The sequence below is a fragment of the Dendrobates tinctorius genome, unplaced genomic scaffold (assembly GCF_039654945.1).
Source record: "Dendrobates tinctorius isolate UK_male_01 unplaced genomic scaffold, ASM3965494v1 ptg000063l, whole genome shotgun sequence".
Lineage (NCBI taxonomy): Eukaryota > Metazoa > Chordata > Amphibia > Anura > Dendrobatidae > Dendrobates > Dendrobates tinctorius.
In genome coordinates this window covers 20,711,490-20,783,578 of record NW_027361731.1, presented here as the reverse complement: position 1 = coordinate 20,783,578, position 72,089 = coordinate 20,711,490, and the positions used below count along the sequence as shown (strand labels likewise).

At 47.1% G+C, this 72,089-nt stretch overlaps 1 protein-coding gene across 1 annotated transcript; it reads left to right on the top strand.

Moving 5' to 3' along the window:
• The first annotated feature begins 34,934 nt into the window (after positions 1-34,934).
• Positions 34,935-70,880, top strand: LOC141094307 (uncharacterized). Its single transcript, XM_073580143.1, has 7 exons — positions 34,935-35,026; positions 43,589-43,657; positions 43,787-43,966; positions 44,050-44,173; positions 44,260-44,357; positions 44,532-44,622; positions 66,550-70,880. The coding sequence occupies exons 1-7, from the start codon at positions 35,000-35,002 to the stop codon at positions 67,494-67,496; spliced, it is 1,536 nt and encodes a 511-aa protein (XP_073436244.1). The 5' UTR covers positions 34,935-34,999; the 3' UTR covers positions 67,497-70,880.
• The last annotated feature ends 1,209 nt before the right edge of the window (positions 70,881-72,089 follow it).

Below are 72,089 nucleotides of genomic sequence, written 5' to 3'. Positions count from 1 at the left end.
AGAGAATGGCTCCCAATGCCCACTCAGAAGCATCCACCTCCACGATGCCCACAGTGGTGGGCATTACGGAAAACTGGCTTAACGAGAGCCATGACAGGGAAGACCTTGAGGGGAGTTACAGCAATGTAGAGTCACTATGTGTAAATGTACATGGGGAAGGTAATAATGGAAAGCTGCTAATTGGAGTCTGCTACAAGTCTCCTAATGTAGAGGAGGAGCAGCAAACAGTAATAGGGTTCTTATAATGGGTGATTTTAATTATCCAAACATTCAATGGGACATAGACTCTTCTGGTTGTGTTAAAAGCTACAATTTTTTGTCCACATTTCAGGACAATTACCTCTCTCAGCTGGCTGATGAACTGACGAGGGGAGGTAATCTGCTGGATCTGGTTCTGTCACATAGACCAGATACAATTTCAGATCTACAGGTCGGGGAGCATTTGGGTAGCAGTGACCATAACATGGTAAGTTTCAATGTCATTTTCAATCAAACATTCAGAAAGGCAAATGCCAAAACCTGGAACTTTAAGAAAGATGATTTTAACAAATTAAGGGAGGAGCTTAATCGTACAGATTGGGACAACATCATGGTAACTAGGGGATATTGAATATAAATGGGGCATTTTTAAGGAAATGCTACTAGAATCCTGCAAAAAACTTATACCCTCTGGTAATAAAATGTCCAGGAATAAAAAGAAACCATTATGGATGAACAGGACAGTACAAAATTCAATAAGATAAAAACAAAGCACATTCAAAATCTTGATACAGGTGTTCTGCCCTCTGAATATTATGTGCTGGTTTAGTTAGCACCATCTAGTGGTGGCTGAATTCATAGCTGTGTCTTAAAGACACAGGCTGTAAAGCTATTTAACAGGGTGATGCATTGTGGAATTGAAGCAATGTATCTGGGATGAGGGAGATGCCATTTTCTTCTGTGTATTTCATAGGACGCACGTTGTTTACTTGTCCTCCTGTAACTCCCCAGCTTGAGTTTGTTATCCGGGTAAAGCATATCTGGTAAGATTAATGTCTTTTCTTGCAATGCAGTGTTGTACAGAGATGTTATTAGCTGTATAGCAGCCAGTGCTCAGTAGATGTAATTAGACACCATTGTGTTTCTATGTAAAGTTTGCATCACACTGTATACTTCCTGTAATTGTGTTAACTGTGTGATCATCTGTCCAATACTTACCCTTGTCGTTTGTATTCTTTATAGTTTTACCACTTGTTCTATACTCTTCAACAATAAACAAGTTAGACTACAGAGAACTGTCTGCTTATTTTGCAAGATAGAAGGTAGTTTTTGCTGTAAGCTAGAGTGCACACTGCGTCAACGTGTATGAAGGCAGAACAGTAAAACAGATGCAAGAAGCCTGCGATAGCAAATACAACTTAAGGAGGCTCTTGTACCCACACCACGCTGCCTGCAGCAGCCACAAGTACAGAGACTGCAGCCCGCCAACAAACGCTTCATCTTTCCCACCATGCAGATGCCCGCAGTGCATAAACTGTTTCCTGTCAGTATACTCGCCTGTTAGGCGTTGGGTTCCTGCAGCTGCACAGCGGGAATCCAGAGCCTTGCATCCTGCGGTCTCCCATTCTTCTCCGACCGCTCAGGAGCCTGCACAGCAATCTCAGCATTGCAGCGCTCTGCTCAGACCAGCTTTGTAGGACTGGTTGTTGCTGCCACCTCTGGGTCAGCAATAGCAGCACAGGCTGCCCTGCAGCCAGCCACTCCAGTGGCTAAGTCCTCTCGTCATGCTACTGGGCATGCTCACGAGACGATCTCCCATTGGAGATCGGGAGTCACGTGCTCAGGTCCTTCTCCTGATCCGATTGGTCCATCCCAGAGATCTGGAAGGTCCCGAATGGCTATAAAAGGTCTGCATGGCCGCTCGGCCATGCGCTAGTGTAGTCTCTAATAGCTACTATGTGAATGATGATGGATGCATGAACCTGCGAATGACTCTTTAAGATCCCCTCCCTCTGATATTACGTGTGTGGATAGGGACTTAGCCTTAAGCCCCCATTACACACTGCGATATCGCTAGCAATATCGCTGTAAAGTCACCGATTTTTGTGATGTAGCAGCGATATTGCTAGCGATATCGCTACATGTGATAATTACCTCCGACCGGCTCCCCCGCTGATTATCGCTGGTCGCGTGAGAAGGTCCTGGATCACTTCTCGTCGGGGGCTTCCTGCTGGGCTTCCTGTGGTGCCGACGAGCGACGCGTGGACGCGGGCAGGAGGACGTCAGGATCGCCGCGTCTGACAGGTAAGTAGCGACCCCCGACCCCAGCGATGTCGCTGGTGAGATCGGTCTGTGTGGCAGCTCAATAGCGACCACTTAGCGATGCACCAGTGATCCATATCGTTGTCGGAATCGCTGGTGCATCGCTAAGTGTAACGGTACCCTTAGAGTCAGCGCCAGTCAGTGGCATGCTACAAGCCACAGTGCTCATCTCCACAGAGCTAGCGTCCGCCAGTGCGCCCCTCCTGGGCATTGTCGTATAGCGGCTGAGTCAGTTGTTGCGCTGCAGTCAGCAGCACTTGTGGGCGTCCGCGGTAGCGACGCTGCATGCACGGTAGGTCTAGATGGACACCGACCCTGTATCTTGGGCCCGAGTCCTGTGACTATATACCGTGCGTGCACACCGCTGAGACCTGTGAGGTCAACAGGCTCGGCATTTATGTTTATGCCTTAAGGCGCCTCAACGTTCAACCTGCGTGCGATATACCGCCATATTGTGCATCTGCCGTTATATAGCAGCAGTTTAACACCTCTGCATGATGGACCCCGGGCGGCGAACGCACTTTCTATTATTTTATATTTAGTGCATTCCGCCGTCCCTAACACTCACCAATATGCAGCTAAGCGCACAATGTCTCGAAACGGCCCATCCTCACTCAAATCGAGGTCATGAGCAAGTTCTGGCAGGTCGTCAATAGCAGAGCTCGCTGCTGTCGCTCTTGCCGAGGCTGAAGCAGCCAAAGCAAGATCCTCCTTCGCCAAACGAGAGATGCATCTAAAGCTGAGACAAGCAGAACACAAGGCAGAGAGAGAGGCCCAAACCGTACGTTTGCGGGCAGAGAGAGAGGCTGAAACCGCACGTTTGCAGGCAGAGAGAGAAGCAGAAACCGCACGTTTGCATGCAGAGAGAGAAGCGGAAACTGCACGTTTGCAGGCAGAGAGAGAAAAACCTGTGGCAGACAAAGAGACAGCAGCTGCAATAGCTAAAGCAGAATATCTGGAAGCCTCAGGATGTCAGTAAACATTGTCCTCTGTTAGGCGTCGGGTTCCTGCAACTGCACAGCAGGGATCCAGAGCCTCAGATCCCGCAGGCTCCCATTCTCCATCGACCGCAGAGGAACTTGCTCAGCAGCCCCGTTGTTCCTGACGCTCCGCTCAGACCAGCTCTGTGGGTCTAGCTATTGCTGCCACCTCTGGGCCAGCAATAGCACAGCGCAGACTGATCAGCAGCAAGTCACTTCAAATGCTAAGTCCTTCCATCTGTGATGAGCGTCAGATTAAGCTGAGTCGTTTTTCTTGAATGAGTGGACCCTCTGGGCCGTGGCACCCACTCACCTAGGGCGAGCTGACCTAGTGAGGAACCACCCCCTATACAGGGAGTATCAGGGGCAAGACCAAGGGGGTGAGCCACCACGGCAACTGGACCAGACGGCCGGCTCAGGGAAACAAGACAAGATGAGACAAGACATTAGTTCAAGGAAACTTCATTAAGGAACACTTCTGGGTACAACAGGTGCAAAACGTGAACACACAAAGTACATAAAGCAAGATGCGTGCAAGGGCACGCCGAGGTTCAAGGCATGCGGAACACTTCAGGGTATAACAGGTGCAAAACGTGAACACAGAGTACATAGAGCAAGGTGCGTGCAAAGGCACGCCGAGATCCAAAGCATGGTACATGCAGATGGTAGACAGAGGCACGAGGACATCGGACTCCGAACAGCAGGCAACGATCAACCGGGACATCAGGTTCTGTAGCTCTGAAGGTGATCGGCAGGTTCCGGACATCCGGTAAGCAAACCAGGGTTCCATGCAAGGAGACAAGACAAAGTTAGAAACAGGATGCGTGTCAACGAACACGCCCGGGTCAGGTTCACAGGACGGAGGCCTGCGCATGCCAAGGGGCATGCCAGGGTCAGGTAAAGGGACGGTGGCCTGCACGTGCAGAGGACACGCCAGGGACCAAGATAGGGTATGGTGGCATGGGAATCCGGGGTGCTGGCATCAACCGACAGGGTCCCGGAATCAGACTGCGGAAATCAGCTCCGGACATCAGGCCGCAGTCATCTAGGTCCAGACCTCTGGCAGCGGTCGGCAAGTTACGGAATCCGTCAGGCAAGACAGGGTTCAGAGCAGAGCAAAGTAAGCAAAAGACTTTGTGCAAGAGTAGCACGAAAAGGCACAGTGCGAAAACCAGCGTCCGTGCAAGGGAGCACGGAAACCACGGCTGGGGCACCGGCAGGCGGTACCGATGGTGGCATAAGCAGGCGGGCATGACTTACAGGTGGCACAGCTGCGGCTCACACAGCCGGTAACCACTATAGCACTGGACGGCGGGCACGGCTGAGGCACACAGGCGAGCACGACTAGAGGCAGCACGGCTGAGGCACAACAGGCAGGCACAGGGCGACCAGGTACAAGACAGAGACGCGTGTCAAACAGCACGGCAAAGCCTAGTGCGAAAAGTGCAAGTGTGCACGAAACATCAGAGACAAGGCATAGGGTGAGAGGCAAAGTCCTGTGCATGCAGAGGGCATGCCAGGGGCAAAGTACAAGACGAGGCCTGCGTTTGTGGAGAGACACGCCAGGGACAGGGATAGTCTAGCAGCGGGGCGTAGGCTGTAGCCCAGAGGCGGGCCAAGGGAGAATGGGTCACTGAGGAGAAAAAAAACAAAACAAGCTAAGTCACAGAAAACCAGAGAGGTTGGTAACTATGCAGATTGCAGATCCCTGATCTTACCACACAACTAGCAGTAGCCATGGAGCGTGCCTACGATGTTCCTAGACACCTCGTCACGGCTGGAGGACTAAATAAGCCTAAAGCAAGAAAAGGGAAAACTAACTGCCCCAGAGCAGACCCCAGAGGAATTGATTGCCCCCACACATGTATTGACGGTGAAACAAGATGAAGGCACAAACATAGGCAGGAAAATAGGCTGAGCAAATGATGGGGCCCAAACTAACTAGAGAGGAAAGGACAGAGACACTGTCTGCAACCTGCAAAAAACCCTACAAAAATAATGTCCAACACTTCTGATAGCAAAATTAACCCTGAAGTCACTAGACTTCTCCCACTATATCAGCACTCTGAAAAATTCTGAGACAGAGCAAAAAGAGACCGAACTAGTAAGGGACAAAAAGCCAATTGGCAAAATACTGATAAATAAGAGTGGAAATTCAGCACAGCCCCCAGCCGGGGCTGGCTGACCACACAAAAAACTGAACAGACCAACACAGACCAACAAAATCAAGTGTGAACATTAGCAGAAAAACTTAGCTTTAGATGACTGGAACAGAGCAGAAAACCAAGAGCTGACAAGCCAGAAGGAATCACCAGCAACTGAATAGGGCGTCGGCTGTCTTAAATCCAATCTGAGAATCCCGAGGTCCTATCGTCATCCTCATTCTCAGGTGGCAGACCTCCACCGATCAAACCAGCCTCACCACCTCCTGTCACAACCAGAGGGAGTCTGGAACTCACAACTGGTGAACCAGAGAATGAACTCACAACAGTACCCCCCTTGAGGAGGGGTCACCGAACCCTCATCCACACCACCAGGCCGATCAGGATGGGCCCGGTGAAAAGCACGAACCAATCTATTCTATTGGCATGAATGTCGGAGGCAGAGACCCAAGAATTATCCTCCTGACCATAACCCTTCCATTTGACCAAATACTGGAGTCTCCGTCTAACCAAACGAGAATCCAATATTTTCTCTACCTCATATTCCTCATTGCCTTCGACCAACACAGGGTCAGGAGGTGTTGACATAGGAACCACTGGCTCAACAAACCTTTTCAACAGAGATTTCTGAAATACGTTATGGATCTTGAACGTAACTGGAAGAGCCAATCGAAACGAAACAGGATTAAGAATTTCCAAAATCTTATAAGGACCAATAAATCTTGGCTTAAATTTAGGAGATGCAACCTTCATAGGAATATTCTTAGACAACAACCAAACCATATCACCCACTTTAAACCGGGGACCAATGGTCCTATGCCGGTTGGAAAATCGCTGGGCCTTTTCCTGAGAGAGTGACAACTTATCCACCACTTGGTCCCATATCTGCTGCATTCTCTTAACCACAGTGTCCACACCTGGGCAGGACGAAGATTCCACTTGCCTTGAAGAGAATCGAGGATGAAACCCAAAATTACAGAAAAAGGGTGATATCAAAGTGGCAGAACTAGCTCTATTGTTCAGTGCGAATTCAGCCAAGGGCAAAAATGAGACCCAATCATCCTGATCAGCAGATATAAAATATCTCAAATAAGACTCCAAGGTCTGGTTTGTTTTCTCAGTCTGTCCATTGGTCTAGGGATGAAACGTGGAGGAGAAGGATAACTGAATTCCCAGATCGGAAGAAAAAGGCTTTCCAGAATCTGGAAGCAAACTGGACTCCTCTATCGGACACAATGTTCTCAGGAATCCCATGTAACTGAACCACCTGTTGTAAGAACAAGGGCACCAACTCAGCGGAAGATGGCAACTTTGGGAGTGGTACAAGATGGACCATCTTCGAAAGTCTATCACGAATCACCCATATAACAGTCATTCTCTGAGAGACAGGAAGATCAGAAATAAAATCCATTGAGATATGGGTCCATGGCCTCTTGGGCATCGGCAAGGGCATCAGCTACGCACTAGAGCGAGAACAGGGTTTAGACCGAGAACAAGTCCCACAGGACTGTACAAAATTCCTGACGTCACGAGATAAGGCAGGCCACTGAAAGGACCGACTCACCAAATCTCTGGTACCAAAAATACCTGGATGACCAGCCAATGCGGAGCAATGAATTTCAGACATCACTCTCTTTCTCCACAGGTCAGGAAAATACAATTTTCCCATAGGGCAACGCTCAGGTTTATCCTCCTGAAATTCCTCCAGGGCGCGTCTCAAATCGGGCGAAATGGCAGAAAGAACTACCCCCTCACCTAGGATGGTAGTAGGCTCGGTCACACTAAGAGAATCGGCAAAGAAACTCCTAGAAAGGGCGTCTGCCTTAACATTCTTAGTGCCCGGAAGAAAAGAGACCACAAAATTAAAACGTGTGAAAAACAAGGCCCATCTAGCCTGTCTAGGATTCAAGCGTTTGGCCGACTCCAGAGAAGTCAAATTCTTGTGATCGGTGAAGACCACAATTTGATGTCTAGCTCCCTCCAACCAATGTCGCCACTCCTCAAATGCCCACTTCATGGCCAACAATTCCCGATTCCCCACGTCATAGTTGCGTTCAGATGGGGAGCACTTTCGAGAAAAGAAGGCACAGGGATTCATTTTAGAAGTCACAGGGTCTTTTTGGGACAACACAGCTCCTGCACCAATCTCAGAAGCATCTACCTCCACCTGAAATGGAAGTGAGACATCAGGTTGCTGTAAAACTGGAGCTGAAGTAAATCTCTGCTTAAGCTCCTGAAATGCTGAGATAGCCTCAGGAGACCAATTCAGCACATCAGCGACCTTCTTGGTCAGATCAGTCAGTGGTTTAACAATACCAGAAAAATTACCTATAAATTTACGATAGAAATTAGCAAAACCCAAAAACTTCTGAAGAGCCTTCAAAGAAGTAGGCTGAACCCAATCATAAATGGCCTGTACCTTGGCCGGGTCCATTTCAGTAGTCGATGGAGATAAGAGAAATCCCAAAAATGAAATCCTCTGTACACCAAAGAGGCATTTCGATCGCTTAACAAACAGGGAATTCACCCTCAAAATCCGGAACACAGTCCGGACGTGTTCCACATGAGAATCCTAATCACTAGAAAAGATCAAAATATCATCCAGATAGATGATCAAAAACTTATCCACAAAGTCATGGAAAATATCATTCTTAAAGGACTGGAAGACAGAAGGGGCATTAGCGAGCCCAAAAGGCATCACCAGGTACTCAAAATGTCCCTTTGGAGTATTAAACGCCGTCTTCCATTCATCCCCGTGCTTGATGCGAATAAGATTATACGCCCCCCTGAGGTCAAACTTAGTAAACCAGCAGGCACTCTTAACTCTGGAGAATAAATCAGACATCAGAGGTAACGGGTACTGATATTTAACCGTCATCTTGTTAAGGGAACGATAATCAATACACGGTCTTAATGAACCATCTTTCTTGGCCACAAAAAAACCCCCAGCACCTAAAGGTGACGAGGATGGTCTAATATGACCCTTCTCCAATGACTCCTTAATATAGGATCGCATAGCATCATGTTCGGGTACAGATAAGTTGAAAAGCTGACCCTTGGGAAATTTACACCCAGGCATCAACTCAATTGCACAGTCATAACTCCTATGAGGAGGCAAAGACGCAGACTTGCTCTCACTAAATACATCAGAAAAATCGGCTAGATTATCAGGAATATCATGAGACTGAGGAGAGGTGGAGAAAATAGGAGCGTCCCTAAAAACACACTGACAACCCCAACTCACCACAGACCCAGATTTCCAATCCAAAACTGGATTATGAGTTTGCAACCAAAGAAAACCCAGAACAATAGTATCATGCAAATTATGCAGCACCAAAAATTTACAATTTTCTTGGTGGTCTGGGGCAATTCGCATTGTCACCTGGGTCCAAAACTGAGGTTTATTCTCCGCCAAAGGAGTAGCATCAATACCCCTCAAAGGAATAGGCGTCTGCAGAGGCGTCATGGAAAAACCACAACGTTTAGCAAAGTCCAAATCGATCAGATTCAACGCTGCTCCTGAATCCACAAAAGCCTTCGTGGAAAACGTGGATAAGGAGCAGATCAGAGTAATTGCTAAAAGAAACTTAGGTTGTATACTGCCCACAGCAAATGTGTGTGCAAAACGTTTCTCTCATTTAGGACAGACAGAAATAGTATGAGAGATGTCTCCACAGAAAAAACACAGCTTATTACGCCTTCTAAACTCCTGACGTTGTGCCCTAGACAAAACCCCATCACATTGCATAGGTTCAGACGTTTGTTCAAAAGGTGGCAGCGCCTCCCGTGTAGTTTTACATTCACGTAAACGCCGATCAACTTGAATGGCTAATGACATAGAATCATCCAGACCAGAGGGAACAGGAAATCCCACCATAACATCTTTTACGGTCTCTGATAAACCCTTCCGAAAGAGAGCTGCCAATGCACTATCATTCCATGTAGTAAGGACCGCCCACTTTCGGAATTTTTGACAGTATAACTCTGCAGAATCCTGACCCTGGTTTAATGCCAACAGGGTTCTCTCAGCTTGATTAACAGCATTAGGTTCATCATACAACAACCCAAAGGCTTGAAAAAATGCATCCACATTAGTCAGAATAGGATTTTCAGGTGTCAGAGAAAAAGCCCAATCCTGGGGATCGCCGCGCAGCAAGGAGATGACAATTTTAACCTGCTGCACAGAGCTCCCCGATGAACTAGGCTTCAAGGCAAGAAATTATTTACAATTATTCTTAAAATTCAGAAATTTAGACCGATCCCCAGAAAACAAATCAGGAGTAGGGATCTTAGGTTCAGCAGCATGTGAGTGAATGAGGTAGGTGGAAATTCCCTGCACTTCAGCAGCCAGCTGCTCCACACAATCAAACAATTGCTTAATCTCCATTAGTTAAAAGAAAAAAAAAAATCCTCCTACGGCCCCAGAGAAAAAAGAGGAAAGAAAATATATATATATATATATATATATATATATATATATATATATATATATATATACACAGTGGGGAAAAAAAGTATTTAGTCAGTCAGCAATAGTGCAAGTTCCACCACTTAAAAAGATGAGAGGCGTCTGTAATTTACATCATAGGTAGACCTCAACTATGTGAGACAAACTGAGAAAAAAAATCCAGAAAATCACATTGTCTGTTTTTTTTTCATTTTATTTGCATATTATGGTGGAAAATAAGTATTTGGTCAGAAACAAGCAATCAAGTTTTCTGGCTCTCACAGACCTGTAACTTCTTCTTTAAGAGTCTCCTCTTTCCTCCACTCATTACCTGTAGTAATGGCACCTGTTTAAACTTGTTATCAGTATAAAAAGACACCTGTGCACACCCTCAAACAGTCTGACTCCAAACTCCACTATGGTGAAGACCAAAGAGCTGTCAAAGGACACCAGAAACAAAATTGTAGCCCTGCACCAGGCTGGGAAGACTGAATCTGCAATAGCCAACCAGCTTGGAGTGAAGAAATCAACTGTGGGAGCAATAATTAGAAAATGGAAGACATACAAGACCACTGATAATCTCCCTCGATCTGGTGCTCCACGCAAAATCCCACCCCGTGGGGTCAGAATGATCACAAGAACAGTGAGCAAAAATCCCAGAACCACGCGGGGGGACCTAGTGAATGAACTGCAGAGAGCTGGGACCAATGTAACAAGGCCTACCATAAGTAACACACTACGCCACCATGGACTCAGATCCTGCAGTGCCAGACGTGTCCCACTGCTTAAGCCTGTACATGTCCGGGCCCGTCTGAAGTTTGCTAGAGAGCATTTGGATGATCCAGAGGAGTTTTGGGAGAATGTCCTATGGTCTGATGAAACCAAACTGGAACTGTTTGGTAGAAACACAACTTGTCGTGTTTGGAGGAAAAAGAATACTGAGTTGCATCCATCAAACACCATACCTACTGTAAAGTATGGTGGTGGAAACATCATGCTTTGGGGCTGTTTCTCTGCAAAGGGGCCAGGACGACTGATCCGGGTACATGAAAGAATGAATGGGGCCATGTATCGTGAGATTTTGAGTGCAAACCTCCTTCCATCAGCAAGGGCATTGAAGATGAAACGTGGCTGGGTCTTTCAACATGACAATGATCCAAAGCACACCGCCAGGGCAACGAAGGAGTGGCTTCGTAAGAAGCATTTCAAGGTCCTGGAGTGGCCTAGCCAGTCTCCAGATCTCAACCCTATAGGAAACCTTTGGAGGGAGTTGAAAGTCCGTGTTGCCAAGCGAAAAGCCAAAAACATCACTGCTCTAGAGGAGATCTGCATGGAGGAATGGGCCAACATACCAACAACAGTGTGTGGCAACCTTGTGAAGACTTACAGAAAACGTTTGACCTCTGTCATTGCCAACAAAGGATATATCACAAAGTATTGAGATGAAATTTTGTTTCTGACCAAATACTTATTTTCCACCATAATATGCAAATAAAATGAAAAAAAAACCAGACAATGTGATTTTCTGGATTTTTTTTTCTCAGTTTGTCTCCCATAGTTGAGGTCTACCTATGATGTAAATTACAGATGCCTCTCATCTTTTTAAGTGGTGGAACTTGCACTATTGCTGACTGACTAAATACTTTTTTTCCCCACTGTATATAAAAAATTCTGACACTTTTTTTAACAGCTCCCTCCTGCTTTTGAGTACCCTAGAATCTGTGGTATGGCTGGTGATTCTGTTATGAATGGGTCACCGAGGGGAAAAAACAAAACAAGGTAAGTCACAGAAAACCAGAGAGGTTGGTAACTATGCAGATTGCAGATCCCTGATCTTACCACACAACTAGCAGTAGCCGTGGAGCGTGCCTACGATGTTCCTAGACGCCTCGTCACGGCCGGAGGACTAAATAAGCCTAAAGCAAGAAAAGGGAAAACTAACTGCCCCAGAGCAGACCCCAAAAGGAATAGATTGCCCCCACACATGTATTGATGGTGAAACAAGATGAAGGCACAAACACAGGCAGGAAAATAGGCTGAGCAAATGATGGGGCCCAAACTAACTAGAGAGGAAAGGAAAGGAAAGACACTGTCTGCAACCTGCAAAAAACCCTATAAAAATAATGTCCAACACTTCTGATAGCAAAATTAACCCTGAAGTCACTAGACTTCTCCCACTATATCAGCACTCTGAAATATTCTGAGACAGAGCAAAAAGAGACCAAACTAGTAAGGGACAAAAAGCCAATTGGCAAAATACTGATAAATAAGAGTGGAAATTCAGCACAGCCCCCAGCCGGGGCTGGCTGACCACACAAAAAACTGAACAGACCAACAAAATCAAGTGTGAACATTAGCAGAAAAACTTAGCTTTAGATGACTGGAACAGAGCAGAAAACCAAGAGCTAACAAGCCAGAAGGAATCACTAGCAACTGAATATGGCGTCGGCTGTCTTAAATCCAATCTGAGAATCTGGAGGTCCAATCGTCATCCTCATTCTCAGGTGGCAGACCTCCATCGATCAAACCAGCCTCACCACCTCCTGTCACCACCAGAGGGAGTCTGGAAGGAGAACTCACAACTGGTGAACCAGAGAATGAACTCATAACAGAGAGCCTTGGGACTAGACAGAGTTAAGAGCGGAGGCCTGCACGTGTAGAGAGGCACACCAGGGACAGGGTACAGAGCGGAGTCCTGCACATGTAGAGAGACACATCAGGGACAGGGTAAAGAGCGGAGGCCTGCACGTGTAGAGAGACACGTCAGGGACAGGGTACAGAACGGTGACCTGCACATGTAGAGAGACACGTCAGGGACAGGGTACAGAACATAGCATAACAAGGAAGCATAGCGAGGACAAACCAAGCACGAAGGACAACATGAGACAAAGCATGAGACAAGAGACAGAATATGAGCACGGAGCGTGTGCAGAGACGCACGACAGAGCACAGTGCAAGGGCACAGAATAGAGGGAGCGACCCAGCAGACCAAGCAGCCATGCAGGGAAGCAACACAATACTCAGGCCCTGAGCATAGGAAGGGGCGGTCTGATATAGGGCATAGCACCTCCACTTCCGGGTCAGACCAGGGAAGAACTTCCAGTTCAGTTCCTCCAGGATCCCAGGGAGCAGTCACATGATCAGGATTCCAGACATGCAGGGATGATTGCAGAACCAGTGTTGAAACCTAGGCAGATCACATGATCAGAGTTCCAGACATGCAGAGATGAATGCAGAACCAGCCTCTGCTGGAACATAGGAAGGACACATGATCAGGGGTTCTAGACATGACGAGATGACCACAGAAGGCAGAGCAGAAAGGCAGGCATCCTGCAGCTCAACAGACATGAGGTGAGTATGCACACTGCTCTAGGGAACATGCAAGATAGCAGACACGAGATGCGCGTGCACACCGCTCCAGGAGTTCTTGAGGCAAAACAGACAAGGCAGATATGACAGACATGGCGGACATGACACCATCGCTCCACTGAGCATGCTCACGAGACGATCTCCCATTGGAGATCGGGAGTCACATGCACAGGTCCTTCTCCAGATCTGATTGGTCCATCTCAGGGATATGGAAGCTTCCGGAAGGTCCTGGTTATAAAAGGTTCGCATGGCCGCTCGGCCATGCGCTAGTACAGACTCTAGTTGCTACCTGTGTGAATGAAGACGGATGCATGAACCTGCGAATGACTCATTAAGATCCCCTCCCTCTGATATTGTGTGGATAGGGACTTATTCATAGAGTCAGCGCCAGTCAGTGGCACGCTACAGGCCACAGTGCAGATCTCCACAGAACTAGTGTCCGACAGTGCGCCCCCTCCAGGGCATTGTCATATAGCGGCTGTGTCAGCCGCCACGCTGCAGTCAGCAGCACTTGTCGGCGTTCACGGTAGCGACGCCGCACGCATGGAAGTTCTAGACTGACACTGACCCTGTGTCTTGGGCCCTAGTCCTGTGACCATATACCGTGCGTGCATGCCGCTGAGACCTGTGAGTCCAACAGGCTCGGTATTTAAGTTTTTTGCTTTGGCGCCTCTGTGAATCAACAGAATACGCCCAGCGCACACCGGGTGTTAGGAGTGGCGGAAGACACTAAATAAAAAAATAAAGTGCCTTCGCCACCCGGGGTCCACCGTGTGGTGGATGGAAAAACCGCTGCTAGAGAGGCAGAGCACAAGGCGGTAATGTGCACAAGGGTTAGACGGCACCCAGTGCACAAAAGCAAGCTCTATTATACTCACAGAGCTGCCGGCAAATAAGCTCAAATTAAATGCTGAGTCTGTTCAGAGTCACAGACACACAGCGATACAGTCGCAGTATTCGCGGTCACAGGAATAGCCTTAAACAGCAGGACTACTCCGTCTAGACCTACCGCCAAATAAGGTGCGAAGCGTCGCAACCGTGGACGCAGAGAAAGCTGCAACTGCAGCGCAGCAAAAAGTGAGCCGCTGGCAAGGCGCTGCAATGACGCTGGCGCAATGCAGACGCTAAGCTGCTGAGCAAGATGGAGCATATGCGCGCTGGCACTAGCGCTGCTACTGGCTGAACCCAAACAGTCACACAATCGTATTATCAGAGGGAAGGGGTTTCTTAATAAGTCAGTCACTAGTCCAAGCATCCATCATCATACATACAGCAGCAAGTATGAAATACAAGCGCATGGCGGAATAGCCATGCGCGCTTTTTATACCAAACGGGACCTTCCGGAAGTCTCCAAGGCTCCAGGAGGAGCCAATCGGATTAGACCCAGGACCTGAGCATGTGACTCCCGAACTCCAATGGGAGCTCGTCCCATGAGCATGCTCAGTGGAGGGAACAGAGGACTTAGCCTCTGGAGAGAGTTGCCGCAAGGCACTCTCCTCTGCAATCTCCTCTACCGCAGATGAAACGCAGGAGACTGCAGCATGTAAGGGTCTAGATTTCATCATAGGGAAGGAAGAAATCAGACTCCTAACATTACCCCCCCTCCTAGGGCCCCCTCCTCCCTGAGCCTTCCGAACCATCAACCTGGGCTCAAACTCACCCGAAGGCGAGCTTGATGTCCTGGTAGGTGTTACAGTAAACCGGGACACCTGGAAGGCATCAGTGGAAGTAAAGTCACCAGGTTTCACCAGAGACACCTGGGAGATGGCAGGAGCTGGCGATGCAACTGCACGCCGCCACAAATCAGCGACCGTCACCACTCTCCGCTTAGGAAGGTTAACCTGGGCACATGAAGTGCAAGCCTGGATAAATTTTTTAATATCCCGAGCTCTATGAGGCCACCAATACGCTCCGGCCAAGAGCTTCGAGATTTGCATGTAACCTCGCTCTTGAGGTGCTTGGGAGGCATGCGCCCATGCGAGAACTTGAGCCCTAAGATGAGGAGGGACAAAAGTCTCGGTGACCGATTCAGATTCTGACCATTGCGGGGAGCTGGCTTCCGGAGAAACCGCACATACATGGGGACAACCGCAAATGGATTCCTGATCAGAGTCTGTGTTGAGATCAGTACGAGACACCTCCATGGGCACAGGGGGTATAACCTCTGGCTCCGACAGCTCAGGAGGTAAAAAAATTTAGGAGCTGAGGCAGCTCTTCGCTTGGAGTGAGCCCTCTCCATACCGCGCTCCGAAAAACGGAGGTCGATACGTGAGGAGACGGAAATTAGCTCTTCCAAACTGGTGGGGATCTCTCTAGTGGAGAGAGCATCCTTCACGTGCTCTGCTAGACCTCACCAAAAAATGGGGATAAGCGCTCTGTCGGACCATTCCAACTCGGACGCCAGTGTCTGAAAACGGACGGCAAACTGGCTAACTGAGAGCGACCCCTGAGTAAGGGCGAGCAGCTGCAGAGACGTATCGTGCGTGACCCGAGGACCGAGAAATACTTGCTTGATGGCAGTTAGCAAGTTGGCCGCAGTCCGGATCTCGAGGTCACCACGTTCCCATAGAGGCGTAGCCAATTCCAGAGCCTTGCCCAATAGTAGGGAGATAATGAAGGCCACCTTAGCCCGCTCTATAGGGAATTGCGCAGCCAGCAGCTCCAGGTGTATAGAGCACTGGCTGATGAAACCCCTGCAGGAGGCGCCATCCCCAGAGAATTTTTCGGGCAACGGGAGGCGGGTAACTGTCGGCACAAAGAAGGACACGGACATACGCCCCACGGCATCTGTGAGTGCCTGAACAGTAGCATCTGTGGCCTGCACAGCTGCGAAGAGACCTCTCAAGGGTGGCCAAGCGAGCCTCGAGCTGTCGCACACACTGCACCAGTTGCTGCTGATCTGCCATCTCTAGCCAGACCCTGGCGCTAGTATTATGTTAGGAGTGGCGGAAGACACTAAATAAAAAATAAATAAAGTGCCTTCCCCACCCGGGATCCACCGTGCGGTGGATGGAAAAACCACTGCTAGAGAGGCAGAGCACAAGGCGGTAATGTGCACAAGGGTTAGACGGCATCCAGTGCACAAAAGCAAGCTCTGATACTCACAGAGCTGCAGGCAAATAAGCTCAAATTAAACGCTGAGTCTGTTCAGAGTCACAGACACACAGCGATACAGTCGCGGTATTCGCGGTCACAGGAGTAGCTTAAACAGCAGGACTACTCCATCTAGACCTACCGTCAAATAAGGTGCGAAGCGTCGCAACCGCGGATGCAGAGAAAGCTGCAACTGCAGCGCGGCAAAAACTGAGCCGCTGGCAAGGCACTGCAAAAACGCTGGCGCAATGCAGACGCTAAGCTGCTGAGCAAGATGGAGCATATATGCACTGGCGCTAGCGCTGCTACTGGCTGAACACAAACACTCGCACAATCGTATTATCAGAGGGAAGGGGTTTCTTAATAAGTCAGTCACCAGTCCAAGCATCCATCATCATACATACAGCAGCAAGTATGAAATACTAGCGCATGGCGGAATAGCCATGCGCGCTTTTTATACCAAACGGGACCTTCCAGAAGTCTCCAAGGCTTCAGGAGGAGCCAATAGGATTAGACCCAGGACCTGAGCATGTGACTCCCGAACTCCAATGGGAGCTCGTACCATGAGCATGCTCAGTGGAGGGAACAGAGGACTTAGCCTCTGGAGATAATCCTCATCTCCTCTACCGCAGAAGAAACACAGGAGTCTGCAGCATGTAAGGGTCTAGATTTCATTATAGGGAAGGAAGAAATCAGACTCCTAACACAGGGTGACGTTCAACCCGCGTGCGATATACCGCCATATTGCGTGTCCGCTATTACCTAGCAGCAGTGTAACATCTTCTGCACGGTGGACCCCGGGCGGTGAATGCACTTTCTATTATTTATTATTTAGTGCATTCCGCTGTCCCTAACAGTCCTCTACACAAGAAACCACATCCTCTACTAAAATGCAGAGTCTTCAGGGAGAAGTCTTTACAGGATCGCAAAGGTTTCCTCAAGGAGAACAACATCTGCTTCAAATGTTGTGCCACAACCTCTCACTTTGCAAGGAACTGTGAAGCTAGCGTGAAATGTGCAGAATGCAGCAGCACGGATCACAATACAGCCATGCACCCTGGATCAACTCCACGAGTGTTGTCACAAGCAGAGGAACACGATGAGAAGCAGAAAGACACTGACAAAGACACCCCTGAGGTCAGCTCTAAATGTATGGAGATCTGTAAGGGACTCACAGGAGGAAGGTCCTGTTCAAAAATCTGCCTTGTGCAAGTCTATCATGCAGGCCACAAGGACGCAGCCCTCAAGAGATACGCAATCCTGGATCATCAGGGTAACAGGTCCCTAGTCAGGACCATCTTCTTTGACAACTTCAGCATTGTAGGCCCTGGTTCTCCCTATACCCTGAAGACGTGTTCAGGTACCGTTGAGACGGCAGGGAGAAAAGCAACCAGATACAAGGTGGAGTCCATAGATGGCCAAACCTGCCTATCACTACCGACCATCCTGGAGTGCAACCAGATTCCTGACAACCGGTCAGAAATACCTTCACGGGAAGTGGCGACACATCACCCCCATCTAAAGCGTATAGCCCACCTCATACCAGAGAGGGATCCAGGAACCACAATAGCTCTACTTCTGGGAAGAGATATACTACAAGTCCGCAAGGCTAGAGAATGTATGAACGGCTCCAGGAACGCTCCGTACGCACAGATGCACGACCTTGGATGGGTCATCATAGGAGACGTCTGCCTAGGAGGAGCACACAAGCCGGCTTTAGTCGACAGCATGATTACCAATACTCTTGAAAATGGATGTCTGTCTCTCTTCCAGCCATGTAAGAGTAGCTTCCTGGCAAAAGAGTTGCCACACAATGCTCCTCTACCTTGTCCATTAGCTGATCCATCCTGTGAAGACCACACATGTGACGGCGACCCTGATCACATAGGGTGCACAGTTTTCCACAGAACAAGAGAAGACAAGGTAGCAATGTCCATAGAAGACAGACTGTTTTTGGACATCATGGATCGAGAGATGGTAAGAGATGAGTCAAAGAATTGGATGGCCCCTCTACCGTTTAAACTCCAGAAGCAACACTTACCCAACAACAGAGAACCTGTCTATGGTTGATTTGTCTCGCTCAAACGCAAATTTCAGAAGGCAACTGAAATGAGAGAGCACTTCTTTGCCTTCATGGAGAAAATACTTCAGAATGGCCATGCAGAAATTGCACCTGTACTTCAAGATGCCGAGGAACGTTGGTATCTACCCATTTTTGGCGTGTATCATCCTAAGAAACCTGGTCAGATAAGAGTAGTATTTGACTCAAGTGCCAGATATGAAGGTGTCTCGCTAAACGATGTCTTTTTGTCCTGCCCAGACCTCAACAACAGACTTCTAGTAGTACTTCTTCACTTCCGCAAAGATGCAGTGGCATTCATGGCTGACATACAACAGATGTTTCATTGCTTCCTTGTCAAAAAAGAACATAGAAACTATTTGAGGTTTTTCTGGTACCACAATAATGACCCCTACAAAGACATCATGGAGTATCGGATGAAAGTACACATCTTTGGGAACGGCCCTTCCCCTGTTGTCGCCATTTATGGTCTTAGACGTTCAGCCAGAGAGGGTGAAGCAAAGTACAGGTCGGATGTTAGATCGTTTGTGGAGAAGGATTTCTACGTGGACGACTGCTTTAAATCCACACCCACAGATGAATCGGCAGTCAGTCTCCTAAAGAGGACACAAGAAATGCTCGCTTTGTCCAATTTGAGGCTGCAAAAAATTGCTTCCAACAGCCAAACAATGATGGCAGCTTTTCCCTCTCAAGATTACTCAACTGATCTAAAAGACATGGATTTAGACACGGACTCCCTTCCCATGCAACAGAGCCTTGGTTTACTCTAAATCTAAGCTTGAGTTTGTTATCCGGGTAAAGCATATCTGGTAAGATTAATGTCTTTTCTTGCAATGCAGTGTTGTGCAGAGATGTTATTAGCTGTATAGCAGCCAGTGCTCAGTAGATGTAATTAGACACCAGTGTGTTTCTATGTAAAGTTTGCATCACATGGTATACTTCCTGTAATTGTGTTAACTGTGTGATCATCTGTCCAATAATTACCCGTGTCGTTTGTATTCTTTATAGTTTTACCGCATGTTCTATACTCTTCACCAATAAACAAGTTAGACTATAGAGAACAGTCTGCTTATTTTGGAAGATAGAAGGTGGTTTATGCTGTATGCTAGAGTGCACACCACGTCAATGTGTATGAAGGCAGGACAACAGGAAAGATATATATCTTTGCACTGTGTTAGCCAATAGATAGAAAAATATTTAGAATTGAGAGTCCTCAGTGGTTGATATCATGATGCTATGACCGGGGATACAAAAACGTTTTGCTACAGGTAGGTCCATTCTTTCTCTTATTTTGTGGCGGAGAATTCATCCTTGGTCTCAGCTTTTGCCCTGTCTCCCCCCACATACAGACCCCCAGTTGGACATTTAGTACAAATAATTAAGTACACCCCATTAGATGTAGTGCAGCTGAAAGTACCTGGGATCTTGTAGTCCTGGTGTGAGTTGGGGATCTTTATCTTGTCCGTGGTCATTATAAGTGGATAGGTCTTACATTTTTCTGGTTGCAAGAAAAGGTTCCTGCAGCTGTTGGAGAGGACAGGGAGCTTCTGACAATGATGTTTCTCAAATTTTGGGGGCTGCCTAAAACACAGTAGTGGGTGGTCTGGAAATATGGATTGTAATCGTGCATCTTTTTGTAGTAAAGGTTGTAATTTCCGGGCAGCGCCCCTTAGCACCTCCAGATTTGGATTGTAGGTGACTACTATAGGTTCACAGTTAACTGTACCAAATCATTTTTGTATCCCCGGTCATAGCATCATGGACATTAAATTACTTGTTTTAAAAGGTAACTTCAAATCTCAGAGAGACAGGAGGGTCTGGGAGTATAAATTTATGACGACCTATGACTAACTCAGTGCAGGAATGAATGTGTCTCATGGATTTATGTCTTTTTACATCAATAAAGATGTACAATACAAAATAATATTATGGTACCGTGTTAGCCAGAAGAAGCGATGTAATTACTTATGTGCCAAAAAATTGAGAAAAGTATTCAAGGAGTGATACCTTTATTGACTAACCAGACAAATTATATTTGTAAGCTTTCAAGGCTCAGAAGGCCCCTTCATCAGGCAATTACTGAGAAGAGATGGAGACATTTATATAGGAATTATACAAGGACATGAGGTGATGCTTGCTAGAGACAGGCCAAGGAAATCACATTAAGGCTTTCGTTATACATGTAGATGAGGTGGAAGTGTTCTATTAGACATCTGAAGACCTTTGTTACACCGCTCCGCCATACTCACCGGGCCTCCGCTCCCACGCCGCAGTCGCCCTCCGCTCCCACGCTGCAGCCTCTCTCCACCCGACGGCCGCGGCGGTCACCTGAGACAGGTCCGCGACCGATGCCTTCCCTGCATGCTATGCGCATGCGCCATAGGCCGCGGCCGCGCCTCCTTCCTGCTTCTTATGCTCCGGCTGTGCCCTAACCCGGAAGCACCTGTGGACCAATGGCTGACCAGACGGGGCCATATCAGGCCGCTTCCCCCTGAGGGAGGCGCCTGATCGTTGTGTTTCCTGACACTCTGGCCTCGCTCCATCGTACACACACTGCTGCTGCAGTTCCTGTCTCGGCTGCTCCTCACAGCAGCTTCTCAGTCCCGCTACCTGTGTTCCTGCCGACCTACTCCAGTCCTGCCTTGTGTTCCTGCCGACCTACTCCAGTCCTGCCTTGTGTTCCTGCCGACCTACTCCAGTCCTGCCTTGTGTTCCTGCCGACCTACTCCACTCCTGCCTTCGGTGTTCCTGTCGTCCTACTCCAGTCCTGCCTTGTGTTCCTGCCGACCTACTCCAGTCCTGCCTTCAGTGTTCCTGTCGTCCTACTCCAGCCCTGCCTTGTGTTCCTGCCGTCCTACTCCAGTCCTGTCTTCAGTGCTCCTGCCGTCCAACTCCAGTCTCAGTCTTACTCCGGTCCATCCTGAGCCGCCCCTCTCGGTACCGGCTACCGTGGTACTCGAACCCCTGGGCCTGCTCCTAACGGTCCCTGTATAGGGGTCGGTTCCACCTGGCAGCTCGCCCGGGGCCCCTCGGTGCCACGGTCCAGAGGGTCCACTCTCGGAGTTTCCCGTTCCTGACCACCCGCGCTAACAGTACGATCAGGCCATGGACTCCGCCGGTACTACGGCTGCTACCCAGAAAGTTGCTATTCCTACGGGAGAATCAGGGGCGCATTATGTCAATCATGAAGTCGATGGACACCCGTTTGTCGGCCTTAAAGGTGGCCGATCCTGGAAATGCCACTCAGCTGGCCAGTCTCCAACAGGAGCTGGGTCAGCAGCAAGATACTCAAACCCACATTTTGTCCTACATGGCCTCCTTTGATAGTCGCTTGTCGGCCCTCCAGGCTGCCGCTGCAGTGCCGACACCTCCCCCTGCGTCTACTGCTCCTCCGACGCCCCGCCTCGCCAAGCCGCCTCGTTTCACTGGGGATCCCAAGCTCTGTAGGGGGTTCTTAAATCAGTGTAGTCTCCACTTTGAATGGCTGCCGCAGCAATACCCCTAGGACCGGGCCAAAGTGGCCTTCATCATGTCCCATCTGGAGGGAGAGGCCCTTTCTTGGGTAAACCCGCTCTGGGAACGTGACGACCCGGTCGTTTCGAGTCTCCCGGTTTTCCTGGATACGTTTCGTAAGGTTTTCGATGAGCCGGGCCGGTTAGCCTCTCTCACTGAGTCACTCTTTAACTTACACCAGGGCTCTCTCACGGTCGGACAGTACGCTATTCGCTTTCGCACTATTTCCTCCGAGCTCGGCTGGAATAACGCAGCTTTGGTGGGGGCATTCTGGCGCGGTCTTTCTAGTAAAATAAAGGATGAACTCGCAGGTCGAGATACCCCGTCCACCTTAGAGGACCTTATCTCGCTGGCTACCCGCATTGACCTGCGCTTCCTGGAGCGCGCTCGGGAGTCAGTGAGAGACAGGCGCTCCTCCAGGTCAGTTTCTCCTTTCACTCAGTCGGCCAGCTCACGTTCAGTCGGATCTTCTTCCCTCTCTTCGGGTGAGCCCATGCAGATAGATCATCTCAGGTTGGCCAAGTTACGTCAGAGAGAGAGACGGGCACAAGGTCTGTGCCTCTATTGCGGTCATTCGTCACACTATATCCGCACCTGTCCTAAGAGACAGGGAAACGACTCCACCTAGGTCAGGTAAGAGAGGCCTTCCTAGGTGATGATGATTCCTCTCAACCCCTTACGATTTCTGTGCTTTTGGTTTCAGGAGGGAGGCGTGGTTCCGAGGTGGCCTACGTGGATTCGGGCTCAGCGGGTAACTTCATTCGGCCGGAGGAGGTAGACAAATACCGAATTCCTGTAGTCACTCTACCTAACCCAATTCAGATTGCCACCGTGGATGGCAAACCGCTACAGGTGTCCGTCACCTTAGTCACTGAAGAGGTGGAATTGCAAATCGGAGCCTTACATCGAGAGAAGATAGCCTTTTACGTTTTACCTAAGCTCTCTCACGCCATTCTACTCGGTCTTCCATGGTTAAGGACTCATCAGCCTGTTCTCGACTGGTCTTCTGGGGAGATACTCCGCTGGGGGCACCCGTGCCAAGCTCGCTGTCTGATTCCTGTCCGCCTGGCAGCCGCTCCACGGTCACCTCCAGACCTCCCGGGTCTTCCTCCAGCTTACAGCTCCTACGCCGATGTTTTTGATAAGAAGGAAGCGGAGGTCCTCCCTCCACACCGGCCGTTTGACTGCCCAATTGAACTTGTTTCTGGTTCAACCCCTCCAAGGGGCAGAATCTACCCTCTGTCTCCCGTGGAGACCACCGCCATGTCTGAGTACGTCCGAGAGAACCTCGCCAAAGGCTTTATACGGAAATCCTCTTCGCCCGCAGGAGCCGGGTTCTTCTTCGTCAAAAAGAAGGACGGGACTCTTCGGCCATGTATTGACTATAGGGGCTTGAATGAGATTACCATCAAGAACAGGTACCCTCTTCCACTCATTCCAGAACTGTTTGACCGTCTCAGAGGGGCTCGGGTCTTTACCAAGCTGGACCTCAGAGGAGCCTACAATCTGGTCCGTATCCGTGCAGGTGACGAGTGGAAGACCGCTTTCAACACTCGAGATGGCCATTACGAGTACCTGGTCATGCCCTTCGGTCTTTGCAATGCTCCTGCAGTCTTTCAAGAGTTCGTCAACGAGATCTTCCGGGACCTCTTGTACTCCTGTGTGGTCGTGTACTTAGACGACATCCTCGTCTTCTCGCCGGACCTCTCGTCCCACAGAAAGAGTGTCCGCCTGGTGCTTCAGCGGCTTCGGGAGAACCGTCTGTATGCAAAGATCGAGAAATGTCTCTTCGAACAGACCTCTCTGCCATTTCTGGGATACATTATCTCCGACGCTGGTCTAAGGATGGACCCCGAGAAGTTGTCTGCCATCCTCAAATGGCCTCGCCCCGTCGGATTAAAGGCGATACAACGATTCCTCGGGTTCGCCAACTATCACCGGCAATTTTTCTCCCACTTCTCCGCGATCACAAGACCCATTTCTGTGCTCACCCATAAAGGGTCTATTTCCAAGGATTGGTCTCCTGAGGCAGAGCAGGCCTTTCTGACCCTAAAACGGGCTTTCTCCACGGCTCCGGTCCTGCATCGCCCTGAGAGCGATCGTCCTTTTGTACTCGAGGTGGACGCTTCCTCGACTGGTGCCGGGGCGGTGTTGTCCCAGAGAACCGTCTCCGGTCGCCTGCACCCTTGTGGCTTCTTCTCGAAGGCCTTTTCTCCATCCGAGTGTAACTACTCGATCGGTGACCGGGAACTTTTGGCTATCAAGTTGGCCTTGGAGGAATGGCGCCACCTCCTGGAAGGAGCTGTACATCCTTTTGTCATCTTCTCAGACCACAAGAATCTGGCCTATCTCCAGTCTGCCCAGAGACTAAACCCTCGCCAGGCCAGATGGTCTTTATTTTTTGCCCGATTTGATTTCGAGCTCCGATTCCGTCCCGGCAACAAGAATTCCAAAGCCGACGCCCTGTCCAGGGTCTTCCAACCACACGAATCCACGGAGGAACCGTCACATATCATTGATCCCACTAGGATCATCACCGTGGCTCCAGTGAACTGGCTTACTCCTCCGCCTGGCAAGATGCTTGTGCCAGAGAATCTCAAGCAAAAGGTTCTTCTATGGGGGCACTCCTCCAAACTGGCCGGCCATGCCGGAACTAAGAAGACTCTTGACCTTATCAAACGTCACTACTGGTGGCCCTCACTTCGCCAAGATGTACTCGACTTTGTGGCTTCTTGTCCATCCTGTGCAAAAAACAAGGTGCCACGGAGATCTCCGTCCGGCTTGTTGCTTCCGTTGCCTGTCCCTACGGTTCCTTGGGAGAACATCGCCATGGATTTCATCACCGATCTACCCTGCTCTGCGGGCTGCACAGTCATCCTGGTGGTGGTGGATCGTTTTTCCAAGATGGCTCACTTCATCCCTCTGCCGGGTCTTCCCTCAGTGCCAGAGCTGGCCAAAATCTTCATTCATCAAGTCTTCTGGCTTCATGGTCTACCTCGACGCATTGTGTCTGACCGAGAGTTTCAGTTTACCTCCAAGTTCTGGCATTCGCTTTGTAAGCTCATGAACGTTTCCCTCGACTTCTCCTCGGCCTACCATCCACAGTCCAATGGACAAGTAGAGCGTACCAACCAGACGCTTACGGGATACTTACGCCACTTCTCTAACGCCCACCAGAACGATTGGGTCAACTTACTCCCCTGGGCAGAGTTCGCTTATAACAACCATGCTGGTGAGTCTTCGGCCAAGTCTCCGTTTTTCATTGTTTTTGGCAGACATCCTGGTGTTCCTCTTCCGATAACCCCTGACTCTGAGGTACCCGCGGCCAATGCCTTGTCCTCGGAATTTTCTAAGATTTGGGCTGAGACCAACACATCACTCAAGAGATCCGCTGATCAGATGAAGAACTATGCTGACAAAAAGAGGTTGGATTCTCCTCCGTATCGTGTTGGCGACAAGGTCTGGCTCTCCTCCAAATTCGTCCGACTAAAACTGCCCTCTTACAAGTTGGGTCCACGCTACATTGGTCCGTTTGAAATTCTGGGACGTATTAACGAAGTTGCCTACAAATTGAGGTTGCCTGCTTCGCTCCGGATCCCGAACACCTCTCACGTCTCTCTCCTGAAGCCTGTGGTGCTGAATCGTTTCCACTCCTCGCTTGATCTTGGTCCTCAGCTGGTGGGGGCTGACAACATTTTTGAAGTACAGGACATCCTCGCTGTGAAATGGGTTAGAGGTAGGACTTTCTTTCTCGTTGATTGGAAGGGCTTTGGTCCTGAGGAGAGATCCTGGGAGCCTCGGGAGAATATTAATGCTCCCCGTATCCTCAAGAGGTTTCTTGTTAACCTCCGGGGGGGGCGGCTTAGGGTAGGGGGTACTGTTACACCGCTCCGCCATACTCACCCGGCCTCCGCTCCCACGCCGCAGCCTCTCTCCACCCGACGGCCGCGGCGGTCACCTGAGACAGGTCCGCGACCGATGCCTTCCCTGCATGCTATGCGCATGCGCCATAGGCCGTGGCCGCGCCTCCTTCCTGCTTCTTATGCTCCGGCTGTGCCCTAACCCGGAAGCACCTGTGGACCAATGGCTGACCAGACGGGGCCATATCAGGCCGCTTCCCCCTGAGGGAGGTGCCTGATCGTTGTGTTTCCTGACACTCTGGCCTCGCTCCATCGTACACACACTGCTGCTGCAGTTCCTGTCTCGGCTGCTCCTCACAGCAGCTTCTCAGTCCCGCTACCTGTGTTCCTGCCGACCTACTCCAGTCCTGCCTTGTGTTCCTGCTGACCTACTCCAGTCCTGCCTTGTGTTCCTGCCGACCTACTCCAGTCCTGCCTTGTGTTCCTGCCGACCTACTCCACTCCTGCCTTCGGTGTTCCTGTCGTCCTACTCCAGTCCTGCCTTGTGTTCCTGCCGACCTACTCCAGTCCTGCCTTCAGTGTTCCTGTCATCCTACTCCAGCCCTGCCTTGTGTTCCTGCCGTCCTACTCCAGTCCTGTCTTCAGTGCTCCTGCTGTCCAACTCCAGTCTCAGTCTTACTCCGGTCCATCCTGAGCCGCCCCTCTCGGTACCGGCTACCGTGGTACTCGAACCCTTGGGCCTGCTCCTAACGGTCCCTGTATAGGGGTCGGTTCCACCTGGCAGCTCGCCCGGGGCCCCTCGGTGCCACGGTCCAGAGGGTCCACTCTCGGAGTTTCCCGCTCCTGACCACCCGCGCTAACAACCTTCTTGTGGAGGTGTGAACTGTGTCCATGTAATGAGTCATGAATCCAGGTGTTAAATTGAGTCCTATTGTTAGAGATTGAAACATATTTATAAATCTAAACTCCCAGATTTTTATTTCTCTGTCACTATTAAAATGACCTTTCAATATTAGGGCTTTTAGATCTGCCATACTGTGTCCAGGTCTAGAGAAGTGTATTCCTACAGGCGGCTCCAGCTCGCTCATTATTCATCGTATGTCTATGCAGATTCATCCTTGTTTGTAGTTTTTGTTTAGTTTCCCCGATGTCTGTCCCTGCATTGCACCTTGTACATTGTATCAGTACCTTGTAAGAGTAAGAAATACAAGAGCTGCACCCACATATCACCACCAGATAAAGTCCCCATACCCAACACAAAGCAGGACTAGAAGATCATGGAGACTTCTTGATTAACGAGAAGAGAGAGAGCAGAAAAAAAAAAAATCTTAGCCCTAACCTCCTATATATTCAGACATAGCTAGGGGGAGCATTTATGCAGGGGGCATTTAGGCACATGTAATCGAAGTACATGTATCAAAGTACTACTGGCAGTTATAACATGGCAGTTAGACAGGGCAGGAGACAGGTAAAACATTTATATACATCTACTCCCTGTACATTTGGAGCACATCAAATATATACCATATGCATTTGTGTAATTTTTATCCTGGCCGCTGCATTCACACACATCCACCGCCCTGGCATTAACTCTCTACACTCCATCCATATCGGCCCCTCGCTCCTTTCCTCTCCTATGTATAGCACTCACGCTCTTTTCACATTGTTCAGTCTCACCATTCAACATCAGAGACGCTCTCACAAATCACTTAACCATCTGCTCACTCTTTCTATCCTCCTCCTAGTCGCAGGAGACATTGCTCCCAACCCTGGTCCCCCATGTTATAGAAAGTCAAACCCCCCGACTGCTACACTCAAAAACCCATCTAATCTTATTAATATTCCCTGCATGCCATCTGTCTCTCTAGACTGTGCACTTTGGAATTCTCGCTCAGTGTGTAACAAACTCTCCTTCATCCATGACTTCTTCCTTTCTAATTCTCTTAACCTCCTGGCTCTTACTGAAACCTGGATCCAGCAGTCAGACACTACCGCTGCTGCTGCTCTTTCATATGGGGGGCTACACTTCTCTCATACCCCAAGATCAGACAATAGAGCAGGTGGAGGCGTTGGTCTTCTCCTATCAGCAAAATGTACATTTCAGGTTATCCCTCAACTACCCTCACTAGTCTTCCCTTCTTTTGAGGTCCATGCCGTCAGACTCTACACCCTCTTCTCCATGCGAGTGGCGGTGGTATATCGTCCTCCCGGCCACTCCCATCAGTTCCTGGATCATTTTGCCACTTGGCTTCCACATTTTCTCTCCTGTGACATCCCTACCCTCATCATGGGAGATTTCAACATCCCCATTGCTCTTCCCCTCTCACCATCTGCTACTCACCTTTTATCTCTAACCTCCTCATTTGGCCTTTCGCAGCTTACTAATTCTCCAACGCATGAAGACGGAAACTCCCTCGACTTGGTTTTGTTTTGCCTTGTTTTTCTGGATTTCTGCCATTCCCTGCTGGGGTATGCTGAATTCCTTTTCGCTCTGTCTTCAGAAAATACCTGAGTACTGATATAGTCTTTTTGAAGCCTAGAGTCTTCAGGGCTTTTTCCCCTATCAGTCTGTTGGCTCTTGTTTTCATAGGGTTTTGGCGGATTGCAGACAGCAGCTTTTCTATCCTGTCCTATTTAGTTAGCTTGGGCCCCATCATTTGCTCAGCCTATCTTTCTATCTGTGTGAGTGTTTTTTCATCTTGCTTCACCGTCATTATATGTTGGGGGCTGCCTTTTGCTTTGGGGTCTGCTCTGGGGCAGTTTAGATTTCCCTTTCTGTCTTTAGGCTATTTAGTACTCCGGCTGTGATCGAAGGGGTCTAGGGCTCCGTAGGAACCCCCCACGGCTACTGCTAGTTGTTGTTGATAGGTTCAGGGGTCTGCAATCCGATGGCTGCCAACTTCTCTGGTTTTCTGGACTTAGCTAGTATTTCTGTTTTTGCCTCCTACGGTGACTCATTCATAACAGAGGACAGTGCATGGTATGAGGTGATTGGGAGATAATTTCCTGTCGAATCTGGTCAATTTTTTCTTTGAAGTACTTGGCCAGATCGTCAGCTCGGAGCTCCGTGGTTGGGGCCTGTACTCTTGGATTGAGTAGAGAATGAAAAGTGTCAAAGAGACGTTTCGGGTTATTGGACAGTGAGGTGATGAGGGTGTTGAAATAGGCTTTTTTGGAGAGGTGAAGGGCAGTGTTGTATGTTCTAAGCATAAACTTAAAATGAATGAAATCTTTGTGTAGATTTGGATTTTCTCCACAGACGTTCGGCGCACCTGGAGCACCGCGTTGTGGTGTTCTATTTATAGGGGGTGCAAATTCATCCAGGGCACTTTGAAGTGTTTCATTGTAATGCTTCAATGCAGTATCAGGACATGAGAGGGAGGGGATAGGGGCCAATGAAGACTGCAAGTTCTTCATAAGTTTCTGGGTGTTAATGGCCTGTATGTTTCTATAAGTCTGGACAGTGGGGGTGACCTGAGCAGCGTGGCAGTTCTTGATAGAGAATGAAAGAAGAAGATTGTGGTCAGAGAGCGGGAGAGGGGAGTTTGCAAAATCATCCACTGCACAAAGCCGAGAGAAGACCAAGTCGAGGGAGTTTCCATCTTCATGCGTTGGAGAATTAGTTGTTCCTGGGGTGGCACCTCTGGACCCTGTATTGGTTGAAGGTAACATGGAATATGAGGTAGAGAAGATACTGGATTCCCGTCTGGCTAGACGGAGACTCCAGTATTTGGTTAAGTGGAAGGGTTATGGTCAGGAGGATAATTCCTGGGTCTCTGCCTCTGATATTCATGTCAAAAGATTGGTGCGTGCCTTTCATCGGGCTCACCCTGATTGCCCTGGTGGCGTGGATGAGGGTTCGGTGACCCCTCCTCAAGGGGGAGGTACTGTTGTGAGTTCATTTTCCCCTTCACCATTGAGATCTGATGAACTCCCTCTTCTGGTGAAGGAAGGTAGTGAGGCTGATTACCAAGCACCTGAGCAGAATGATGATGACTGGGTGACTGGAATTGCTGACTGGATATAAGGCAGCCGATGCCCTTCTGCCTTGCGGGTGATTTCTCTGAGGGATTCTAGGAGACCAGTCTGATTCCTGCTACTCAAAAGCTAAGTTTTCTGCTCCGCTTTTTGCATTTGTGTTTTGGTTTTGTTTTGCCTTGTTTTTCTGGATTTCTGCCATTCCCTGCTGGGGTGAGCTGAATTCCTTTTTGCTCTGTCTTCAGAAAATACCTGAGTACTGATATAGTCTTTTTGAAGCCTAGCGTCTTCAGGGCTTTTTTCCCTATCAGTCTGTTGGCTCTTGTTTTCATAGGGTTTTGGCGGATTGCAGACAGCAGTTTTTCTATCCTGTCCTATTTAGTTAGCTTGGGCCCCATCATTTGCTCAGCCTATCTTTCTATCTGTGTGAGTGTTTCTTCATCTTGCTTCACCGTCATTATATGTTGGGGGCTGCCTATTGCTTTGGGGTCTGCTCTGGGGCAGTTTAGATTTCCCTTTCTGTCTTTAGGCTATTTAGTTCTCCGGCTGTGATCGAGGGGTCTAGGGCTCCGTAGGAAGCCCCCACGGCTACTGCTAGTTGTTGATAGGTTCAGGGGTCTGCAATCCGATGGCTGCCAACTTCTCTGGTTTTCTGGACTTAGCTAGTATTTCTGTTTTTGCCTCCTATGGTGACTCATTCATAACAGAGGACAGTGCATGGTATGAATTCAGCATACCCCAGCAGGGAATGGCAGAAATCCAGAAAAACAAGGCAAAACAAAACCAAAACACAAATGCAAAAAGCGGAGCAGAAAACTTAGCTTTTGAGGAGCAGGAATCAGACTGGTCTCCTAGAATCCCTCAGAGAAATCACCCGCAAGGCAGAAGGGCGTCGGCTGCCTTATATCCAGTCAGCAATTCCAGTCACCCAGTCATCATCATTCTGCTCAGGTGCTTGGTAATCAGCCTCACTACCTTCCTTTACCAGAAGAGGGAGTTCATCAGACCTCAATGGTGAAGGGGAAAATGAACTCACAACAGTCCTCCCTCCCCCACTGCATCTAGCTCACGCTCTGATTTTGAACCAGTCACAGAAGATGAAGTAAGCAGGCTCCTTGCATCTTCTCGCCCAACCACTTGCACCAGTGACCCATTTCCGTCATATCTCCATCTCCTCCAATCCCTTTCCCCTGCTGTGACCCCTCACCTAACTAAAATATTTAACCTCTCTCTCTCTTCTGGTATTTTTCCCTCCTCATTTAAGCATGCCATCATACATCCACTACTTAAAAAACCATCCCTCGACCAAAACTGTGCCGCTAACTATAGATCTGTCTCTAATCTTCCCTTCATCTTTAAACTCCTGGAACGCCTGGTCCACTCCCGTCTTATCCGCTATCTCTCAGAAAACTCTGTTCTCGACCCTCTCCAATCCGGTTTCTGCTCTCTACACTCCACAGAAACTGCCCTCACTAAAGTCTCTAATGATCTGCTAACAGCAAAATCAAATGGTCATTACTCCATGGTAATTCTCTTGGATCTCTCTGCAGCATTCGACACTGTGGATCCTCAGCTCCTCCTCACTATGCTCCGTTCCATTGGCCTCAAGGACACCGTTCTCTCATGGTTCTCCTCCTATCTCTCCGACCGCTCCTTTACTGTATCTTTTGCCGGTTCCTCCTCCTCTCACCTTCCCCTTACTGTTGGGGTCCCTCAAGGATCGGTTCTAGGCCCCCTCCTCTTCTCCTTGTACACTGCCCCTATTGGTCAAACAATCAGTAGATTTGGTTTCCAGTACCATCTCTATGCTGATGACACCCAATTATATGCTTCTTCTCCTGACATCATGCCAGCCTTTCTAGAAAACACCGACGATTGTCTAAACGCTGTGTCTAACATCATGTCCTCACTATATCTGAAACTGAACCTGTCAAAGACTAAACTCTGTTGTGAGTTCATTTTTCCCTTCACCATTGAGGTCTGATGAACTCCCTCCTCTAGTGAAGGAAGGTAGTGAGACTGATTATCAAACACCTGGGCAGCTAGATGATGACTGGGTGGCTGGAATTGAGGACTGGATATAAGGCTGCCGACGCCCTTCTTCCTGGCTGGTGATTTTCCTGCTGGATTCTTGGAGACCAGTCTGATTCCTTCATCTCAAAGCTAAGTTTTTCTGCTCTGCTTTGTACTCTTCAGTTTTGTTTTTGTTTTGCCTTGCTTTTTGGGAGTTCTGCCATCCTCGGCCGGGGGTGAGCTGAATTCCATTTTTGTCTCTGATCTGTTGATATTTTTCTCTGTCTTCAGAATATACCTGAGTGCTGATATAGTCTTTTGAAGCCTAGGGACTTCAGGGCCTGTTTTTCCTATCAGTCGGTTGGCTCATTTTGATAGGGTTTTTGCGGATGGCAGACAGCAGCTTTCCTATCCAGTCCTATGTAGTTAGCTTGGGCCCCATCATTTGCTCAACCTATCTTTCTATCTGTGTTAGTGTTTTCATTTTGCTTCACCGTCATTATATGTGGGGGGCTGCCTATTGCTTTGGGGTCTGCTCTGGGGCAGTTTAGTTTTTCCCCTTTCTGTCTTTAGGCTATATAGTTCTCTGGCTGTGATCGAGGGGTCTAGGGCACCGTAGGAACCCCCCACGGCTACTGCTAGTTGTTGTGGATAGGTTCAGGGGTCTGCAATCCGATAGCTGCCAACCTCTCTGGTTTTTCTGGACTTAGCTGGTATTTTGTTTTTTCCTCCTTCGGTGACTCATCATAACAGAACTCCTTGTGTTTCCTCCCTCTACTAAGGTACCTATACCCGACATTGCCATTTCTGTGTGTGGTTCCACTATTACTCCCCAGCAACAGGCCCACTGTCTTGGTGTCATACTTGACTCCGAGCTTTCCTTTGCCCCCCACATTCGATCACTGGCTCACTCTTGTCATCTGCACCTCAAAAACATTTCTAGAATTCGACCTTTTCTTACTTTTGACTCTGCAAAAACTCTTACTGTCTCTCTTATTCATTCTCGTCTCGACTATTGTAAGTCTCTTCTTATCGGTCTCCCTCTTACCAAACTCTCCCCCCTCCAATCTGTCTTGAATGCTGCAGCCAGGATCATATTCCTCACCAATCGTTACACCGATGCCTCTACCTTATGCCAGTCATTACACTGGCTACTCATCCACTCCAGAATTCAGTATAAACTTATTACCCTCACCCACAAAGCCCTCCATAGCTCAGCACCACCCTACATCTCCTCCCTTGTTTCAGTATACCATCCTACCCGTGCCCTCCGTTCTGCTGATGACCTGAGGTTAGCATCCTCAATAATCAGAACCTCCCACTCCCGTCTTCAAGACTATACACGTGCTGCGCCAATTCTTTGAAATGCACTTCCCAGGTCAATACGATTAGTCCCCAATCCCCACAATTTTAAGCGTGCCCTGAAAATGCATTTATTCAGACTGGCCTATCGCCTCAACATATTAACCTAATCTATCCCTGTGTGGCAGAGCCAAAAGTTTTCACCATAACCAGATTTCCCGCATCATGTTCCCACATGCTTTATGCATCCATTAGCCCTCTGTGTCTGTACTGTTACACACTTAACATTATGGCTGGTCCATACAATCAGGGCAACTGTCACCACCCACCTTTCGTGTCTCCCTTTTTTCCTCATAGATTGTAAGCTTGCGAGCAGGGCCCTCATTCCTCTTGGTATTTGTTATAATCTACTGTATGTGATTATGTGATTATTGTTATGCTGTAATGTCTATTGTCTGTACAAATCCCCTCTGAAATGTAAAGTGCTGCGGAATATGTCGGCGCTACAGAAATAAAATTTATTATTATTATGTACATCCTCCGTCGTACACACACGGCTCTGCTCCGTACACCTCGTACACACGCGGCTCCCCTCTGTACACCCCGTACACACGCGGTTCTGCTCCGTATACCCCGTACACACGCGGCTCTGCTCCGTACACCTCGTACACACGCGGCTCCCCTCTGTACACCCCGTACACACGCGGTTCTGCTCCGTATACCCCGTACACACGCGGCTCTGCTCCGTACACCTCGTACACACGCGGCTCCCCTCTGTACACCTCGTACACACGCGGCTCCGCTCCGTACACCCCGTACACACGCGGCTCTGCTCCGTACACCTCATACACACACGGCTCCACTCCGTACACCTCGTACACACACGGCTCCGCTCCGTACACATCGTACACACGCGGCTCCCCTCTGTACACCCCGTACACACGCGGTTCTGCTCCGTATACCCCGTACACACGCGGCTCTGCTCCGTACACCTCGTACACACGTGGCTCCGCTCCGTACACCTCGTACACACGCGGCTCCGCTCCGTACACCCCGTACACACGCGGCTCTGCTCCGTACACCTCGTACACACACGGCTCCGCTCTGTACACCTCATACACACACGGCTCCACTCCGTACACCTCGTACACACACGGCTCCGCTCCGTACACCTCGTACACACACGGCTCCGCTCCGTACACCTCGTACACACGCGGCTCCGCTCCGTACACCCCGTACACACGCGGTTCTGCTCCGTACACCCCGTACACACGCGGCTCCGCTCCGTACACCCCGTACACACGCGGCTCTGCTCCGTACACCTCGTACACACACGGCTCCGCTCCGTACACCTCGTACACACACGGCTCCGCTCCGTACACCTCATACACACACGGCTCCACTCCGTACACCTCGTACACACACGGCTCCGCTCCGTACACCTCGTACACACACGGCTCCGCTCCGTACACCTCGTACACACGCGGCTCCGCTCCGTACACCCCGTACACACGCGGTTCTGCTCCGTACACCCCGTACACACGCGGCTCCGCTCCGTACACCTCATACACACGCGGCTCCGCTCCGTACACCTCGTACACACACGGCTCCGCTCCGTACACCTCGTACACACACGGCTCCGCTCCGTACACCTCGTACACACACGGCTCTGCCACATCCACACTGTAAACCCCTCCTGACCCCACACATAAACTTCCCCTCATCCAGCACCATGACAACCAGCACAGCAGAGTCCTGCACACACTGAGGCCCCTGATCATGTGACCCCTGACTCCTCCCCTCCAGTGACCTCATCACAGGTCCTGTGCGCACAGAGCAGCCATATATGTGGAGTGCGGCTCTGCGGGTGGAGGTCGGTGCCGGAGGCTCCATTATTCTCTATGTGGAGTGCGGCTCTGCGGGTTGAGGTCGGTGCTGGAGGCTCCATTATTCTCTATGTGGAGTGTGGCTCTGCGGGTGGAGGTCGGTGCTGGAGGCTCCATTATTCTCTATGTGGAGTGTGGCTCTGCGGGTGGAGGTCGGTGCTGGAGGCTCCATTATTCTGTATGTGGAGTGCGGCTCTGCGGGTGGAGGTCGGTGCTGGAGGCTCCATTATTCTCTATGTGGAGTGTGGCTCTGCGGGTGGAGGTTGGTGCTGGAGGTTCCATTATTCTCTATGTGGAGTGCGGCTCTGCGGGTGGAGGTCAGTGCCGGAGGCTCCATTATTCTCTATGTGGAGTGAGGCTCTGCGGGTGGAGGTCAGTGCTGGAGGCTCCATTATTCTCTATGTGGAGTGCGGCTCTGTGGGTGGAGGTCAGTGCCGGAGGCTCCATTATTCTCTATGTGGAGTGCGGCTCTGCGGGTGGAGGTCAGTGCTGGAGGCTCCATTATTCTCTATGTGGAGTGTGGCTCTGCGGGTGGAGGTTGGTGCTGGAGGTTCCATTATTCTCTATGTGGAGTGTGGCTCTGCGGGTGGAGGTCAGTGCCGGAGGCTCCATTATTCTCTATGTGGAGTGAGGCTCTGCGGGTGGAGGTCAGTGCTGGAGGCTCCATTATTCTCTATGTGGAGTGCGGCTCTGTGGGTGGAGGTCAGTGCCGGAGGCTCCATTATTCTCTATGTGGAGTGCGGCTCTGCGGGTGGAGGTCAGTGCTGGAGGCTCCATTATTCTCTATGTGGAGTGCGGCTCTGCGGGTGGAGGTCGGTGCCGGAGGCTCCATTACTCTCTATGTGGAGTGCGGCTCTGCGGGTGGAGGTCGGTGCTGGAGGCTCCATTATTCTCTATGTGGAGTGCGGCTCTGCGGGTGGAGGTCAGTGCCGGAGGCTCCATTATTCTCTATGTGGAGTGAGGCTCTGCGGGTGGAGGTCAGTGCTGGAGGCTCCATTATTCTCTATGTGGAGTGCGGCTCTGCGGGTGGAGGTCGGTGCTGGAGGCGCCATTATTCTCTATGTGGAGTGCGGCTCTGCGGGTTGAGGTCAGTGCTGGAGGCTCCATTATTCTCTATGTGGAGGTTGGTGCTGGAGGTTCCATTATTCTCTATGTGGAGTGTGGCTCTGCGGGTGGAGGTTGGTGCTGGAGGTTCCATTATTCTCTATGTGGAGTGCGGCTCTGCGGGTGGAGGTCGGTGCCGGCGGCTCCATTATTCTCTATGTGGAGTGCGGCTCTGTAGGTGGAGGTCGGTGCTGGAGGCTCCTTTATCCTCTATTCATCTAATCACACAGACGCTCTGGAGGAGGCCGCGTCTCACAGCAGTTGCTCCCCATTAGAAATGAGGGAACCTTTCAAGGTTCGGTTCGTCTAATGTCCCGGTTTGACAAACATACCCGAACCCCATTGAATTCAGTGAGAGGCAAAACCAAACGCGTAGACAACACCTTCAGGAGCCAAAAAGCTTCTCACACAGCTGAAATTAGGGGCAGACACCAGGAAAAGTGTCACCAATTGACCCAAAGTACATATAGTATAATTGTGCAGCATGGATGCCTGGAGCAGAGCTTGGAGCAGCATCTCTATCTGAAACACTGATCAGGAACAGGTGGATGAGTGACAGGTGAAGGCCTGGTGCTCTGAGAGCTCTGCCAAATTCAGGCAGCACACATGAAGGAGACCCAACTTGGAGTCTCCACATTTCAGAAAATTGTCACACATGCCCAAAGTGGCATCAATTTCCCACAGTAGGAATAGTATAATTGTGCAGCATTTTGACATCTTCTGTTACTGGATGGGCTACTCCACTCCCTTTCTTTGGCAGCTGCTCAGCGGTATTATTTGTTATAGCACAATTTATGTGTAAAGGGGTGTACATAATAAAAACAAGTACAATAATCTTAAACAATACAAGTCACTGACTGATACAGAAGGAGAGAGGACCTTCCCCGTGAGGGATCACAGTCTACAAGGGCTGAGTGAGGATACAATAGGTGAGGGTAGAGCTGCTTGTGCAGCGGTATGGTGGAGAGATGGTTACTGCGGGTTGTAGGCTTGTCGGAAGAGGTGGTTTTTCAGGTTCCTTCTGAAGGTTTCTACAGTAGGCGAGAGCATGGTATGTTGGGGTAGAGACTTCCAGAGTAGGGGGGATGTGCAGGAGAATTCTTGTATGTGATTATGATAAGAGGGGAGTTGAGAAGGAGTCTTATGAGGATCGAAGGTTGCCTGCAGGTAAGTTTTGGGACATGAGGTCACAGATGTATGGAGGCCACAGATTTTGGAAGGTTTTGTTTGCCATTGTTAGGGGTTTTCAACTGGTGTCTGAGTAATGGGGAGCCAGTGTAGGGATTAACAGAGGGGAGAGGCTGGGGAATAGTGTGGGGGGGGGTTTAGGTGGATTAGTCAGGCAGCAGAGTTTAGGATAGATTTGAGAGATACAAGACTGCAATTGTCGAGACAGAAGATGATGAATGCATGAACTAGGGGTTTGCAGATACTTGATTAAGGAATGTACGGATCCGGGAAATATTTTTGAGTTTTTGTCAGCAGGAAGTGGAAATGGCATGGATATGTATTTTGAAGGAGAGATCAGAGTTCAGGGTTACCTTGAGGCACAGAGCTTGCGAGATGCACTCATCTACTCCTTGTAGATGAGGGCCAGAAAGAGCATGTGCTGTATACAGTGGATGGCAAGCGCTGCGTTAAGTGATCTCTCCTCCTTTTCCTCCACCTTGACATCACACACAGTACAGTCCTCAGTGTTGGCACCCAATCACCCTTGTTTTCCCCCATGTCACAACTTTCCATCCACCCAACTGACTGTGGGGAACCATAGATGTGTGAGTGTTGCAACCTGGAGAAGCACTGCAGCCTCAGCCACTACTCTGGTTGTGGCCAGCAATGATGGCAGGTGTGCAGTTCGCATGGGTGGTAAGAGTTGCCTAGGCTGGGGCTTTTTTGACACCCAATGCAGGTAATCTGCCAACTTTGTAAAAAAAAAAAAAAAAACTCAGAGGCAAGGATTGCAATATATTGACTACTGCATGCATGAAGCGGCACATGAGCGATCAACATGCATTATTCTGGGAAACTCACAGCGCTAATATGTGGCCTAGTGTGCCTAACCACCCACCGTCTGCCCAATCAACCATCCACGTCTGCTGCTTCTTCCTCCTCCATCACTGTGCTAAGTGTTCTCACACAAGTCTCCGGCCTCAGAAACTCCACTTGTTTACCCACTACAGTTGCGGTGAGTGACAGCCCATCAGCTGTTACGGATGTGTACATGCCTGCTGTTCTTGACAGATCTCAGTGACCAAACACATCACATCTTTCTCACTACATGATAACATCTCCGTCTGCACCTCATTCACAGTCCAGCAGTTTGTCGTGTTCTCCTTACTCCATTCTCTCTGCACTGCAGCAAGCCCTTGGTCCCGCAGTTGTGGTCATGTAAAAGATTGTTTCCTCCTACACATGGCATAGCTAACAGCTTGAACTTCATCATCTCCAATCCGTTTGCCGTGGAAATGCTGCTTTTCTTCCTGGTGTACGTCACTTTCCAAAAGCTGATTGCCATCGCGGTCACTCAGTACCAGTTGCCCTGTCGCCATTATTTATGTAAAAAAGCTTTGCCTGCGCTATGACAGCATGTCGCAGACGTCAGCCGTTACTTGAAAAAATCAATGTCTGCCAGTTTGCATTTCACTACTGACATCTGGATGAGCAATCATGGCCAGGGGTCATTACATCTTGCTGATTGGGCACTGGGTGGCTGTTGGGACGGGTGGGGAAGGGGCTGGTCCGTAAGTCTTGGAATCCTTTGGGATGGAGAAGTAAACCACTACACAGCAGAGGATGGAGAACTAAACTACTAGACAACAGGGGTTGGAAAAATAAACTACTAAACACCTAGTATTGGATAACTAAACCACTACTTACCAGGGGATGGAGAAATAAACCACTACACAATAAGGGATGGTGAACTAAACCACTAGATGCCAAGGTGTCAATACACACCAAGTCTTGGAATAACCAAGGCATGTGGGACAAACCTCTGTATCTAACACTTCCTCCTCCACCTCTTGTAGGACCTCCACCTGCGGCTTCAACCTTTCTCTTAATGAGACACGCATTCCAACATTGCAGATAGAATCCCCCCCCCCCCCCCTTAGGCTGTGTGCACACAATGCAGAATTCCTGCGGATCTGCAGTGTGATTTACAGTAGCATGTAAATCAATGAAAAATAAAAACGCTGTGCAGACGCTGCCGATTTTTCCGCACGGTTTTCCTGCGGTACAAAATCTGCAGCATGTCACTTTTGTGCGGTTTTCCACCTCCCCAGTCTCCAAATCTGCAGGGGGAAAACCGCAGTAGAAAACTGCATTAAAAATGGAAGAAATCCACAGGAAAAATGCAGGTCATTTGACCTGCGGATTTCTTCAATTCTGCGCGGAAAAATCCGCAGGGCAAAAAAGTACGTGTGCACTCAGACTTACTGTGCAGCCAGGTCTCACCACAATCAGGCAGTGTTTAAATTAATATGCCTTGGAAATTGCAGTCACACAGCTTAAGAGTTGTGGACAGCTATCCACGCCGAGTTTGAACAATGGCAGTCTCCACACAAACTGGATGCAGGGAATGGGGTGTGCGATAACGGTGGGAACATGTTGCCTTCCCCACAGAGGGGGTCAAGCTTACACACGTACCTTACATCCTCAAGGTGGTGGTTCAGAAATATCTCTACCACTATCCGGCCTGGATGCGCTCCAGCAGAAAGCACGATCGCTGTGTTGTCACTTCCGCCATTTGCACCCCGTAGGTCATCAACGTGCATCGCTACAGACATCTTTTGGCCTACTGGTTAACCGGTTTATTTGTGATCTGCCAACATGGTGGAATTTAACTCTCCACATGTTGCAGTGACTGTGGCAGCAGCGATGAGCCCTGGTGCAATATGCCCTTTTGCAAAGCCTGGGCCAACTTAGTACAGATGTGGTGAAACTCAAGCTTACGTAGTGAGCACAGAGGAAGGACCTTGGCACATTTGTGCACAGTTTAGAAATGGCTATTAGAATGGTTTTTGCTGACTATGTCATCATAAGCATCACTATTCTGGTCATCTTCATGCTGGAGCATACTTTGAATAGTCTGCAGGAGATTGTGGTGGTCCCAAAGGAAGAGGTGGAAGATGAAGAAGTGATATCAATATCTCAAAGTTCTGGACTGTTGTTGCACAAGCGTGCCATGGGAGGGTGGATTACAGCGATCGAGGGGGGGGGGGTCATGGTACCGGACAAACTGTTAGTGAAAGTGCAGGAGCTGAGGAACAAATGGAGGAGGACAAGGAGTAAGAGATGATCGGCGTGCAACAGTGAGGAGATGAAGATAATGATCCCCACTCTGACTGTGGTTGGTGGGAGAGGATGTAGTAAGCAAGCTTGAGTGTTACCCTGCCACCAAGACACAATGAACTCGGACCTCATGGAAGCGCCCCACATATGAGCGCCTTCTTACTGCACTATCTACAACATGATGTCCATATTTTTAGGATTAGAAATAGTGCTGGCTACTGCATTGCCACTCTGTTAGATCCACGGTACAAGAGTAAATTTTGCCAGATGCTTTCCCCCTGTAATGGGATGTGCATATGCTGCTGGAGTATCGAAACACGCTTGTACACAAAATTAAGAGTGGTTTTCCCCAAGACAGAAGTCACGCACAATTAGTGCATCACAGTTATAGAGTTTCAACCCTGGGAACTTTCAAGAGCATTAGCATCAGCAGTGTAAGTGGCATAAGCAATTTCTGTGAGTCACTTCACACATTTTTTTAGACTAGCACGTGCACCAGAAGAAGACAGTGCAAGTGTGACTCTTGAATGACTGGAGAGAATGGTGCAGGAGTATGTTCAGCTCAATAGCAATACCATCAGGGAAAATTTGGACCCTTCTGCATTTTGGTCTTCAAAAATGGCTGCACGGCCTAACTTTCATCAAGATGAACAAGTCCTGGATCTCCAATGACTTTTGCACCCCAATCGCAGACTGGGCGATGGTGTAGTTTTCAGTAGGCTGCATTGTTCTTGCGTTATTGTAGTATGTGACACCTTTGTTGTGGATCTGTGCCTGCTGTTGCTATTGTTGCTAACAATTTTTGGAAATATCAAGATTAAGTTGTATCTTCATCTGGTGGCTTGCCTGTAGTGGAAAGAGTGCCAGAGCCTCATTATACTATTTCTACTGTGGGGAAATTGATGACATTTCAGTGGTGTCTACTCCTAATTTTTGGAAAATTTTTGTCTCCCACATGTTTGTTGCCTGAATTTTGCAGGGTACTCAGCGCCAGGCCTACACCTGTCACTCATCCACCTGTTACTGATCAATGTTTAAGCTAGAAATGCTGGTCCAATCCCTGTCCAAGGCCCTGGCCTGTGCATACATGCATTCAATTATACGATTAGTACTCTGGGTGAGTTGGGCGGTTGGAGAGTTATGATTTGGGGATTAACAAGGGTAATTCTGGTGCCACCTCTGAGCTCTGCACTGTGTTATGTTTAGGTGGAGAAAGAGGCAGAGAGGCCACTTGATGCAGTGCTTGCCATCTACTGGAGCACATGCCCTTTCTGGCCCTCATTTACAAGGTGTACCGCTGTGTGGCTGCAAAAGAAAGGGAGTTGAGTATTCTGTCCAGTAACACAAGTTGTCAGTTGTCTTTGGATAGGACGATGTTTGTTCAGTAGAGTTTTCAGCAACATTACCACCTGCTCCACGTAAACCTCGAACACCAAGCCTGTTCTCCCTTCCACCACAACCCTACTTTATCCCACTCAAATTGGCTGTACCCTTCCCCTCTTTTAACTAGCTGTTTCACAACCCTGGGCCCAGACCTGTAAGTCACCTGTCACTAATTTAATAATCAGTATTTATTGGCTGATATAGTGTGGCTAGACCACAGAATTAGCACAAAAGATTAACATGTTGAAATGTGGACTGGTGCCTGCATCAGAGTATTATCCCAAACTATTTTGATTAGTAAATGTGACCGCTGTAGTCCTGACTGCAACATAGTGTTAGCCCAAATGACTTTGAGTAAGAAATGTGGACTGTGGCCTGCACAACACTATTGGCCATAATGATTTTGATTAGCAGATGGGGCCTTCTGGCTGAACCTCAAAATTAGGCCTAATGATTTTGACTAGCAAATGGGGTCTCCTGAGTCTTTCCCCTCATCAAACACGAACCCCCCCCCTCAACCTAGCCACAGTCCTAATGTCATGACTCAGCTGTCAGGTGACCTGGGACAAGGAGCTCCTTCCCTGTTGCTAACACTAGGGGGTGCCCTAGCTCGCCCTGTTCCCAGGGATACTTCTGAAGGTGAAGATGCCGAGGCAGCCACCCTTGCCTTATGTGCTGAGTTAGCCCTCCATCTGTTCTCTTCCTTCTCCCCACACCCAGGGAAGAAGGGCGCTACTGTGCACTGCAGCACACAAACCCAACAAACAAGGCTACACAAACAAGGGTAAACTGAAAACACCATGCATACAAATATTCACTTACATATAACAGAGTAATGCATCGGGGAGTGGAGGGGGGAATGGAATTACCACACTTACAAACCACGCAACAGTCACAGATAACTCCTTTTCATGTGAACACCTCTCCTCTTAAGCCATGAAACAAATGCTAGCTCTAACGTGGGTTTGAATCAGGACCCAGATTATAAAGGGGATGGGAATGGCTAACCGAGCACAGCTGAGAGCTCAGAGTTTCCAACATGGTCGCTTAACCCCTGTTCTTCCAAAAGAAATATACAACATTAAAAAGAAGTGCTTTTCAGCTCAGGAGTAGGAGCAATCAGTCGCTGGTGTCTTCTTCTGGCCACTTTCTGCTGTGGAAACCCCGTGACGCCTAATTAAAGCATTATTGGAAACACGATCATTTACCGACATGTGCTCGAACTTTGCTCAGGAACACTAATCCGAATGTGCTACGTTCGTGCCGAATTTGAGATTGGCAAATGTTTTCCGACAAGTTCGCACATCTCTACTCACCGTATCGTACACTGCACATTGATGCCTTCCTGGACAATCCTTTTTCTTTTTTTTTTTTTTTTTTTTTTCATGGATTCGTAACAGAATGAGTCCTGTGACCTCACTATAGGCACAGTCTCTGGTCCTCAGAACGGACGGGGTCCTGAGATGCCATTTTTTTGGCGTGTTATCTGCAGCTTTCAGGTCACTTCTTGTAACTGTTTTGCAGCTTTAGAAACCTGAAGGGGTTAATAGAAGGTGAAAAACTGCAACTATGAACAGTGAGCTGTTTTCCATTTTTGTGCATTATGGTCCAACTTTTGCACTTTTCGGATTCATTACAGGACATGTCCACCTGAAAAGACACAGTGTGCACATGTCCTTACGCTATACCAACATCACTGCTCCTGTGTCTTGTTTTCCCATGGTATTTTGTATGATTCTTCATCAGCTGATCTTCCTTCCATTTAGGATCCTGGCAGATACAATCGGTATAATTATCTTCTAGAAAATTTACTTTAAACTTTAACAGATGGCTACGGACAAGATGGAGAAGATATTACACCTCACCCTAGAGATCCTCTTCCGGCTTACTGGAGAGGTGAGAGATTCTGATGACGTCACATTACATCATTCTTATCTATGGGAATAACAGATGGACAGAACTGGAGAGGTGAGGGCTCTGGAAATGTCTGTAGTGAGATTTATTAATGTGTCTCTCCATAACCAGGATTACACAGTAGTGAAGAAGACCTCTAGTGATCGCTGTCAGGACCCTGTGTCTGAGGGATGGGGAAGACCCCTGAGCCCTATCACGGGGCCTCCACCTCACCCCCTGATACATGAGGACATCAATCAACAGAAGATCCTAGAACTCACCTATAAGATGATTGAGCTTCTGACTGGAGAGGTGACACTGCTGGGAATGCTGGGACATTATGCAGTAACACTATGAAGGGATTGGGGGGATGACTGTATCGTTGTATGTGTCAGGTTCCTATAAGGTGTCAGGATGTCGCCATCTATTTCTCCATGGAGGAGTGGGAGTATTTAGAAGTACACAAAGATCTGTACAGGGACGTCATGATGGAGGTTCCCCAGCCCCTCACATCACCAGGTAATAGACAGGACTAAATACACACGGCCTATAATTATCTGTATGTAAAGAATGAATTCAGTCCCTGTATGTGTTTCCTCATCCAGATCGATCCAGTAAGAGGACAACACCAGAGAGATGTCCCCGGCCTCTTCTTCCACAGGACTGTAAACAAGAAGATCCCAATGCTCCTCAGGATCATCAGGTAGATGGAGAGAAGGTGTAGACGGCTGTGAAGGTCTTGTGCTCAGTCTTGTTTTATCCACCAGTATTATATGTTTTATACTTGTGTAATGAGAGCGGTGGAGATGGCAGGATTAGAGCTGATCATAGATGGGACTTCTCCATCTGTCGGTGACTTTTACAATATTTGTTTCAGGGTGAAGATCTGACCCATATTAATACTACAGAGACATATGTGAGGGGTGATGAGCGGTGTAAAGAGGAGATTCCTACATATGACTACCCAGGTGAGTAGTAACCACTAAATGCAGAGAAGTCACATATTCTGCTGTAATTACACACGTGGTCAAAATTGTTGGTACCCCTCGTTTAATTGCAGAAAAACACAGAATGGTCACAGAAATAGCTTGAATCTGACAAAAGTAATAAATAAAAAAATCTGTCAGGCTGCTGCAGTGCAGATGGGTGCAGGCTCCACTAGATGGTAATACAGTCATTGGCAAAAGTTTTGAGAATGACACAAATATTATATTTTCACATGATCTGCTGCCCTCAGGTTTTTATGTGTGTTTGTCACATGGTTTTTATCACATACAGAAATATAATTGCAATCATATTATGAGTAACAAAAGGTTATATTGACAGTTAGAATGAGTTAATGCAGCAAGTCAATATTTGCAGTGTTGACCCTTCTTCTTCAGGACCTCTGCAATTCTCCCTGACATGCTCTCAATCAACTTCGGGATCAAATCCTGACTGATAGCAGTCCATTCTTGCAAAATCAATGCTTTTATTTTGTCTGAATTTGAAGGTTTTTGTTTGTCCACCCGTCTCTTGATGATTGACCACAAGTTCTCAATGGGATTAAGATCTGGGGAGTTTCCAGGCCATGGTCCCAAAATCTCTATGTTCTGTTCCCTGAGCCATTTAGTTATCACCTTTGCTTTATGGCAAGGTGCTCCATCATGTTGAAAAAGGCATTGTTGGTCGCCAAACTGCTCTTGGACGGTTGGGAAAAGTTGCTCTTGGAGGACATTCTGGTACCATTCTTTATTCATGGCTGTGTTTTTAGGCAAGACTGAGAGAGAGCCCATTCCCTTGGCTGAGAAGCAACCCCACACATGAATGGTTTCAGGATGCTTGACAGTTGGCATGAGACAAGACTGGTGGTAGCGCTCACCTGGTCTTCTCCGAATAAGCCGTTTTCCAGATGTCCCAAACAATCGAAAAGGGGATTCATGAGAGAAAATGACTTTACCCCAGTCCCCAGCAGTCCACTCCCTGTACCTCTTGCAGAATATCAGTCTGTCCATGATGTTTTTTCTGGAGAGAAGTGGCTTCTTTGCTGCCCTCCTTGAAACCAGGCCTTGCTCCAAGAGTCTCCGCCTCACAGTGCATGCAGATGCACTCACACCTGCCTGCTGCCATTCCTGAGCAAGCTCTGCACTGCTGGTAGCCCGATCCCGCAGCTGAAACACTTTTAAGAGACGGTCCTGGCGCTTGCTGGTCTTTCTTGGGCACCCTGGAGCCTTTTTGGCAACAAGGGAACCTCTCTCCTTGAAGTTCTTGATGATGCGATAGATTGTTGACTGAGGTGCAATCTTTCTAGCTGCGATACTCTTCCCTGTTAGGCCATTTTTGTGCAGTGCAATGATGACTGCACGTGTTTCTTTAGAGATAACCATGGTTAACAGAAGAGAAACAATGATGCCAAGCACCAGCCTCCTTTTAAAGTGTCCAGTGGTGTCATTCTTACTTAATCATGACAGATTGATCTCCAGCCCTGTCCTCATCAACACCCACACCTGTGTTAATGGAGCAATCACTGAAACGATGTTAGCTGGTCCTTTTAAGGCAGGGCTGCAATGATGTTGAAATGTGTTTTGGGGGATAAAGTTCATTTTCTAGGCAAATATTGACTTTGCAAATAATTGCTGTTAAGCTGATCACTCTTTATAACATTCTGGAGTATATGCAAATTGCCATTAGAAAAAATGAAGCAGTAGACTTTGTAAAAAATAATATTTGTGTCATTCTCAAAACTTTTGGCCATGACTGTAGAGTGGAAGCAGAACTGCACCTACACAGAGCAGACTTGCAGTGCAGCACCCCGGTTACCACAGGTGGCAGCAGAGTAATCAAAACAGTCCCAGTTAAGGCCTCTTTCACACTTCAGTTTATTTTCATCAGTTACAATCCTCCAAAAAGGCAGACAAGCGGATCCGTTCTGAGCGGATGGCACAGGATCCGTTTTTAGACTGATCCTGAAAATGAGGAAATTTAAAGGAAACGCTGGAGAGAGAGAGAGAGAGAGAGAGAGAGAGAGAGAGAGATTTTTTTTTTTTTTTTTTGTCCGGCACCCAGACAGAATTTGGGGTTAATTCAGTGTCTGGAGGATCCGCCGGCAAAAAAAAACGTTACAAGCTCCGTTTGGAAATCTTTGAGGATGTTGACGGACACTAACATTGTGGCGGATCCTCAAAAAAACGGATGCAACGGACGGCAATCAGTCAGGATCCGCCAATAATGAAAGAGAATGGGGAAAAAAAGGATCCGCAAAGAAAAATGGCGGATCTGTTTTTTTTCAAAATTGGCGGAACTTGACTGATTGTCAAAAACGGAAGTGTGAAAGAGGCCTTAGCAACACACTATAACACAGTACCAAACGGAATGAGCAAACACAGGGTCAGAGGCAAGCCGAGAACGTCAGGAGCAGATAAGCCAAAAGGACAAAAAACAGAAGCACGTCCGGATATAAGCCAAGTCAAAGCCGAGAGGTCAATACACGAAAGGGGAACACGGAGTCAAAATGGGAATGATGGGGGAAACAGAGACACGGGTTCAGACAACACACACAGCAGGACAAATCAGAGTCGACTTACAGCAGCACTAGGCAAAAGACTATCAACTACACCGCCTGCAGTAAGCGGTGATAAATAGCCAACCTGAACCCAGACTGAGGCTGAGCAAGGTTAACCCTTGACATGACCGGACCTGGGAAAAGGGAAGGCAGGGCTCAAAACCCGGTCTGAATCATGACAAAATCTATGAACATGAACAAATGAAAGTCAGACATAGCTTTTCAGCCATGCTTCCACAGAGTTTTAAAAAAAAAAAATAATAAAAATCATGATATAGGCCTGGACAGAAATGATGGTACCCCTTAAAATGTGAGAAAATGGACATGTTAAATCGCGATGTGTCCACTACTTAGCATTACAGGTGTCTACAATCTTGGAATCAGTGAGTGGCCTGTATAGAGGCTACAGATACTCACTGTGCTGTTTGGTGACATGGTGTGTATCACACTCAATTTGGACAAGAGGAAGCGAAGGAAATATTTGTCTCAGGAGATTAGAAAAAAAATTATAGGGGGGAGGAGCTAGTCAGCTATGTGAGAGGCAGCAGAACTCAGGAGCTCCTGTTAATTTATCCTGTTGCAGTACTCCATCCTGAGCCTTGAGGGGTCTGGACAGCTTTTTCTATACCTCTGGAGCCCGCGGTGCCGGTGGACAGTGACCAGGAGGTGTACAGCTGAGAACTATGAGAAAATCATGGCCTGGAAGAGGAGTGGAGGAGGAAGCTCAAAATGGTGCCACACTGCTGTGTAGGCCGACAGCCGGGAGGCATGAAGAGGAGAGACGGCGAGAGACAGCTGCAAAGCTACAGAGGTAAGCGCGGTTCCCGGCCAGGGGCTCTTCCAAACAGCCCCAGCAAGCAAAGATTGGATCAGGGTGAGATGCAGCCCGAAATCTCCCCCCGGATGGAGGTGGATGGCCCCCAGAATGTGCAAGGGGCAGGGGGAACCATAGTGACACAGGCTGAGGAGCAGATGCAGGATCCTGCACACATGGTCACTTTATCACAGACTGCTAATCCTCCCACCCTCACTGTTGTCCTGAATGCTGTATCACAGGGCAATGCAGCACTGGCCCTACAAATGAGGAACTTTAAGGATGAGATGAGGAATATCAGGCAAGATATTAGATCATTAACTGATGGAACTACTGAGCTGGAAGAAAGACAAAACGATGTGGGAGATGTATTGTGGCCCGTGAGAACACGAGTGGAACAGTACGGCGGAATGATAGAGGCAATTAGAGCCAAACAAACAAGATGATTTGGAAAACTGGATGTACCGCAATAATATACGAATAGTGGGGGTCCCTGAGAAGGCAGAAGGAAATAAAGCCGTGGAATATTTTGAGACTTGGATTCGGCAGTCAGTTGGGAATAATGTTTCGTCCCTATTGTTTGCAATAGAAAGAGCCCATAGGGTCCCCACCAAACCCCAGGTCCCAGGGGCGCAACTGCGCACTGTCTTGATTCGAATCCTTCACTATAGGGACAGAGGTGCCATCCTGAGAGAGGCCAGGGACAAGACGGATCTAATAGATGGCCAACAGATCTCTTTGTACCCGGACTTTTCCATTGAGGTCCAGAATAAGAGTTGGCAATTCCAAGATGTTAAACACCGGCTGCGCTCCTTAAAAGTGCCTTATTCGATGCTATACCCAGCTAAGCTACGAGTGGTAGCCATGGACTCTACCCGCGCTGGATTGGCTGGACAAAAATGAGAAAAGAATACGTCAGTTGGCAACCTAAGTTTATTTATCTTCTGCTCATGGACTACTGTGTGTTAGTTGAACTCTGCTGAATGTCTTTTTTGCATTTTTCATGATATCCCCCTCTGGATTGACTGTTGGTGGAGAGTAGATGGAGCTCCCCTTTTACACTGCTGGATATTTTTGGCCTGCTCTGGTGGTGCGCTCGGGCTCTGGAAATTTTTTTTTTTTTTTTTCTCTTCCATTCCGTCCATCAATATTCGAAAATACCCAGATGATCTGTAACGAAGACTCCTGTAATATATGGAGCAAATAGGGAAGGCTGTTATGATGAGTCACCGAAGGAGGAATAAACAAAATACCAGCTAAGTCCAGAAAAACCAGAGAGGTTGGCAGCTATTGGATCGCAGACCCCTGAACCTATCCACAACAACTAGCAGTAGCTGTGGGGGGTTCCTACGGTGCCCTAGACCCCTCGATCACAGCCGGAGAACTATATAGCCTAAAGACAGAAAGGGGAAAAACTAAACTGCCCCAGAGCAGACCCCAAAGCAATAGGCAGCCCCCAACATATAATGACGGTGAAGCAAGATGAAAACACTAACACAGATAGAAAGATAGGTTGAGCAAATGATGGGGCCCAAGCTAACTACATAGGACAGGATAGGAAAGCTGCTGTCTGCCATCCGCAAAAACCCTATCAAAATGAGCCAACCGACTGATAGGAAAAACAGGCCCTGAAGTCGCTAGGCTTCAAAAGACTATATCAGCACCCAGGTATATTCTGAAGACAGAGCAAAATATCAACAGATCAGAGACAAAAATGGAACTCCGCTCACCCCCGGCCGGGGATGGCAGAACTCCCAAAAAACAAGGCAAAACAACAACAAAACTGAAGAGTACAAAGCAGAGCAGAAAAACTTAGCTTTGAGATGCAGGAATCAGACTGGTCTCCAATAATCCAGCAGGAAAATCAGCCAGGAAGAAGGGCGTCGGTAGCCTTATATCGAGTCCTCAATTCCAGCCACCCAGTCATCATCTATCTGCCCAGGTGTTTGGTAATCAGTCTCACTACCTTCCTTCACTAGAGGAGGGAGTTCATCAGACCTCAATGGTGAAGGGAAAAATGAACTCACAACAGAAGGCGGTATAGAGAGGGTTTGCTTATCATTGCTTCTGGTTGGTGGCAGTGGTGAGCTGCTAACAACGCCACTTTTTTCTGGAGAGCTGGACTTGCGGTGAGCCAAGAAAGGGACTCCCCGCCTCTAGTATTATGTTTGGACTGAGACTTGGGTTTGTTGGGGGGGAGGGGTGAGTTAGGTATTGTTACTATTTTCTCTCAATTGTCTCTTGGTGTGTGGGGCTATTGCAGCTAGATGTTTGCATGAAATGTTTCCTCATGATGCTCCGCTGCTTATGTCTTTCTTGAATAGCTATCACGGCCCGAACTCTTAAAATACTGATGTGGAACGGCCGTGGCCTGAATGAATCAACTAAACGTAAAGCAATACTTGATTATGTAAAGACTTCCCAGACTGAAGTGATATGCCTGCAGGAAACACGCATAACCAAAGATAGACTTCTCTCTATACGTCCCCGATGGGTTGGGCAATGCTTTCATTCTACTTTCTCCACTTATTCTAGAGGTGTGAGTGTGCTGTTCCGGAAGAATACCACATTTCTGGAATCTGATTCTAAAATTGATGTGGTCTGTTTATATGCTTGAGAGGCAGGCTGAATGAGATTGAATGCTTGATTGTGGCTCTCTACGTCCCTCCTCTGTATTCTGGAATAGTGCTGCAGGAGAGTCTCTGCTGTGTAGAGAGACATCCAGGGGTCCCGATGGTGATACTGGGAGACTTTAACATAATTCATTAGATAAATCACAGGGGTTGGGGTGAACACTGGGGGGGTCGGACACCCTTTGGGAGACTGCTAGCTGAAGTGGTGCTGACGGATATACAGTCATATGATAAAATTTGGGCACCCCTATTAATGTTAACCTTTTTTCTTTATAACAATTTTGGTTTTTGCAACAGCTATTTCAGTCTCATATATTTAATAACTGATGGACTCAGTTATATTTCTGGATTCAAATGAGGTTTATTGTACTAACAGAAAATGTGCAATCTGCATTTAAACAAAATTTGACCGGTGCAAAAGTATGGGCACATCAACATAAAAGTGACATTAATATTTCGTAGATCCTCCTTTTGCAAAAATAACAGCCTCTAGTCGCTTCCTGTAGCTATTAATGAGTTCCTCGATGAAGGTATTTGTGACCATTCTTGTTTACAAAACAATTCCAGTTCAGTTAAGTTTGATGGTTGCCGAGCATGGACAGCCCGCTTCAAATCATCCTACAGATGTTCAATGATATTCAGGTCTGGGGACTGGGATGGCCATTCCAGAACATTGTAATTGTTCCTCTGCATGAATGCCTGAGTAGATTTGGAGCGGTGTTTTGGATCATTGTCTTGCTGAAATATCCATCCCCTGCGTAACGTCAACTTCGTCACTGATTCTTGCACATTATTGTCAAGAATCTGCTGATACTGAGTTGAATCCATGCGACCCTCAACTTTAACAAGATTCCCGGTGTCAGCATTGGCCACACAGCCCCAAAGCATGATGGAACCTCCACCAAATTTTACTGTGGGTAGCAAGTGTTTTTCTTGGAATGCTGTGTTTTTTAGCCTCCATGCATAACGCCTTTTTGTATGACCAAACAACTCAATCTTTGTTTCATCAGTCCACAGGACCTTCTTCCAAAATGTAACTGGCTTGTCCAAATGTGCTTTTGCATACCTCAGGCGACTCTGTTTGTGCCGTGCTTGCAAAAACGGCTTCTTTCGCATAACTCTCCCATACAGCTTCTCCTTGTGCAAAGTGCGCTGTATTGTTGACCGATGCACAGTGACACCATCTGCAGCAAGATGATGCTGCAGGTCTTTGGAGGTGGTCTGTGGATTGTCCTTGACTGTTCTCACCATTCTTCTTCTCTGCCTTTCTGATATTTTTCTTGGCCTGCCACTTCTGGGCTTAACAAGAACTGTACCTGTGTTCTTCCATTTCCTTACTATGTTCCTCACAGTGGAAACTGACAGGTTAAATCTCTGAGACAACTTTTTGTATCCATCCCCTGAAAAGCTATGTTGAATAATTTTTGTTTTCAGATCATTTGAGAGTTGTTTTGAGGAGCCCATGATGCCACTCTTCATAGGAGAATCAAATAGGAGAACTACTTGCAAGTGGCCACCTTAAATACCTTTTCTCATGATTTGATACACCTGGCTATGAAGTTCAAAGCTCAATGAGGTTACAAAACCAATTTAGTGCTTCAGGAAGTCAGTAAAAAGTAGTTGGGAGTGTTCAAATCAAGAAAATGATAAGGGTTCCCATACTTTTGCACCGGTAAAATTTTGTTTAAATGCAGATTGCACATTTTCTGTTACAATAAACCTCATTTGAATCCAGAAATATCCATCAGTTATTAGATATATGAAACTGAAATACCTGTTGCAAAAACCAAAATTGTTATAAAGAAAAAAGGTTAACATTAATAGGGGTGCCCAAACTTTAACATATGACTGTATGGTGGCGAGACAATCCACAAAAGAGATTATACTCTTCCCTGTCCCTTTCCCATGGCTCTCTGTCTAGGATTGATATGGTACTGGGTAACCACAGGCAGTCCGGCTGACCAGGGGAGTAGAATACTTGCCCAGAGCTCTGTCAGACCACTCTCCCTGTTTTGGCGACCTTTGACTGGGAGAGGGGAACGTACACCATGGTCGTTTAATGCATTCTGGATACCTATCATTCTGGCGGATGCCAGGATTCCTGATCTACTTAGAGTTTTTTGCTGTTAATGAACGCACAGCCCCAAGAGAAATAGTATAGGACACGTCTAAAGCCTATCTAAGGGGTCTGTTGATCACGGAAGTGAGCAGAGTTAAGACTAAAGGCCCTGTCACACTAAGCGAGATCGCTAGCGATTATCGCTTAAGCGTCACCGATTTTGTGACGCAGCAGCGATATTGCTAGCAATATCGCTATGTGTGATACTTACCTCCGACCGACTCCCCCGCTGGCTATCGCTGATCGCGCGAGAACGTCCTGCTGGCGCCGACGAGCGATGCGTGGACGCGGGCGGGAGGACGTCTTCATCGCCGCGTCTGACAGGTAACGACCGCCGACCGCTGGTGAGATCTGCCTGTTTGGCGGCTCACTAGCGACCATTTAGCGATGCACCAGTGATCCTGACCGGGTCGTATCGTTGTCTGGATCGCTGGTGCATTGCTAAATGTAACGGTACCCTAAGTCTAGAGCATATGTTGATCTCTTGCAGAAAGAGGTTCTCTCTGCGGAAATGCAATATTTGGAAACTCCATCAGATGCACATTTTAGTGCATTAAAGGATTCGGAAAAACAATTAGCTCAATACGGGCTTTCAAAGGCTACAAATAAGCGTTATTTTCAGCGTCAGGCTTACTATGGGGAAGGAGAGGGAACAGGACATTTGCTGGCTACCTTGCTCAGGACCCAATCTGGCTCCACGATGGTGACCGAGATAAAAAATAAAAATGGGGAACTGGTGAGGTCTTCTGTGGGAATTTTAACAGCTTTTAGAGAGTTCTTTGGGACACTGTATGATTCTCGGGTGGGTTTTTCTGATATACTTAACAATTTTCTGGGGAGTGCTAGATTACCTACCTTGTCGGAATTGGATGCTGCCATGTTGGAGGCTCCAATTAGTATGGTGGAGGCTCTAGACTTTATGGCAGGAAACAAGGCATCGGGAACTGATGGGCTACCTATGGAGGTATATAAACAGTACTCGGATATAATACTTCCACAGGTGCTGAAGGTATTCGAAGCAGCTGGGGAGGATGGTCACCTGCCCCGGTCCTTGAATGAAGCAATCATAGTAGTGATACCCAAGGGTGATAAAGATCCTTGTCTTTCAGAGTCGTACCGACCTATCTCTATTTTAAATTTCGATGTTAAGATTCTAGGAAAAATCCTGGCGATACGGCTACCTAAAGTAATAACCAGCCTTATTCATCCAGACCAAACTGGCTTTATGCCAGAAAAACGACTGCGATTAATATTCGTTGGTTATATTTAAATCTACAGATGCCATCAAACGGAAAGGAACCTAGAGCTGTTGCGTCCTTGGACGCTGCCAAGGCATTTGACAGTGTCGAATGGTCATATCTGTGGGCTATATTAGCTAAGATGGGTTTTCGTGGAAATTTTGCCTGAGTACATCTATTATACTCGAGACCGGAGGCCAGGATCAGAGTTAATGGGGAGATCTCGGATAAATTTAACATATATAGAGGCACTAGACAGAGATGCCCCCTATCTCCCTTATTATTTGCTCTAGCTTTCGAGCCCTTGGTGGTGGTAATTCGTGTGGCACCTGAAATTACGGGATTTGAATATGTGACTCTGCATGAAAAGATAGCGTTATAAGCTGATGACATGCTCCTATTCCTTGGAAACTGGCCGTCATCCCTGAAAGTAGCAATGGAGGTCTTCAACTCCTTTGCAAGGATTTCTGGCCTATTTATTAACTGGGAGAAGTCCTCGATCATGCCGGTGGGATGGGCCCCGAGAATCCCTCGGGACTAACTAGACGCTTAAATGTAGTCACAGAATTTAAATACTTGGGAATTCATATCCGGCATAATGTACAAGATTTTGAACGCCTAAATCTTACCCCATTGTTTGCTAAATTTCATCAAAAAGTAAAGGACTGGTGCAGGTTACCATTGAGCATGGTGGGCAGAGTAAACCTAACGAAAATGGTCCTCCTGCTACAAGCTTTGTATATTCTTCATAATGTGCCCGTCTGGATTCCTAGCCAAATTTTTTACCAATTAAATAGAGTATTCAGAGCTTATTTGGACAGGAGTGGTCCTAGAATTCGGTTGGAAGTACTACGTAGATATAAAGAGAAGGGGGGTTTAGCAGTTCATAATCCATTTCTTTACTATCTCTTGGCACAATTGCAGCATTTCAGAGGATGGGGAAGAGGACTCAACTCTACGAAGTTCCTCGGGGAATATGCTAGCATGTGTAGTAGGAAATGACATGCTGATACAGTCGTTGGATTCGGGGCGGTTTCGTCAGGGCCTGGCTCTCAATATTCCGACAATGAACTGGTGTGGAATACGGCCAAGAAACTACTTGGTATACATGGGGTTACGAGACATGCCCTAATCTGGAGAAACTCGACTTGTGCAGTGCTCAATAAATTAGAGGGCTTTGAGCTGTGGGAGAGGAAAGGCCTTAACTTAATATTGCAACTTTATTCGGACGGGGAACTTCGATCTTTTGAAGATCTCAAACCTTTTCCATTCCTAATGCAAGATTTTTTTCAATGTTTGCAGCTAAGGCATGCCTGTGAAACACAACATCACTTCACCCCGCTTAATAAATGTGATAGAACCCCTTTGTTGGATAGAATAGTGATGAGAGGGGGATCAAGAGGTAATGTATCCATGATATATGCAGAGATGTCCGAAAAGAGTGGCAAATCTGGAAGCTTTGAAGTCTAAATGGCAGGCTAATGTGGGAGACTTCACAGACGATGATTAGGAAGATATATTGCAAGAAGTCATGAAAGTGTCGGTTAGTGAGGCGCAGAGAGTTTCACATCTTTTTTGCTTCACCTGGTATATCGAACCGCTGTACGCTTGTTAAGATAGGGTTATGCTAGAGAGGCTGATTTTTGGAAATGTGGTATGCCTAATGCAGACTTGATTCACCTAACCTGGATCTGTCCCTGGCTATGTTGATTTTGGGGAGATGTGGTTGATTTACTTATTAATGTTTATCAATGTCCTATGGTTTTGGACCCTAAAATGGCCCTTTTGGGTCAGGTGGCGAACTTGCCACTTTCGGAGGGGCACCAGTTGGCAATTTCACGTATACTATATCAAGCTCGCAAGAGGGTGGTGGCTCATTGGAGGGGATCCTCTGTACCTACAATCATGGAGGTCACTAATGCAGTCAATAATACTATTGTTATGGAAAAGTATGTATATCAAAAGTGACGGACAATTAAGAAGTGGGAAGATATGTGGGCGCCCTGGTTGGATACTCCTGAGTTGGCACCTTCTTCTTTAACATGGTTGAGAGTGCTTAGGAGGATGTAATAAGATCCTTAGATCAACATTACACTTTGGTGAATGCTACTGCAGAGGTGGCTCTTGAGGATATGCTAACAGCCCGGGATTTGGAACTGACATTACAGGCGTTAAGGACCGTTTAGAAATTTGATCATCTGCAATGGAGAATTGTGGCCGTGAGGAGGCTAAATACACTAGGGGAGAGAGAGAGGCTTTTGTTGGGTGGGGGGTGGGACTATGGGGAACTCTATGGGTTTCTAGATTGTTTATGTAATATGCTGTTCAGGAATTATCCTGTGTTTGATGTGTCTTCTAGATTTTGAGAATGTTCAATAAAAATTTACCTGATCAAAAAAAAAAAGAAAATTATAGACAAACATGGTAAAGGTTATAATATAAGACCATTTCCAAACAGCTTGATGTTCCTGTGATTACAGTTGCACATATTATTCAGAAATTTAAGATCCATGACACTGTAGCCAACCTCCCTGGACGTGGCTGCAGGAGGAAAATTGATGACAAATCAAAGAGATGCATAATATGAATGGTAAAAAATGAGCCCAGAAAAACTACTAAAGAGTATAGGTGAACTTCAATCTCAAGGGACATCAGTGTCAGATCGCACCATCCGCCGTTGTATGAACCAAAGTAGACTTCATGGGAGATGAACAAGGAGGACACCATTGTTCAAAAAAAATAATAAAAAAGCCAGACTGGAATTTGCCAAACTACATGTTGACAAGCCACAAAGCTTCTGGGAGAATGTCCTATGGACAGATGAGACAAATATGGAACTTTTTGGCAAGGCACATCAGCTCTATGTTCACAGACAGAAAAATGAAGCATATCAAGAAAACAACACTATCCCCAATGTGAAACATGGAGGAGGCTCTGTTATGTTCTGGGGCTGTTTTGCTGCATCTAGCACAGGGTGTCTTCAATCTGTGCAGGGTACAATGAAATCTCAAGACTATCAAGAGATTCAAAAGAGAAATGTGTTGCCCAGGGTCAGAAAGCTTGGTCTCAGTCGCTGGTCATGGATCTTGCAACAGGATATTGACCCAAAACACACAGCTAAAAAACCCCAAGAATGGCTAAGAGGAATACTTTGGATTATTCTGAAGTGGCCTCATATGAGACCTGACCTAATTCCTATTGAGCATCTTTAGAAAGAGCTGAAATATGCCATCTGAAAAAGCAACCTTCAAACACGAGACAACTGGAGCAGTTTGTTTCTGAGAAGTGGGCCAAAATACCTTTCAAGAGGTGCAGAATGTTCATTGGCAGTTACAGGAATCGTTTGATTGCAGTGATTGCCTCAAAGGTTGTGCAACAAAAGATTAAGTTAAGGGACCATCATTTCTGTCCAGGACTATTTGATGAGTTTTATTTATTTTTTTTAAATTCTGTGGAAGCATGGTTGAAAAGCAATGTCTGACTCTCATTTGTTCATTTTCATAGATTTACTTTTGTTAGATTCAAGTTTTCTGTGACCATTGTGGGTTTTTCTTTCATTAAACGAGGGGTGCTAACAATTTTGACCAAGTGTGTATATGTTGAATTTCTACCGGCTGTACTGGTCCTGGAAGGACAGTCAAGTGAGAAGCCAAACCATTTTGAGGTCAACAAGAAATATGTAGGCAGATCAGGAAAGGATTGAGAAGTAGGATCCGGTAATAATCTATTTTAAACCGGGTAACAAATTCAGTTTCCCACAAACTTTTTATGTTTGCAGATGATATACTACTTCTCATCAACACCACACACATCTTTGCAAGCCCTACTTCAATCCCTTAGTACACCATGAATCCCTATATCCCATATCCCTTCCTACTACTATTGTTTCACAGCTCCAATATGACTTTCCATTTCAATGGGCTACTAACCACCTGGATTACTTGCAAGTGTAATTGACAGCCAATCTAGACTCCCATTTTGCAGCCAATTATCCTCAAATGCTCCACAAACTTCGCTTGCTAGTCCAGTCATGGGAGAAGTTACATCTCTCCTGGCTCGCGTGCACTTAAAATGACTATACTTATGAAATTACTCAACTTATTTCGAGTTTTGCCAGTTCCTGTTCCTTTGCACTACCTCAAAATAGCCCAATAATTAGTTAACACTTTTGTCTGGAGGGTTGGCCTTCCCAGGGTTAATAGAGCTACCCTCTATCGTCATTGTTTCAAAGGAGGCCTGGGAGTTCCCAATCTTTCTAAATGTTATCAAGCGCTCAATTAGGTAGCCTTATACCATGCCTATTCAGAACCTCCCCTGTGGCTTTCTCTAGTGGCTCCTGAATGTCACACGGGTACCCTCGATGCATTATTATGGATCCTCCCAGCTCAACATAGGCAAGTCTCGAATCCTATTATAACACACTCTCTTAAGATTTGGGACTCACTGAAATATTCCTCACAGCTAATCTCGCCATTCTTGCCCCTCGCCCCCCTTTGGGGTAATCTTCAGTTTTCCCCAGGTATGGAGTCCCTTAGGAACTTCCATTTATGGGTCATTGCAGGGATAACTGGAGTCCACCATCTCTTTAACGTTAAAAGGATAATCCCATTCTCAGTCCTGGGAGAAAAATATAATTCACCTTCTCCCGGAGAGGTGTTTCGTTATTTGCAACTTGAAAACTTGGTCACTTCATCATTAATGAAAAAAACTTTACTCCTCCTTATACCTTTGCTCCCTTTGAACAAAGATGCCATCAAAATCCACACGCATCGGGGATTATATCACTTCTCTACTCGCATATCAACTCCTCCTCACATAGGCTCTGTTTAAACTACATTTCTCACTGGGAGTCCACTTTTTCTGATTCAGAGTGGTCCCAAGTTTGGTCCTCCTCTACTGGAGGAATATTAGATGCCCCAATGCTGGAAACCAATTATAAGGTGATGACCAGGTGGTACCTTACCCCAGCCAGAGTGGCTAAGGCAGTTGCTAACTACTCCAGTTGCTTTAGAGGGTGTAAAGGGGTACGTCTGCCCAACGATCGGATCTGACGTTTCGTGACAGGACTGACGGTGACCTGATTGATAACACTGCTGAAGTATTCACACGGTTAGTGGGTAACTCGAAGGATTACTCGACAGGCCGGGGTGACTCAGACTCTGGGGGTGACTGTGGCTCTGAGAGAGAAAGAGAGCACAGAATAGAAGGGCTAGAGAAGGAAGTCTCTGAGATCAGAGGTCACCTGTCAACGTGGCAAAACGTGAACTAGATGCTTAGGGAAGAGATGGACGAACTCAGAGGAGTAGTAAAAGGTATTCTGTGGGAGAAGAGCTTGGATGAAGACTTACAGCAGCCGAGCACGAGTGATAACGAGACGGAACTGCCAGTGTCCATCTTGGCAAAGGGTCGTGAGGAGGTAAAGTCTCAGGAAGTTTGTGAGCTAAGAACTGAAGAAGACAGTCACCCAGTTGGGTCAACTGTAGTGAGGGAAGTGTCCGTGATAAAGCCAGAGCCTCCAGTCCAGGAAGAGAGCAAGACCATGACCTTCAAGTCTGTGATTGCTGTACCAGAAGACATGCAAGAAGCCTGTGCTGAGGAAGGTGTGCATGAGGCTTTCAAAGAGGCGATCAAAGTGTGTAAGTTGCACTGGGCACCTGAGACTCGGCAGTTGGTGATAATATCAGCCAGAGAAGATCCATCAAACCGAGTAGCTGTCCTGAAAGAAATGCATCTGCAATGTCTTCACGCCAAAGAGCTGGTTAGGCGGAGTAATATGAAATCTGCTCGACGCCTAGAGTTAGCAAGGGAGGCTATGGATCGGCTGGGTTTGCAGAAAGATGTGATTCCAGTACCCAAAGGTCTGATTGGAAGACTCGGGAAGGTAATGCAAGACCTTGTGAATATTTCCGGTGTGGTGAGGGTGAGGATCCTGTTGTGAGTTCATTTTCCCCTTCACCGTTGATGTCTGATGAACTCCCTCTGCTGGTGAAGAGAGGTAGTGAAATTGATTGGGTTGAGAAGAACCTGTCATCTGAACAGGTGGCGCCTGATTGGACACCCGGAATCACTGAGTGGCTATAAGTCAGCCGACGCCCTACAGGGGTGCTGGTGATCCTTTCTGCTCTGAGTTCTTGCAACCAGTTAGTCCTGTCTACTGAAATCTAAGTTTTTGCTCTCTTATTTTTCCATGAGATTTTGTCTGTTTGCTTCATGTTTTGTGTTCAGCCTGCCTTTGTTGGGACGGGCTGAGCTCCATTTTTGTCTCTGATCAGTTTATCTCTTTGCTCTGTTTTCAGAATATACCTGAGTGCTGATATAGTGATTTTGAAGTCTAGCGGCTTCAGGGCCTTTTTCCCTATCAGACGGTTGGGACATTTTTGGTAGGGTTTTTTGCGGATTGCAGCCAGCATCTTTTCTGTCCTTTCCTATTTAGTTAGTTGGGTCCCATCGTTTGCTCAACCTGTCTTTCTGTCTGTGTTTGTGTTTTCATCTGCTTTTCACCGACAATACATGTTGGGGGCTGTCTATTGCTTGGGGTCTGCTCTAGGGCAGTTTAGATTTCCCCTTTCTTTAGGCTTATTTAGTTCTCCGGCTGTGAACGAGGGGTCTAGGGCACCGTAGGAACCCCCCACGGCTACTGTTAGTTGTGGTGAATAGGATCAGGGGTCTGCAATCCGATAGCTACCAACCTCTCCGGTTTTCTGGACTTAGCTTGTATTTTTGTTTTTTCCTCCTTCGGTGACTCATTCATAACAGGATCCCTCCTGATGATGACCAGGTATCCAGTGGAGAGGGTAGGATTCCCATCATGGTGGTTGGCTCCGTGGAAAGCCTGAGAGACTTTCGGATGCTCTTGGAGTATCGAGTGGGGTACCTGCAAGAGACTGAGCAGTTGAGGCAGGACCATCGGCGAATCAATAAAGAGGTATGGAACACCAAGTGGCGGCCACCTTCGACCCAAGATGTAAGGACCCGAAGGGTTCCTCCAGTAAGTGACATGGCAAATGGCCGAAGAATGTCAGCAAGTGGTAGTTCGACTGGCAGGACGAAGCTGAGAGATCGTAGTTCCTGTGAGACGCTGAATGAGTCAGACTCAGGCCAGATAGTAAGCTTAACTAAGACTTATGACCATACCAACCGGGGGAAGCTGGTCGGAGAATGGAACAGACAAGGAGAGGCATGTGATGACAAAACAGTGTCTGATGATGCAGACAGACCGCGACTGGAGGGTCAAAGACAACGACCGGTATTCTGACCGCTGGGGGCGGGGGAGGCCTAACGTAGAGATGAGGTCGTATGACGGACGGAGACGGTTCTCTCGACCTGTGGGGCAAGGTGTAATGAGTGCCTGGTCTTGAGATCCTGGTGTAATGTTGTGTATTCAACCCCACAAGTTTGAACAGAGGGGGAGGTATGTGGTGTATTGACCACTGTGTCTGCTACGGGGCGGTGTATGGATGTCCTAGGAGAGAGGATGAATGGCAGAATCCTAAATGACCGTTGTGTATCTCAAGGTAGGTGGCCTTGAGATGGAGACTTATGTGTGTGTTCATCAGCAGTGATACTGCTGAGGTGCTGTCTCAATGTGTCAGGGAGAAGTCTCCAGGCAACTGGGGAGATGGGCAGGCCCAGTTACTTACAAACCCACCCAGGGGTGTGTTTAAGAGCGCTATTGTAAAGTGTGTGTATGAGTGGTTAAAGGACCTGCGATGAGGTCATAGCCATGTGACCCGGTGGGCGTAGCTACGGACCATATAAGGTGGCCAGGGTAGGTCACATGAGGTGAATGCAGGGACCTGGTTGGTCCATTTTGGAAGGTCCCATCTGAGAGAGATGGGGCTGCCTTCTGACAGCAAGTGAACGCTGTGTAATGGCTGCACGTGCCTGGTAATTCCTTGGAGGGAATGGACGTCTGCGACATGGAGAAGGAACCATGAGTGAACCCTGACGGGTGAGATAACTGAGGCTGAAGAGCCTGTGTATGCATGACCTGTGTGACCACAGGGATTACAGATCTGAACTCTGTCATGGACGCTATGCTGATATTATGAAGTTTGTTACTGCTGTTGGTTTATGATGCCTAATAAACCGCATGGACTATGATTGTTTTATGGAAAATCTGTGCCGGATCTGGTTTTGTGGCTGCTAAGCGAGTATCCCCTACTTGAATGACAGCGCTACCTTACACCCCCAACCATCAGCCCACTTGCCATCGCATCAGGGCAAGTGAGAAGAGCGAGATTAAGTGCCAGATTTGGCGCATCCTATGGATGAGACTTTTCTGGGGTGGCTGAGAGCTGTTTTTAGTCTAGAATGAGGCCAATATACATGGCGCCTTCCCAGGCTATTAATATCAGCCCTCAGCTGTCTGCCTAACCTTTGCTGGTTATTAATTATAAGGCGACCCAAAGTCATTTTTTTGGGTGGGTCTCCCATTATAATAACCAATAAAGGCTAAGTATACAACTGAGAGCTGATATTAATAGTCTGGAAAGCTCCATGGGTATTACCCCCTTCCCAGGCTATAAACCTCAGCCCACAGCCATCTGCTTTACCTCTGCTGGTTATGATAATTAAGCCCATGCAATTTTTTTTTTTCATATAAATAATCATTTAAATACATGTACAGTAAGCTGCACACACTGTACTAATTATGTGTGACTGATCTCTTTTTATCTATTCTATGTATATATACTGTTGGTAATCTATCTATTCTATTTGTTCTATTCTGTCGCGTCAGTGATTCTACTGTACATAGAAGATGAATTGCTGGCTTTTCATCATTATATGTGTGTGTATTTGACAGGCCTAAATGCATCTGCACTAATACAGGGTGCAGCGGACCCAAGTAAAATGGCAGCTGCACAGGTACATAAATACCAAATGAAACAGCCAGCCTACAATCAGGGTTTGGCCGTGTGGTACACCAGTGCAGAAGAAATAATCCGCATGTGGATTATTTCTTCTGCACTGGTGTACCACACGGCCAATCCCTGATTGTAGGCTGGCTGTTTCATTTGGTATTTATGCACCTGTGCAGCTGCCATTTTACTTGGGTCCGCTGCACCCTGTATTAGTGCAGATGCATTTAGGCCTGTCTGGTTTGTATCTGAATTTTTTGGAGGATTTTTTCCTCTTTTTGAGGTTTTCATGTTAGAGTAGGACTGGCAAGTGTATGGAACTTTGACGCAGTTTGCCAACTTCCATATTGTCACGGTCACGTGTGTCTGGACGCCGTGAGTACCGCAAGGCAAACCCATAAGACACCCGTGACCCTGGATACAGCGCATACAGTGAGGCGAATTTAAAAAATAAAACGTGCAGCTGGATACGCCTCCTCCAACTGGCTAATTTAGATATTACACGTTATACATACAGTAGTCTGGAAACCGAGCCTCCAATAAGGCGAATTTAAATAATAAAGGGGTAACATGGGTAACATTAACAATAGTGGGCCCTGCAATAGGTAATAGGGAAGTGGAGACCTCCTGAACTCCCCTGAGCCAGTGTCCCTGCACTCCTAACGTTCCCTATGCCGGTTCCGCACCGGGCGACGCACAGGAACCTAAAAACCCTAGCTCGCCCTGAACCTAAACCCTCACTAGGGAATTGGTCGGTGCGGAAACTAATCCCACCACTGCCCTAAACACACGAGGGAAAATGACAATACAGGGGAAACACCACTCAGCTTTGCTCTGTTGCGTACGCTCCTAGCAACAGAGCACACCACCTGTGTGCATCTTCACCACCCGGATCCATCACCATAACTGGATCCTTCACCATAGTGCAGCCTTGGAGCAGAGTCCACCACCAGTTGCAGCTGTCCAGTAAGAGTCCCAAAGATGAGTTCAGCTCCTGCTCAAAAAGTCAAGCATGCTTGAGTCCAGCTCTCAGCAACCAAGTCCCGCATGCTGAGTGCAACTCTCTCCATAGTCGTCACTCCACCAAGCCATGCAAGCACTTCCTGCCGACACCATAAACTGTGACTCCACGCCATGCCAGCCCTTCTTGCAGACCACCTAGTTGCCACTTGTCCCTTCTGGCTGGGCTGCGCAGGACTCATGTTCAGCTCCTTCCTTCACCCAGGCTTCCTTGTGAATGACTAACACACAATATCACCAACAGTGATTGAACACACCTGGCTCCCTTTTATAGAGCCTAACACCTGATTTGTAATTAAGTGCACATTAAACCAAAGAAACTAAAGTGCACTACCGCTCACCACCACCGGGGCAACTTAGAATGAACGACACCACGTGTAATAATTCTAATGGCCACCGGGGGCAATCACATCACTTTGGCACCTAGCCAAAGGAAAAAAAGTTCACTTATCCATTTAAACTGCCAGATCCAAGCTGGATCATGACACGTATTAAGGCCTTAATATCAACCAATACCTTACATATATTGATATGTTTTTTGTGCACTTTTTTTTTTCTTTCAGGGTGCAGTTGGGCCCAAATGGTTCTGCAAACTTGTGGCCTCTGTTCTCACGGGATGCATTCTAGTTGGCACTGGGTAGCCCCCCTATATGGTGTTACTAAAAGGTTGTGAACCAGAAGCCCTGCATTCCCTGTGTGAACACTGCCACATGCGGATTATTTCTTCTGCACTGGTGTACCACACGGCCAATCCCTGATTGTAGGCTGGCTGTTTCATTTGGTATTTATGCACCTGTGCAGCTGCCATTTTACTTGGTTCCGTTGCACCCTGTATTAGTGCAGATGCATTTAGGCCTGTCTGGTTTGTATCTGAATTTTTTTGGAGGATTTTTTTCCTCTTTTTGAGGTTTTCATATGTGTGTGTATTGAAGTATGTTTCCTTGGAAAATATGTGTAATTGACAGAGTAATTTTCTGTCAAAGTTCATGCTATTCCATTGCAATACAATTTTAAAAATTACTTGCATTTGGATGTTAGTCAGATGCTAGGTGTGAAAAATAGGATTGTACTTACATGAAAATTGCATGGCATGTTCATGACCTTAGTCCTACTGTTCTGGACCGAAATCAGAACTTTTTTTCACTGTTACGTGTACAAGCTCTTAATAACTAATCCCCAGAAGCCATTGTCCCCTGTAAGCAAACAAAAACAAGACAACAATAACTCACACCTGTCCAAAGTTGAAAGAATCGAGTTATCAACGCCGTAATCCATCTGTGTGACATTTGCTAATAATAATATTCTTTATATAGCGCCAACAGATTCCGCCATGCTTTACAATTTAACAGTTCATATACAACAGTCATAACAAAGTTAACGCTAATACAATAATATATGCAAAGATATTGACGACCCTGCCCGTAAGAGCTTACAGTCTACAATGTGGTGGGAATGACCCAAAGTACAGGGGATAATTTATGATGATTATCCACCCCCAATTCCTCAAGATGGTTGGACCAAGGTTGGATGAGCTAGTCACCAGCCAATATTTGTAGTGTTTTTGGGGGTGATTTAGTTTGGAGGGTTATAAGGCAACTGCTCTTGCTGAAGAGCAGGGGAAAATGAGTCCCTGCAACGAGAGCGGGCCCATGAACGGTGCTGACCTCAGTGAGATCATCGCACTTCACCTTGAAAAAGGGTTGCAATGAGTCATTCTACCCCGCTTTTCAACGTGAGTGGTTGCCGGTTATGCTGATAAGGCCTGTTTCACACTTCCGTTTTTGTGTCCGCCAAACGGATCCGTTTCCGTTTTTTTGACGGAAACTGATGCAAACGGATCCGTTTTTTTAAAAACGGATCCGTTTTTTTGACGGATCCGCGGTAACCGTAATGGAAGTCTATGGGACAAAAAAAAACGGATCCTGCAAAAAATGGCGGATCCGTTTTTTTACGGAAAACAACGGATTTTGACGGATTTGAAAAAACGGAAGTGTGAAACAGGCCTAAGCAAATGTCGCACAGATGGATTACAGCGTGGGACACTTTGGATTCTTTCAACTTTGGACAGGTGAGGGATATTGCTGTTTTTTTCATTTTTGAAATTAGAAATGTCGTATAGTTTTCCTGATTCTCTATTTCACTTACCCCATGTCCAGGGCATTGCAGTAGCTTAGGTATCCATGGTTATGACCACTAGCAACTGACAGTCACTATATGAGTGGTAGTAACCATGGATATCTAAGCTAATGCAACGCTCTGCACATAGGGTGAGCAACATAGCGAGTCAGAAGAACTATAGTACATGTTTCCTAATATTGTTACACCCACTACATATTGGGATAGTTGATCAGAGATGGGAATACCCCTTTAAGACTCTTACATGTTTTTATAGTGTATAATTTTATCTGTTGCTATAGATAGTAATGTAATAATAAAGCTTATTTTTAGTCCTCCCTTTATTGCTTCAAACTTTTCTGTGTTTGTGTATTATGTTTGTCGATTATACTTTAGAGGTTCAGTACCATGCGATTTGTGAACAGGTGGCTCACCACTGTCTTAGGTCATAGTTTCATTATACTTTGAGTTGTATAGAATTATGTATATAGAAATTATATAAAATATAAGGCATTGATAAAGAAAAATAATAAAATCCGTTTTATTCTTGGCAGGTGACTGTGGTGTCAAACCAGATACCTATGAAAAGCATGCCATTATTCCAGCTATACCTCCAGCCCTTCAGAGCAAAAATCATTCATCGGAGCCTTTTCAATCAGTCACCTATTTGGATTCATCACAGACTGTTAAGCAAAATGAAAGCCGCAAAAGCGATGTTGAGCATCAACTAATTCCCACAGAGAAGAAACCATTTTCCTGTTCAGAATGTGGGAAATATTTTAAACGTAAATCTCTATTGCTTAGACATGAGAGAATTCACACAGGAGAAAAGCCATTTTCATGTTCACAATGTGGGAAATGTTTTAACCGTAAGTCAAATTTGGTTACACATTACAGAAGTCACACAGGGGAGATGCCATATTCATGTCCAGAATGTTCGAAATGTTTTTTCCAGAAACCAGATCTTCTTAAACATCAACGAATTCACACAGGAGAGAAGCCGTATTCATGTCCAGAATGTGGGAAACGTTTCAAACAGAAAGCACATTTCCTTAGGCATCAGCAAATTCACACAGGAGAGAAGCCATATCCATGTCCAGAATGTGGGAAGTGTTTTATGCAGAGATCAGATCTTCTTAAACATCAAAGAATCCACACAGGAGAGAAGCCATATCCATGTCCAGAATGTGGGAAATGTTTTATGCAGAGATCAGATCTTCTTAAACATCAAAGAATCCACACAGGAGAGAAGCCATATCCATGTCCAGAATGTGGGAAGTGTTTTTTCCAGAAACCAGATCTTCTTAGACATCAACGAATTCACACAGGAGAGAAGCCGTATTCATGTCCAGAATGTGGGAAATGTTTCAACCAGAAATCACATTTGCTTATGCATCAGCAAATTCACACGGGGGAGAAGCCATATTCATGTGCAGAATGTGGGAAAAGTTATAGTTTGAGATCAAAGCTTGTTGCACATCAGAGAACTCATACAGGGTAGAAACCATTTTTTATGATCAGAATGTGGGAAATGTTATTCCTGGGAATCATATCTTCATCATCTAAAAAACTCATGTAGAGTGTGAAGGAAATAAATAACAAGGGAAATCAATCAGGCAGTAGAGTTACATTTAGTTGACAAAAGGGTGAAACTGGATATACCAGTATTGTAAGCACAAAGGTGTCAATCCTGACACATTAGCTCCTGGATTCTCATCTTAGAGAGGGAGATAGGAAATATTCCTTCTAGTACAGATCATTTGCTATTGTCTGTGTAGGAAGAGACAGGTATTTGAAAGGGCACAACTTGGCTCATCCATCCAGTCATAGATCGAATTGTTTAACTAATTCCCGACTTGCGCTGTGTATATATGAGACGCCGCAGCAGCTGTGTTACCTCAAACCATCATATAGATATGGCGCTGTGATCAGCTCGATCAGTGATCTGTCATTATACAGTTGATGTCCCATCCAGGAACAATGTAAAAGAGTTTAAAAAAAAAAAAAAGTTAAATTGTAAAAATATTTTTTTAAATCGCAAAATAAAGAACAAAAAAAGAAAAAAATATTATTCCAATAAATACATTTATTTATGTTTTAAAATAAAATAAACAGTACACAAATTTGAAATCGCCCCTTCTGGAACGACCAGACCTATAAAACTGTCCCCTTCAGTGAACAACGTAAAAACAAACAAAATTAACAAGGCAAAAAAGTATGTTTTATCATCACGTTGATGAACAAAAAGTGGAAAACTATGCGGTGGAAAAAAAAGCAACCTACATCAAAAACAAAACGTCATACGGGTCGATCAGCAGAAAAATAAAAAAGCTATAGCTCTCATAATAAAGCGATTCATTTTTTGAATAAAATTCACTGCTCAAAAAAAATAAAGGGAACCCTGGACACTCTTACTGAGCAGACACATGGATGTTAGTGACCATCCTATCATATCTAACTGTTGTTTATGCCATTTGCACAACAGCAGGAGAAATTGAATCACGATCAGTGTTGATTTCACAGAAGTGTGACTGACTTGGAGTTAATTTTTGTTGTTTAAGGGTTCCCTTTATTTTTTTGAGCAGTATAGTTTTAATTGTGTAAAAGCACTAAAACATAAAAAAATATAAATGAGGTATCGCTGTAATAGTACTGATCCGAAGAATAAAACTGCCTTATCCGTTTTACTACTTGCAGAACAGCATAAAAAAAAAAAAATAGGAGTAACTTTTTTTCATTGTGCCTCCCAAAAATCGAAATAGAAAGTGATCAAAAAATGTAATGTGTCCGAAAATTATACCAGTAAGGCTATGTGCACACGTAATGGAACTCTTGCGGAAATTACCGCGAGAATTCTGGAATTCCATTCCGCGGGAAAATCGCATTTTAAATTCCCACGATTTTCCCGTGGAAAAACTAGCATTTTGCAAGCGTAATTAGCTTGCAGAATGCTAGCGTTTTCCAAGCGATCTGTAGCATCGCTTGGAGAACTGATTGACAGGTTGGTCACACTCGTCAAACACAGAGGCGGGAAGGCTGCGCGGGACGCCGGAAGGTGAGAATAACAATATTTTTTTATTTTAAATTCTATTTTTTACAGGGATATGGTACCCAAAGCCCGGAGGACAGTATCCTCTCCTCCGGACCGTGGGTACCATCCGCAATTGTTCTGCTTACTTTCCGCATGTTGTGCACAGCCACATGCGGGAAGTAAGCGGAACAATACATTCCTATGGGTGCGGGATCGCCGCGATACCGCAAAATTAATGAGCATGCTGCGTTTTTTACCGCGAAGCGATTCCGCCGCGGTAAAAACCGCAGCACTAGCACAGCATTGCGGAATCCCATAGGAATGCATGGGATGCTTATTTTTCGCGGCGAAATCGCGCGGTTAAAACCGCCGCGGAAACACGGAAAAAAACGCCACGTGTAAACTCAGCCTTAATGTCAACTCGGCCTGCAAAAAACAAGCCCTCACATGACTCTGCCAGCACAACTATGGAAAAATTATATCTCTCAAATTATGGCGATGCAGTTTTTGCAATAAAAAGCATCTCTCAGTGTGTGACAGCAGCCAAACCTAACAAAATGTATAATTCTGGTGTGACGACACAGCATTTTACCTTCATTATCCACACGTCTATTTTCTGGAAGTGTAACGAATGGAAGCAGAGGCACAGGTGATGAAGTTCACATTCGTTTTTTATTTCTTGAGTGGGACCTCGGTCCGGGGGGCTCCGAAGGGGGCGTAACTAGTGAGCCCCGGGTATCTGTAGTAAGATCCCTCGAACAGGACCAGAGTGGAATGCCTGGTACTACCTCCAGATATACCCTGGACAAGTGGCAGCTGTCCCAGCAGGACAAACGGGTCAACGGATATTACAGATATGGTGGAGCTGACCGGCGGACACCGGGTATATGAGAAGCTGGCTCTGACGAGGACAGTCAGGTTCCCGCTAGATGGAAGGAAGCTAGCTACAGCAACTTGAGCGTTGTCCATGAGTTCGGATGGCGAGTGGCGGAACGGGATGGCACTTGAGTGTTTAGGTACAGATGTTGTAATGATACTATGAAAATGCTCATAATCAAAGTACCCTTGTAGAAAAGTTCCATAGCTGTGCAGACACAAGCTGTGGGTTTCTGACCCCCCCCCCCACCTTCCCCCCCCTGTCACGGCTGCAAGCTCTCTCTCCCTCTGCCTGCTGTATAATACAAAACCCCTCCCTCAGAAAAGTGTTAATTAGCAGAAACCAGTCCTTTGAAACGCGCTTTCCTTTGTGTGTGTGGGGATTATTAAAGATGGAATAACTCGGTCCCATTCAGTGACAGAGATATAAAAATTACATATTTAGAACCTGCAATGTTCAAGCTACACGCCAGCGCCTTCTACTAAGGTCTGGCACCAGCAGAATCCGAGAAATGGATTTCTCCTGAACAGAGTCGAATAACCACTCCATGTTTAGATTTAAGAGAAGCTAATTCCAAAACAGGATTGGTGATGGGTCTGCCGTTGTTCTGCCAGGTTTTCCGCCTGAGTTATAGAATTAATAAGGTTTTAGCCAGTGTTCAACCCTCTGAGAAAAGAGGAGGGCTGTCATGACTTAGCCCCTTCAGTGATGTCATGACCAGGGGGTATAATATAGTGTAAGCTCATAATGCAGTGGTCTTTGCCCTGAAAACCTGATACATCACAGAGCCTCTATGCATCGCCCATCCCCTGACCACATGGTCTGCCTGAAATGACTTAAGCAAATGTAACTGTTTTCTCCTTTTAATCCCTGTTATTTTGTAATCATCTGTACATATTTCTATTCTCATATTGTAATATCTTTTTATACCTTTTGTAAACACTGCCTACCTTTTTGGAGTAAAATATATAAAATTACTAGCTTTGTTTCTCCTTGCTCTATAACGTACTGTCACATCCTCTGAAGTGAATTGCACTACTAAGTTGAGTTAGCTCCATACCTGTTATTAATTAAGAAATCTCAGCTGGTGGCAGCGAAGTGTGTTCTGGGCTTGTTGGGCAAAGCTGGCAGTGACGGAGCGGGTTTTAGAAACGTGTTGCCTGGCTGCGGCTAGGAGTAGTTATAATTCCCTCGCTACAGCGTGCCTAATAGCCAGCACACATCCAGGCAGCCCGTCTGGCAGCTAATTATCCTAGGTGCAGTTCCCTGACTGACCTGAGGGGTAAGGGGGGCGCCGGAGAGCTGCAAGTTCCAAACCGGAACTGGTAAGTGGGATATACATAAATCTCTGCGGTTCATGACCAATTGGTGGCAGTGGTGGGATAACTAAATATATTCCACCTTCGATATTTGTATTTTTAATCGCAGATGTTGTCTAGGATAGCCGAATAACAGGTCACTGATATTCTGCGGAAACAAACAGTATAAGCAGAGTGCCAAACGGAATGCTATAACGGCGCAGGCAGAAAGAAACAATCGGACTTAGCAAGAGTAGATACACGTTGCTCCGGCACTCCCCCTATGGCGGAGTGGCCAGAAATAGTAATCAGTGCGCTGCCATTGGTTAATTGATATTTTCAAATAATGCACGCTGTCCCCAGAGAGAAGCAAGCGCACGTCCTAAGCATTCCCTGGAGGCCTACTGGCAGCGTGCCAGGAAATGGGGGAGAGAGAAGCAACAGCAGGACGCCGAGGGACAGACAAAACGAGGATCCTGACAGACCTCGCCAAGGTACAGGGGCAGCGTCAGGAGCAGGTGAGGGACCAGAACTGGGGGCAGCGTCAAAACCTGGTGCAGTGCCAGAACTGGGACTGGGTGAACAGTATGCCAGGGGGAATAGACTGTTATCTATATGTTGAGTTTTGAATGTATGCGTTTGTTCTTCAGTTGGTTAAGAACCATACACTGTTGTCATATTAGTCTTAAAACGTTGATTTTTATTTTGAATAGCTAATGTTTGCCTCTTATATCAGTTCCTACAACTTATTGTCTATCTTTAGAATACAATGATATAGGGTAATTGAACACTGGATTTTTACGTAATCTGTTGAATGACCATTGTGTGGGTCCTGTGGCTTGTTGACTTGCAAAAGAGGATTAAAAACTATGCAAATTAAGTAGTCAA

What these genes read in the sequence shown, in the direction of transcription:
- LOC141094307 (XM_073580143.1), top strand. Translation starts at nt 35,000, where the DNA reads ATGTGGAGTGCGGCTCTGCGGGTTGAG. An exon ending in GTGCGGCTCTGCGGGTTGAG is followed by an intron (nt 35,027 to 43,588) that starts GTCGGTGCTGGA and finishes AAACTTTAACAG; the next exon opens with ATGGCTACGGACAAGATGGA. An exon ending in TCCTACATATGACTACCCAG is followed by an intron (nt 44,623 to 66,549) that starts GTGAGTAGTAAC and finishes TATTCTTGGCAG; the next exon opens with GTGACTGTGGTGTCAAACCA.